This window comes from Elephas maximus, chromosome 2, assembly GCF_024166365.1.
Source record: "Elephas maximus indicus isolate mEleMax1 chromosome 2, mEleMax1 primary haplotype, whole genome shotgun sequence".
In the NCBI taxonomy this organism is placed as follows: domain Eukaryota; kingdom Metazoa; phylum Chordata; class Mammalia; order Proboscidea; family Elephantidae; genus Elephas; species Elephas maximus.
This window is the reverse complement of record NC_064820.1, coordinates 108,551,867-108,623,955: the sequence shown is the minus strand read 5'-3', so window position 1 is coordinate 108,623,955 and position 72,089 is coordinate 108,551,867. Positions and strand designations below refer to the sequence as shown.

General features: G+C 38.2%; 1 protein-coding gene across 2 annotated transcripts; it reads right to left on the bottom strand.

The window, feature by feature from the left end:
• Positions 1 to 14,113: 14,113 nt before the first annotated feature.
• FAM174A (family with sequence similarity 174 member A) lies at positions 14,114 to 71,205 on the bottom strand. 2 transcript variants are annotated; one of them, XM_049871467.1, is made up of 3 exons: positions 70,563 to 71,203; positions 38,914 to 39,048; positions 14,114 to 14,433 (listed from the first exon to the last, which is right to left on the bottom strand). In XM_049871467.1, the coding sequence occupies exons 1-3, from the start codon at positions 70,997 to 70,999 to the stop codon at positions 14,430 to 14,432; spliced, it is 576 nt and encodes a 191-aa protein (XP_049727424.1). In that variant the 5' UTR covers positions 71,000 to 71,203; the 3' UTR covers positions 14,114 to 14,429. The 2 variants fall into 2 exon arrangements, with proteins under 2 accessions (XP_049727424.1, XP_049727430.1); XM_049871473.1 differs by lacking the exon at positions 14,114 to 14,433 and having other exon boundaries at positions 38,910 to 39,048; positions 70,563 to 71,205.
• Positions 71,206 to 72,089: the final 884 nt, after the last annotated feature.

Below are 72,089 nucleotides of genomic sequence, written 5' to 3'. Positions count from 1 at the left end.
GAAATTTGTCTTTAATTGATAAATTGCCAGATATCTGGGAAACACAACTGGTCCTGTTGGTGAAAGTGAACATAACCCAGATATCATGGATTCTGAGTTGGATGTAGTAACTAGATGAACATTGGATATTTCTATTGGAATGCTACCACTCATCTGTCAGTTTGCTGTACTGTGCTAGTTTGTGTGTTGTTATGATGCTGGAAGCTATACCAATGGTACTTCAAACACCAGCAGGGTCACCCATGATGCACAGGTTTCAGCAGAGCTTCCAGACTAAGAGAGATGAAGAAGAAGGACCTGCCAACCTACTTCTGAAAAAATTGGCCCATGAAAACCTTATAAATATGGTGACAACACATGTGGACCTCACCAAATGGAACACACACGAATCAAATTGGATACATCTGTGGAAGGAGATGACGGAGAAGCTCAATATCATCAGTCAGAAAAAGGCCAGGGGCCAACTGTAGAACAGACCATCAATTGTTCCTATGCAAGTTCAAGGTGAAGTTGAAGAAATTTTTTAAAAGTCCACAAGAGCCAAAATACAAACCTGAGTATATCCCTCCTGAATATTGAGACCATTTCAAGAATAGATTTTGTGCACTGAACACTAACGAATGAATATCAGATGAGTTGTGGAATTATATCAACGACATTTTACATGAAGAGAATAAAAATTCATTCAAAAGACAGAAAAGAAAAGAAAGATCAAAATGGATGTCAGAAAAGACTCTGAAACTTAATCTCAAAAGTAAAGTAGCTAAAGCGAATGGAAGAAATAATGAAGTAAAAGAGATGACCAGAAGATTTCACAGGGTGGCTCGAAAGGGCAAAGTAAAATACTATAATGAAATGTGCAAAGATCTGGGGTTAGAAAATCAAAAGGGAAGAATATGCTCAGACTTTCTCAAACTGAAAGAACTGAAGAAAAAATTCAAACCACAAGTTGCAATATTGAAGGATTCTGTGGGCAAAAAGGTACATCATTGCTGATGTCAGGAGTATACTGACTGAAAGCAGAAAAATACCAGAAAGATGTTTATCTGTGTTTTGTTGGCTCTGCAAAGGCATTCAATTGTGTTGATCATAACAAATTATGGATAACATTGTAAAGTATGAGAATTTCAGAACACTTAATTGTGGCCATGAGGAACCTGTACATAGACCAAGAGGCAATCTTTCCAACAGAACAAGGGGATGCTTCATGGTTTAAAATCAGGAAAGGTGTGCATGAGGGTTATATCCTTTCACCACATACATAAAATCTGTATGCTGAGAAAATAATCTGAGAGGCTGGACTATATGAAGAAGAATGGGGCATCTGGACTGGAGGAAGGCTCATTAACAACCTGCAATATGCAGATGACACAATCTTCCTTGCTGAAAGTGAGAAGACTTGAAGCATTTACTGATGAAGTTCAAAAACTACAGCCTTCAGTATGAATTACACCTCAATATAAAGAAAACAATAATCCTCACAACTGGAACAATAAGCAACATCATGATAAACAGAAAAGGTTGAAGTTGTCAAGGATTTCATTTTACTTGCATCCATAATCAACACCTATGGAAGCAGCAGTCAAGAAATCAAAAGACTCATTGCATTGGGCAAATCTGCTGCAAAAGACCTCTTTAAAGTGTTAAAAATCAAAGATGTCACTTTAAGGACTAAGGAGCACCTGAATCAAGCCATGGTGTTTTCAGTCACCTCATATGCATGCGAAAGCTGGACAATGAAAAAGAAAGACTGAAGAAGAATTAATGCCTTTGAATTATGGTGTTGGCAAAGAATATTGAATATACTGCCAAAAGAATGAATAAATTTGTCTTGGAAGTACAGCCAGAATGCTCCTTAGAAGCCAGGATGGTGACTTTATCTCACATTTTTTGAAAATGCTATCAGGAGGGATCAGTCCCTGAAGAAGGACATCATGCTTGGTAAAATATAGGGTCAACAAAAAAGAGGAAGAGCCTCAACAAGATGGGCTGGCACAGTGTCTGCAACAATGGGCTCACATAACAATGATCATGAGGATGGCACGGGACAGGGCAGTGTTTCATTCCGTTGTATGTAGGGTCACTACGAGTTGGAATGGACTTGATGGCACCTAACAACAGCAACAACAACAACAAAAAACCTTCCTTGAGGAAATGTGCCTAAGAAACCAGACCTTCATCTTTCCTTGGACCTTATTTAAATGATGAATCCAAGATTTCAAACTAATCTCATAATGGAGGATATTAGGGAAACATCAATCTGTTTTGCATGTGGGAAGAACATGAATCTAGGTAATCAGACAGCAAACTATGGTAGATAGTCTCCAAAAATGTCCACTATTCATTCTTTCTCTCTCTGCCCACACATGCTGCTTCTCACTTGAAAGGTAGGTTCTAATTTCCTCCTTTTGTATCTAAGCTTGCCCTAGTGACTTGATGAATAGAATGTGATGGAAAATATATTGTCAAATATCTGAGACCAGATCATAAGAAGCCTTGCAGCTTCTACTTTGACATCTTATATAAGCACTTCTGGGATGTTTCTTCTCAGAATTCAGCCACCATGCTATGAGAAGTCCAAATCCTGGGTAAGCACTCCAGCTGAGCTCCCAGACAATAGAAAGTATCACCTCCCAGTTATGAGATAATCACCTTGGACTTTCAGCCCAATTGAGCCCCCAGATGACCCTAGCCTCAGCAACAAGTTTACCGAAATCACATGAGACCCCTCAAGTGAGAACAATTCACTTGAGCCTGTTAATATACAGAACTACATGAGATAATAAATCACTGTTTTAAGTTATGAAATAATAGATGACTGAAACGTGTTAGAAGTGTCAACCATTTTTTTTTTTCTTCTGGCTCTTCCTCCCTTTGGTGATGGTGGGGGGTATAGAATGATGGCAGGAGCTGGAACAATCATCTTGAGAACACAAAGGAAAGGTCAAGACATTTTTAGAGACACTCACTGTGAATTCTTTCAGTTATATAAGAAGCAACAGTAACTGCGAATTTTCTAACTTCAGGATATTAGAGAAAAATAACCTCCTATTGGGTTTTAGTTACGTAAGCCCATGTATCCAAGCTGATCAAATTTCTGGAAAATTCTGAATATATAGGATGGAATTCCATTGTGCTGAGTTGCATTTTAATGTCAAAGCATGGTGGTGGCAGGGTAGCTGCACTTCTTACTTGGTGGCTGGCTTCCCCCAGAGCAAGTGTTCTAAGAAGTCCAGGATAAAGCTAAAAGGCTTCTTACAACCTAGGTCAAAAGTCTCATTTTCTGCTGCATTCCAGTGGTCAAGTAAGACCCTGAGGCCAGCCCACATACAAGGGGCAGTAGCAATTCTCCTAAAGTCCGTAACACGATTAGCCCTGCTAAAAAGTAGGGTAATTTATTGAGAAGGTTTAGGGTTTTGGTGGATATTTAGCTATATTATTATTTTTTCTTTTTTTGAAAAATTAGGCTAAAATTATTATAGTCTTACTACAACATAAAACTTTGGAGCCCAATTGCCCAGTTGTCTCTGTGTCAGAGTGGAATTTACTTCTTCCTTTTGTTTTTTTTGAGCAGAAATATGGTCCTTTTAGTGTTTCCCCTGGCTCATCCACCAGTAGAAACTGTGTGGCCTTATCTTCAGGCAGTTTCCATATATGGTTTCCATCTTGTGAATAAAAGGTCATAGTCCTTGTGCTGATGAAGCTTGTCTTATAAAAGCTGACATTAATAAAACAGTCAAACAAAGATAAAGTTTCGACAAAGGTAGGTGCACAAGGTATGATGGTCAAAATAAGGAGATTTAACACTGTTGGAGAGGTCATGGGAAGTTTACCTAAGAAAGTCATCTATCCTGAAAATTGGGGAAGGAGATAAGAGGATAGGAATAATATTCAAGGGAGGAGAAATAGCATGACATTGGCTTTGTTGTAGCAGAGAACAGGAGTATAAGAGCATGAAAGACAACATGGTAGTTAAAGAGCAAAGGCCAAGGGTGAACGTGGATGAAAGGAGGCTGGAGCGGTCAGTGATTAACAGAACATACATGGTCTTTCAGGTTACATTAAGTATCCTTGTATTTACCCTCAGAGAAATGGGAAACTGTATGCAGGTTTTAAGCGGGAAGATAAAAATTGTTTTCAGTAGATCACTCTGGCTTCATGGTGGAGAATAGAATGGAGTTAGAGCAAGAGTGGATAAAGACAGACAAGTTTGAAGACTATTGGGATGATCCACTTAAGGGTGGAGATGAAAAAGAGTGGTTGAATTTTTAAGATACTTAGAATCAACAGAATGTGATTTTAATTTGGATATGAGTGGTGAGAGAGATGTTAAAAAAGGTTCCATGATTTCTGGTTTGACTATTTGAATGAATGTTGGAGTTATCCACTGAGATGGGGGACATGATTATGAGACCTAGTTTATGAGAGATGATCATTAATTTGAGGTACCTTTGGGCCATCCATATGGGGCTGAGAAGTAGTTGAATATATAGGTCTTAAATGTTGGAGAAATACACATTTGTGAGTAACCTGCATAAATATATGATAACTGAAGTCATGAATATGCCTAGGGAGAAATAAGTGTGTTGAGCAGAGTATCTAGGTAACTAAAAGTAGAGAGAGCTACAAATAAAAGTAGACAAAGAAGAGGAAAAATAAAACATGACAAAGGAATATATCAGAGAAGCCAAGGAGATGATTTTTTTTTTTAATAGATTGTTTCATAGAATTATTTTGAGAAAGATTGCCTTCAATACCATTAATACCTATCCTTCGGTTAATCTAAACCCTTAGATGGCTGAATATAACAGAATTATTTTTTTTCCTTGTGAAATTGTTTTTACTGAATTATGCTATGGTGTGATGTCACTAGTCTATATTAAAAGATGCTGTAATAAAGATGCACCTGATATCCTTTTCTGGTTTTATGGTAAAGATGTTGAGAAAAGTGTTCACTGGACTTCCATTACATTGCCTTCTGAATCAAGTGAAAGAAATTTCTCCTTGGTCTCTATACTAGCAATAACTGCACAGTTTTGCCTCCGTCTTCAGTGACATTTATAGCATATTCATAACAAGTGTATGGAATTTCATAGCATAGATCTGGGGCAATAAAATTCTGGTGTGACATCATTTCCCTTCCTACCTTTTGTATTCTTGTGCCTCAATTTCTTCATTTACTCAAATTAATTTTATCTTTTTTATTATATGTATATCTATAAACCACTTTATCCTTTCTTTGAAAACAAACTGAGATTTACATCAGTAAATACAAATTTTCTGAATCAAATTCAATAGTACATTCTTGTACTTATTAGCTGTTTGGTTTGGAGCAAGTTCCTTGACGTTTTTGAGCTTCAATATCCTTATGTGTGAATAGGGGATATAATAGTCCCTCCCTCAAATAATTATTTTAAGAACTGAATGAATTAACAAATCTAAAGTATTTAGCACATTAGTGTGTAATTAGTCTTAACTGTTAATTATAGATGGAGAATAGTGCGCTGTAGAAAAAGAAATATTGAAGCTATCTAAGACGGGGTGGAGGGGGGGAATGATAAAGCCAATAGGAACAGAGACAGAGTTCAATACAAGGTTCATCAGACTCTGTAGCTCTGCTCTTAATCATGGCATAATTTATCTTCAGACTGCCAGAGGTTCTAAACCTTGGGTTACAACAAAATCACTCATGAGAATTTTTACCTGTACTGATTGCTTAGGACACTCCTTAGGCCACTGTAACTCAAATCCTTAAATTTGGGACCTGTATCCATTGCTGTTGAGTCAATTCTGACTCATAGCAACCCTATAGGACAGAGTAGAACTGCCACATACAGTTTCCAAGGAGCAGCTGATGGATTCGAACAGCCATCCTTTCAGTTAGCTGCCATAGCTCTTAACCATTACGCCACCAAGGTTTCCAGGTTTGGGACAAGCACATGTATGTTGTTTTAAGTTTCCACAGGCCAGGAAACTGTAGGAAAAAAATCTTGTTCCTCAACACTTCCACGGAGAGTCTTTTGGTCACACTAACAGTTTTGTTTTTTAGTTTCCTAGAGAGAATTGTTTTCTATATCATGTACACCATAAAGGAGTCTAATGTAAATAAAATTATGAGCAGATATACAGAATAGATGCCTTTGCTAGGAAGAATATTAAGTACTTTGAAGGGCAACTAAATCAGGGGCAGTAGGCCTGCAGATGTGAGAAATAAACTTGATCAATCTATCCTTACAGATCAAAGTTTATTTTACCTTACAGCGAGAGTTAAAACAATAAAAACTATTGAATATTGGAAAACAAAATCCACGTATCTTAAAAACAGAGAATTATAAAATCCATTAGAAAAACCAAGTCAAAGAATTGGAAAGATTACTTCTGGAGCCTATCTAGCTATATTCCAAGAAAGAAATAATTGCCAGGAGAAAAGATTCAGAGTTTGTCTTTTCTGAAAGGTGAAACTTATTGATTTTACCTTAGATTTTAGGATTTGTTAAAAACACAGCCATGGGTCCAGGCACTTCACAGATCTAACAAGCAAAGGGCAACTAATCAAAGGTCACATGTCTGTTGCTTGGAAACAGGTAAATCTGCTTACTTCCTGGACCTCCTTGCCTGCATTAGTACTAGTTTACTTAAGGATTTGCTGATTTATCCGTGAGAAACTACTGAACTATGAGACCTCCTGTCATAGATTGAATTGTGTTCCCCCAAAATATCTGTCAACTTGGCTAAGCCATGATTCCCAGTATTGTGTGATTGTTCATCATTTTTTCATCTGAGGTGATTTTCTTATGTGTTGTAAATACTATCAGTATGATGTTAATGAGATGGATCAGTAGCAGTTATATTGATGAGATCTACATGATTAGATTGTGTCTTAAGCCAACCACTTTTGAGATATAAAACAGAGAAGTGAGCAGAGACAGAGGGACCTCATACCACCAGGACCAGAGCATGCTCTTTGGACCTGGGGTTCCTGTGTGGAGAAGCTCCTAGTCCAGGGGAAGATTGTTGACAAGGATCTTCCTCCAGAGCCAACAGAGAAAGCCTTCGCCTGGAGCCGGTGCCCTGAATTTGGACTTCTAGCCTACTAGACTGTGAGAGAATAAAGTTCTGTTTGTTAAAGTCATCCACTTGTAGTATTTCTGTTATAGCAGCAGTAGATGAATAAGACTCCTTCTTTACCTCTGAGTTGGAAAATTGGTGTGAGGGTCCAGTCAGGAAAAGATTGAGAGATACATTTCTTTAGAAGGCTGGCTGGAGGCCAATCTATTCATCTATTCAGTTGCAAAGAAAAAAAGGGGGTGGGGAATAGGGGGTTTTGTCATGTCTTAGGGTGAGAGGTTAGGCTCTAGAATGATGATTAAGAATAGATTTGGTGGGATAAATACGTAAAGTGAGGGAATAAGAGCTAAAGTTTAACACTTAAAGACTGTCATCTTTCCTATTTAGGAGATAAAGGAATAGAGAAAACCGATTTAAGCTATAAGAATTAGAATTTTTTCAGGCAGAGGGTGTGCAGGGTCAGAGGATGAAATGTGTTCCTATTCCTTTTTAGGTATTGACAACAGGTGTGGACCCAGGTTGCCTCAAAAGGACCCTGACAGGTTAAAAGAAGTAAGATATTTTACTTTGCTTCAAAAAACCTGTTTGAAAAAACTACCTATAAAAACTACCTCTGAAAGAAATTGTATAATAAGAATGGAGTCAGATCCAAATGAATATATGCATATATTAGAGTGTGAGGCAAACAACAGAGCCAAAAACCTGGCTATAGGTCCTATACTGTGAATCTATAATGGGGTCTATTAATGGGAGATTTAGCATCCATGGTTTCTTAACCAGCTAGACATAAAAGTTGCATGCAGGGTTCCTCCCCAAATTTCTTCCCTTCTATTTTTACCTCCTGTTTTGGAACATGCTATTGGCATGGATTGGAAATATACATTAGAGACCATGGATTCAAAATGATCAACTTCTGATGCAGAGACTGAACAGTGTGACATGCAAGGAAAACATCAGCAGTATCTTAGTAAATCAAGCACAATCTTTGCATAGAGAGTAATTTTTGTTTGATTCTTCTAAGTCACCAGGGTAAAACTGTTTATAAAAGTCATCCTTGAAAGTGATGGGTAGCTATAGGATTAAACAGGGAAATACGTATTTCTGTTGGAAAAGCAGCCGTCTTGTAAAGCTCAGCCCTTCCTCCAGGCTGCCCAGTCAGGGCCTCGGGCCTGGAACCACTTCTTACAGGGAGATAGCAGTTTATACTGGGTGTTCTGCCTTGTTTGGTGATATCTCCCTGTTAACCATTTAATGTATACTTCTTAGTTCTGCTTATTATCCATGTGCGTCACAGGGCACCTGGCCAACCCCACTGCTGTATCTATTCCAGGCAGGGATGGAACAGCGTCTTTTGGCTGCATTATGAGAGGACTGTGTGCAACCCACCATCTAGTGTTAACTGTGGGATGTGACCCGCTGGCCAGGGAGGACTGAAGCCTGCTATCGAAGCTGATTTTACTCGGCTTCTCTCTTCTGAGTAAAGCTATTCCACTGCCAGGTCCTGTGTTTCTTGGTGACCTTGAAACCTGCAAACTATAGGTAGGTTGACATCCTAGTGCTGCTGCTCCTGGTGGCAGGCATTATTATATTCTTTGCTATCCTACATGCAGTGAGACTCCACCCCTGGAAGTGTGACAGGTGTCATTCCAACAATTCCAACTGCCCAAGATTGTGGAATGAATTACTGCACTGTATTCATCCCTTCAGCCATTTTTCATATAGGCTCTTTTTCCTACTATGATAGAAACAAACTATCTTCCTTTATTGTTTCATTTAATGGAGGTGGAATTTGAGTTTTAAAAAAAGCAAATAAGGTAAAATATATATATATACAGCAAATAAATAAAAATGCATAAAAGTTCAAACTAAAGTACAAAAACAAAAAACACCCAGAATAAAAAAAAAAAAAAAGAGAGGCTATGTGATAAAGGGTAACAGGCTACATCCTTGGTAAAGCAACAAAACACAAAACCCATCAAGAAGCTAACAAGGTGCATGTTGAGCAACCAGTCCTAGAGTTTATTTTTGTACTTATAGTGTATCTACCTAATAATTAAGAGAAATGAGGCAGAGAGAAGCTAATTCATTTTCTATCCCCAAGCAGTCGTTGGTCAAAAGCTTCCAGGTCATGTATAGAACATTAGTCCAAAATCTTCCTCTCTTTCCATTTACTCTCCTACTGAGCTATGAACTCAGTTCTACTAGTCTCCATTTAATCCCTAATTCCTGGGTCAGGAGGTTGAAAATGAGAAAGGAGAATAATAACCATTTCATCAGCATGTTTGTTACTTATCTAATGAAGCTAAGTGACTTTATATGTGTGCTCTCTGGCACTTTAATCAAAGTGTGGCTTGTTAGGACGATTTTAATAGCAGAAGTGCAGTATGGGAATGACCATATAAAGATAATGAAAAAAGGACAATTTTAGCAAACATGCTAGACTCCCAAATCCAGTTGAAGGCTTTCCTTATTTCAAAGTAGTCACCTTGAGAAGTTGCATGTTTTTAATAAACTTGTTGCTACTGCTGAAAACATTTTGGTAATATCCCCTTTAAACCAGTGCTTTGAATCAGTTTTTTTTTTTTGTTTGACCCTTCTGAGAATTTGCATTTCCACCTCTGATACACTGAATCAGAATCTGCACTTTAACAAGATCCCCAGGTGATTCTTATGTATACTTATGCATTTATACCTAAAAATTGTCTGGGGATCCATAAGAATCCCCTGAGGATCTTGTTAAAATGTATATTCTGATTCAGTATATCTAGGGGTGGAAATGCAGATTCTTAGCTGGGTGTTGAAATGAAAAGAACGTTTGAAGCCCCGCTAAGAATCTGCATAAGGTCGCTTATGAAAAGGACCATTATTTACTTTATTACTTACCTTAATTATTAGAATTCTTATACTGTAGTAGACTCACCCCTTTACCTCCATTCAGTTTTTCTGTAAAAGCCACTTACACCTAACAGCAGCTGGTAAATATATCACTATTTCCTAGGTATTATAGTAAAAGGAAACCCTAGTGGCATAGTGGTTAAGAGCTATGGCTGCTAACCAAAAGGTCGACAGTTTGAATTCACCAGGCACTCCTTGTAAATCCTATGGGGCAGTTCTACTCTGTCCTTTAAGGTTGCTATGAGTCAGAATTGACTTGTTGGCAATGGTTTTTTTAATAGTATATGATTTTCAGATATAACAGAGGTAGGTATGGGGTTCAATGTAATCAACGAATGCATTGTTTTAATATTTTAAGATGGACATATTGCATGTAAGATATCTGGATTTTTGGCTTCTCTTGCAAATTAAAAAAATAAAAATAAAATATTGAGCAACACTGGGCAAAGTAATAGTTGTTGCTAATAGTGGCTGCTGAACAGAGGATGACCCTTTTATCTTCACTTTAGTCTGGGCTTCCACAATATACCCATATACCATGATATCAGCATAACCTGACTCGCTATGGCAAACCAGTTAGATAAAGCCAAGCTGGTATTTTGAGTGGCCCAATACTCCCAATTAACCTAGTTTTTGGAGGATTATCTGTCTTTGCCCTGTTGAACTCTGGAGTGGTTTTATGGTTTAGTTTGGACAATAAAATATGGGTTGATGTGAAATATATCACTTTGGGAAGAAGTTTATAACTCAGCATGCATTTCTCCACGTCTGGACCTTTAGCTGCAAGACAGGCAATATTCCAGGCAGAGGTCGTGCCTTCAGCCTTGGTGTCAGAAAACAGACAATATAGACCATAATCACAGTCCAAAACAAACATGTAGCACGAGTAAAAAATAAATCTTTGTTGTTGTAAGCCATTGAGATTGGGCGACCATTTTTTACCACTGTATGACCTAGCCTATCCTGACCGCCACATGCATTTAAATTACCTCTCTGGCCCCTGTAAGCAACTGAGTTCGTGACCCTTACTTTTCCTATATGAGGCATTGTTCTCTTCTAATTTTCAGAATGCAAAAACCTGAAACTCAGTGAGGTTAAATAACTTATTCATAGATAATGAGTCAGTCTCTGCATTCAGGTCTGGCTGGCTTCAAATTCCATGCACTTCATTTCTTCCCTTTCCTATCCCATAACATGATTGGGGCTTTGAACCATACCATTATTTCTTTTTTGTTTTTTTAAATTATTATTGTACTTTAGATGAAGGTTTACAGAAGAAACTAGCTTCTCATTAAACAGTACACATATTGTTTCATGACACTGGTTACCAACCCCATGACATGTCAACACTCTCTGTTCTTGAAGTTTGGTTCCCTATTACCAGCTTTCCTGAACCCTCCTGCCTTCTAGTTCTTGCTCCTGGGCTGGTGTGCTCTTTTAGTCTTGTTATGTTTTATGGGCCTGTCTAATCTTTGGCTGGAGGATGAACCTCAGGAGTTACTTCATTACTGAGCTAAAAGGTTGTCTAGGGGCCATATTCTCAGGGTTTCCCCAGTCTCTGTCAGGGCAGTAAGTCTGGTCTTTTTTTGTGAGTCAGAATTTGTTCTACATTTTTCTCCAGCTCTGCCCAGGGCTATCATTGTGATCCTTGTCAGAGCAGTCAGTGGTGGTAGCTGGGTACCATCTAGTTGTGCTGAGCTCAGTCTGGTGGACGCTGTGGTAACTGTGGTGCATTAATCCTTTGGGCTGATCTTTCCCCTGTGTCTTTTGTTTTCTTCATTCTCCCTTGCTCCAGACATGGTGAGACCAATGGAGTATCTTAGATGGCTGCTTACAAGCTTTTAAGACCCAAGATGCTACTCACCAGTGTAGACCATTTTCTTCCTAAACTATGTTATGTCGATTGAGCTAGATGTTCCTCGAGTCCAAGGTCCCCAGAGCCCTCAGCCCAGTAATTCGGTCCCTCAGGGAGTTTGGATGTCTGTGGAGCTTCCATGACCTTGCCTTGGACAAGTTGTGCTGGCTTCCCCAGTATCGTGTACTGTCTCAACCTTCACCAAAGTTACCACTTATCTACTGTCTATTTAGTGTTTTTCCATCCCCACCACTCCTCTCCCTTGTAACCATCAACGATTGTTTCTTTTTATATGTAAACCTTTTCATGAGTTTTTATAGTAGTGGTCTAATACAATATTTGTCCTTTTGTGATTCACTTTACCCAGGATAATGCCCTCTAGGTTCATCCATATTGTGAGATGCTTCGCAGTTTCATTGTTCTTTATCACTGTGTAGTACTCCATTGTGTGTATGTATGTACCATAGTTTGTTTATTCATTCATCTGTTGATGGGCATTTAGGTTGTTTCCATCTTTTTGCTATCGTGAACAATGCTGCAGTGAACGTGGGTGTGCATGTGTCTATTTGTATGACAGCTCTTATTGCTCTAGGATATATTCCTAGGAGTGGGATTGCTGGATCATATGGTATTTCTATTTCTAGCTTTCTAAGGAAGCACCATATCGTTTTCCAAAATGGTTGTACCATTTTGCATTCCCACCAGCAGCGCATAAGAGTTCCAATCTCCCTGCTGCCTCTCTAACATTTCTTTTCTTTTTTTTTGATTTGTGCCAGTAATGCCAGGGTGAGATGTTATCTCATTGTGGTTTTGATTTGCATTTCTCTAATGGCTAGTGATTACGTGCATTTCCTCATGTGTTAGCCACTTGAACGTCTTCTTTGGTGAAGTGTACGCTCATTCCTTTGCCCATTTTTTAATTGGATTATGTGTCTTTTTGTTGTAGAGGTGTTGGATTTTCCTATAGATTTTAGAGATTAGACCTTTGTTGGATTTGTCATAGCCCAGATTTTTTTCCCAGTTTGTAGGTTCTCTTTTCACATTTTTGGTGAAGTCTTTTGATGAGCATAAGTATTTAACTTTTAGAAGATCACAGGTATCTAGCTTATCTTCTGGAGCTTGTGTGTTGTTAGTTATGGTTTGTATCCTGTTAATGCCGTGTATTAGTGCCTCTAGTGTTGATCCTATTTTTTCTTCTATAATCTTTATAGTTTTTGGTTTTATGTTTAGGTCTTTGATCCATTCTGAATTAGTTTTTGTGTATGGTGTGAGGTATGGGTCCTGTTTCATTTTCTTGCAGATGGACATCCAGTTTTGCCAGCACCATTTGTTAAAAAGACTGTCTTTTCCCCATTTAATGGACTTTGAGACTTTGTCAAAGATCAGGGGACCGAAGGTGGATGGATTTACATCTGGGTTCTCGGTTCTGTTCCATTGGTCAATGCATCTATCATTGTACCAGTACCAGGCTGTTCTGACTACCATAGCTGTATAGCAGGTTCTGAGGTCAGGTAGTACAAGTCCTCCTACTTTCTTCTTCTTCTTCAATATTGCTTTATTTATCTGCTGCTTCTTTCCTTTCCACATAAAGTTAATGATTTGTTTTTCCATCTCTTTAAAGACTGTTGTTAGTTTTTGGACCAGGATTGCATTATATTTGTAGATTGCTTTGGGTAAAATTGTCATTTTCACAATTTTGAGTCTACCTCTCCATGAGCATGGTATGTTTTTCCATTTATGTAGATCTTTTTTGATTTCTTGCAGTAGTATTTTGTAGTTTTCTTTGTATAGGTCTTTTACATCCTTGGTTAGATTTATTCCTAAGTATTTTATTTTTTTAGGTGCATTTTTTTCCATTATTTCTGTTTTTCACAATACTCAAACAAATAAAATGGCTTTGAAATTTACTGGCTTCTGAAATATTCAATCGAAGATGACATCTTAAGCTGACATGGAAGTTACTAAAATAAAAAAAAATGCTTTTATAAACAAATTGTGTAAAATACACGTTCATACAATAATTCTATAGTTTTTAGGTTTATTTTATAAACAAATTCTATCTATACCAATTTAAAATAATTTTAAATCGTATTGTGGATACAATAACTCCTTTATTAATACTTAAAAAATCCAAACACATAGTAATAAATTTGGCTTTTTCCCCCCCAAAAATGGGAAATACATCTTGGTAAAAGAAAAATCAAATTTTTTATATACCAGTTGGTTGTTGAAATTTCTAGTTGTTTAAATAACACCAAAGAAATATAATTAACATTAACTGATTAGTACATAAAACAGTTTGTAACAGTATGGTAAACAAGAAACTAAAACTAATGAGAAATCACCCTGTTTTATAAGCAATTTTCAAAAAGATTTCTATTACAGGACAGTTTATCCTCAATAGCACTGAGCCATTAGAGCACTTCTATACAGATAAAGATAAAACAAACTGAAACAGTACTTACTGTAACAACAAATTAAAGGTTATCATAATGTATGTAACTTAAATACCCTCCCTCCCCCATTGATATAGTGGCTTCTTATTCCTTAAACATAGAAACTCCGCCCTTCATTGTAGAAAGATGAAGTTCTCTCATCAAAAGGCACATTCTTATCTGTAAGACAAATAAATAAATAAATAAATAAAGTGCCCCTCCTGGATCAAATTCAAACACATGTTTAAATATTCATAAAGATATGGAAGGAAAAATGACGACAAAATATTTAAGTAAACTATAATGAATGACACCAATAAAAAACATACAGTTACTTTGTCTATATTAATTACATCAGATAACACCTTCTGAATTATAATTCTAAAATTAAAGACTAACTATGTCATAGTTGAGAAGGCCCCTAGGTGACGCAAATGGTTTGCACTTGACTATTAACCTAAAGGTGGTAGGTTCGAACCCACTCAGTGGTACTAGAGAAAAAAAAAAAAGACCTGGTAATCTGCTCTCATTAAGATTACAGCTAAGAAAACCGTACGGAGTAGGTCTACTCTGCACACATGAGGTTGCCATGAGTTGGAACTGACTTGACAGCACTAAAAACAACAATCTTTCATAAGATCAACAGAAAGATCTTCCTAGTACATAATTCTGGTATCATTCCTTCACCCAAAAGCATTTGATAGTATATGGCCATTGTTACAAATTATAAGATCCAAAACCTTTTTACACACACACACACACACACACACACCACACACCACACACACACACACACGGGAAACCCTGGTGGCATAGTGGTTAAGTGCTATGGCTGCTAATCAAGAGGTCAGCAGTTCAAATCTGCCAGGCGCTCCTTGGAAACTCTATGGGGCAGTTCTACTCTGTCAACGGCACTAGGTTTTCACAAGTTGGCCCCAACATACCTTTTCTGACAGATATCCACCCCCCACCACCACCACCACCACACAGCCTGTGTTCATTACAGGCTCACTACCACATGCACACACACTCCTACAGCTTGCTACCCTGGCTCATGCTTTCCAGTCTGCTTGAAATGTGACTTTCTCTCCTTTCTGAGGCTCTTATTTGCATATTCTTTAAAGTGCATCTGCAACTTAAATGTCATCTCCTCTGTGAAATCTTGAAATCTCCTAGGCTGTTATCCCTAATTTAGTTGCTCTTTCTCTGGAATCCTACAGTAGCTTGGAAAAAGATGTGGAGGGTCAGAGTGGCATGGGAACAATAGCCAAGAGTTCCTTCTGCCTGGAGAAGCGATACAGAAGTTGCAAAAGGTACAAAGAGCCTTGAAGACAGAACCAAGAATGCACACACTGCAGTCGGTATGGATCAGTGAACAACAAGTGGCAGAGACAGAGGCTAAAGCCCCCAAACCAAGCAGGATGTGTAATACTTCAACTGTGGCTAGCAAAGATAAAAGGCTGAAAGTGGATCCTTTCCTATGAACAGGTCTGCATTTAACAGACCACATTTTTTATAATTCAACATCTCTGAAATTGGGATTCATCTTCCCATTGATGGCATCTTACAACAGCTGTCAGACAGATGGACAGTCCTACATAGTCGCCACTGCCTGTACATGCACAGGTGTGGTTACAGCTCTTTATACTGCTGTCACTTGAAATGAATTATATGCATTGCTGGTACTATAACAGAAGAGTTTAACTGATGTTTAAAATACCTTCAAAGAGATTATATTAAGAATCATCATTTAAGCAAAAATTATTCTATATGTAGAAAGGCATGAGAGAAAACAGTAGGCTATAATTGGTTATCAGTGAAACAAATGCTATAATACTGGATCAGTGGCATAAATTTTCTATTTTCTTGCCAAGCAACAACCGTGTCTTTTAAGAAAGGAAGATACTCCAGGTAGATTAAACTCTAATTTCTGCTCTGGAGCCCTGGTGGTATAGTGGTTAAGCATTCGGCTGCTAACCAAAAGGTTGGCAGTTCTAATCCACCAGCTGCTCGTCGGAAATCCTACAGAACAGTTCTACTCTGTCCTGTAGGGTTGCTATGAGTCAAAATCAAGTCAACAGCCAGTGGGTTCAGTTTTTTGGTTTGAATTTCTGTTCTAAGAAACTATTACACACTAAGCAATGCAACTGAAGCCAGAAGACACAGGCAAATTCCTCAGAAGGAATAAAACTGTAAAAGCCATGAGAGGCTGGTATGCCCAATTCCTGCATTATTAAAAAATATCATTACATTATTTCATAATTAAATTGGTAGTGATTTTTTTCTTTCTTAGTGGTACATCTTAAAAATTAATAGTCTTAGATTAATGAGTAATGGTATAAGTCTCCACAGAACTTAGATCACCTGAAGTGAAGGGATGGAGACAAGACATGGAGAGAATCTTAATTAATGAGGCTTAAATCTTAAATTGATAAAGGTTAACAAGAAAATAAGTTAGCTGAAAACTGAAATTTAAGTTCTTCACCATCAAAATTTAAAATGTAGACAATTTAAAAGTGCTATATCCTTGCTCAACCAAGTTCTGTGGCAGTGACATGTATGAATCAGTAAAGACAAAGGTATACAAATGTCCTATAGTCTCACACTAAAATATAGGTTAAATGGTAAACACAACATTTAATGCCTTGATGGCTTCCGATGTATTTAAAATATAGTATGCAACATATGTGTGTGCTTTATTAAGTTTAATAAATACACTAAAAAATGACATTCATTAATTTAATCACTAAATACATATTGAGCTTTTATTATTGGCTAGGATTATTTCTCGATGCTGGTGGGGGATAATAGTGAAGGAAAAAAAATGGAAAACAAACAAACATAATTCCATGCTTTCTAATTACAGAACCACAAATGAAGCTTAGATATGACTAAAAGGGCAAAAAACTTTGGCCTAGAAGGGAAGCCTGAATGTCACCTTAGTTGATTATTTGCTGGCAGCTCTAAAGTCTTTTTTCTTAAAAATGGATAAAACAAATAGTCTCTGAAAAGATGTACTAAGAAAAGCCACTCTCCTTGTGTCATTGATTCCTACTCCCTCTAAAAACAAACAAACAAACAACACAGGACATATTATTAGTATGCTCTCTACCTAAAACCAAACTAAAATCAAACCTGTTGCCAACTCGTAGTGACTCATAGTAGATTCTGACTCATAGCAACCCTATAGGACAGAGGAGAACTGCCCCCACAGGGTTTCCAAGGCTGTAATCTTTACAGAAGCAGATTGCCACATCTTTCTCCAGTGGAGTGGCTGGTGGATTTGAGCCACCGATTTTCCAGTTAGCAGCCAAAAGCTTAACCACTGTACCACCGAGTTTCCTATACCGTCGCTATGAGTCAGAATTGACTTGATGGCAATGGGTTTGGTTTTAATATGCTCGATATTTGATTCTAATTCCTACTGTCCTGAATACCTCTTACTTTTCTGCAAAACCACTACTAATGAACAATAATTCTTCATGATACAATCCTTCATTCAGTGACACCTAAACCCAAATGTTTCTCTCTTGCCAGCTGCCAAATTTAGTCTTTAAGAAATGTGTTAAATAGAGTGACGTGATATAAGCTGCCTTTCTTTTGCTAATAAAAATCTTTAGTTTTGTGGGTGGTGAAGGTGAAAGTCTGTTGGCAGGAAGAGGCTGGTTCTGAAAAATTTTGCTTTTCTGATAAAAGAGGCAGATATGGCTGGCATGAGTTCTTACCTCCCACCCTCTTATTGTCTGGACACGGGGGTGATAGCTGAAACTACAGCAGCCAAATGAACAGGAGAAGATAAGCAAGAAGGAAAGTTCAAGAAAATTGCACACATGTAGACCCTGTTATCAAAGAGACATTGAATCAATGCCAACCACTGCACATTCCTCACGATAAGAGAAAAATAAACCTTTGAGTCTTTATAATGTTCGATTTTCTTTCTTGTAGTAAAAAATCATCACAAGAAACAATCACCATGTTAAGTTCTGTAAGGCAAGGAATGTATATAATATTAATAAACTTCACGGAAACTTCAGTTTTAGCATTTTCTAAGACTCTCTAATGCTTTGTCTCTACATATTATACAATGATACAAAAAAAGGGGGGGTGTTATCTTAAAGACAGTTTAAAAGCTAGCTCAGAAAAACTTAAAATATAAAAATGGCTATAAACCCAAATCAAGTTTGAATGGAAAAATTGAGTATTGTTATGGTTTGTGCATTTAAATAAATTTGCAAATGGTAGACTATTGGAAGATTTGTCTCCAGGTTCTTCCAAAGAAGACACAATATCTTTGGAATTTAGAGAATGCATACTATCTGAAAGAGCTCGAAAAAACCCTTTGCCATCTATTCAATTTCAATCCATAACTCTGGAAAGGTTAATGATTTGATAATTTTGTTTAAGCTCTTCCCAATCATAAACATGAGGTCCCAGTCCCCGTGTTGTCCTGCAGCCCCAATCACGTAAAGCAACTACATGGTCAGTTATGCTCACTGCCTCCCATGTCCATCCGACCCACTATATACATAGACAGTCTTATGATCCAAGCAATCACTGCAGACTTAATTTTGAACCAACACAACTATTTGATTAAATCAATCAACTGCTGTATGATCAGAAACTTGTGATGCATTTGTCCTGCAAGAGTTTCATTTAATAAAATGTAAACCAGATCAATCACTTAAACTCTCTGTTGTCCAACACAAAAGCCATTAGCCATAAGTGGCAGCTTAAGTTTTCAATTAGTTAAAATCAAATAAAATTTAAAAATTCAGTTCTTCAGTCTCACTAGCCACATTTTAAATGCTCAAGAGCCACATGTGGCAAGTGCCTATCAAATTAGACCGTGTAGCTCTAGGTTGTGTACCAAGACGAGAAAATAGCATCACAAAGCAGAACTTTATGTTAGCTGCATTTGTTAAAATAATATACAAATGATTCATGTTCTTAACCAATAAGCACATTGTGATGTCTAGCTACTAACAGAAAGGTATATTTTCTTCTAAGGTTCAATATCCAGAGAAAGTAAAACAAATAAAAGACCAAGATGAATTCTCTCTTTTATTACCTGTTTAAGTAATGACTAACACTGCATACATAGTCCCCTTAAGTAGATAAATAAAATACGGGCTCTCTGACTAATGTCATGCCACTGGACATCATAAAACACAAAGTAATTTCTAAAATAAACATTAATACTTTGATACCTTCCTATATTCTGCTTACCTTTATTCTAATAATATATTATGCCCAACACAGAAAGCAATGTTTTAGAAATTAGAGCTATTCTCAAAAAAATAACTGAATAAGATCTGCTTAATGAGGGCTTCTAGTTGAGCATGTATCTCAAATTTGCTTTCTGATTCTGATATGCTGATTAATAACCAGAAAATATCATGACACAATAACACTGAACACAAAATGTAATGAACATACACAGTACAATATTAAATTTAGTGAAGTGTAATAGAAATAGCCAAAAAGAGAATTTAGAGATTTTGAAATTACATACTCAGCAGAAATTATTAGAATAGCCTTGGAATGAGAGAAGTACTAGCTTTTAGAAACTGCTAACAAGATTGTCAAAATGTCCTCTAGCACGTTAGTATAACAATACTAATAACTTTATGTTCAGTAGAAATTAAACAAAACATGAAAAAGGTATTGTTCCCATTTGTTGGTTTGCACTGTAAAACATTTTCAACTTGCATTTTTGAGACAGATTTTGAGTATTTATCTCCAACATTTCTCTTCCAGAAAAATAAAGGTAATTTTAAGCATTAGTCAGCCTTTGATTCTTTATAAGCTTTTCTTTCAGAGAGCTGAAACATTCTACATAACAGAACCGAGATTTTTCAGTTTTATAAGTCCTTTGTGGAAAATGACTCACTAACTAAACAAAAAAAAAAATTATCTCTAATATACCAAATTAGGATATCACTAGCACATTCTAGAAAACTTATATTAACCAAGTTAAACCATTTTTTTCCACCTACAGGGAAGCCTGTGAGAACCTTGTTTTTCCAGGTCTCACAAGTTTTCTGTCTTTGACAGGGTATAGTCACCACTTTTCTATTGCTCATTTAATTGGAAAATATTTGAGTTTTCCTTCTCTGACAACTTCCCATCTTACACAGTGTCACGGATTGAACTGCGTCCCCCAAAAGTATGTGTCAAATTGGCTAGGCCGTGATTCCTAGTATTGTGTGGTTATCCTCCATTTTGTGATCTGATGTGATTATCCTATGTGTTGTCAATCCTAGCCTCTATGCCTATGGTTATGATCCTATTTGGGAGTATCTATTTTTTTTATTATGTTAATGATGCAGGACATAATCTACAGGATTAGGTTGTATCTTGAGTCAAACTCTTTTGAGACATAAAAGAGAGAATCAAGCAGAGGAGAGAGACCTCATTATCACCAAGCAAGAAGAACCAGGAGTAGAGCATGTCCTTTGGACCTCAGGTCCCTGTGCTGAGAAGATCCTAGATCAGGGGAAGGCTGATGACATGGATCTTCTCCCAGAGCCAAAAAATGAAAGCCTTCCCCTGGAGCTGGCACCCTGAATTCAGATTTCTAGCCTCCTAAACTGTGAGAGAATAAACTTCTGTTTGTTAAAGCTATCCATTTGTGGTGTTTCTGTTTTAGCAGCACTAGGTAACTAAGACACACAGTTTCTAGGTTTCCTAGGTTTTACTGTACATACAAATTTTTCTCCATTTGATTGTATTAACCTTAGTGCTTTAAGTACTAGACACAGGGATTATGGTGGTTAACACCTGAATATCCACAACACTCCAAATGGTAATCCTAAACTAATTGTGGTAGTTTTATTTTCCTTCCCAGGATTTGGTTTAGGAGTGATCACACAACCAAGAAAAAGAAGAAAAAAACAAAAACAAAGAACAATAATCTCTTGGAGGACTTCTAGCGAAACTATTCTCATTCCTAAGAAAGAAAAAAGGAGAGCTAGTCCCCAAATTCTACTGAAAGTTACCTTTCTGGGTGTGATTACAGGAACCGCTGGCACCATCTTAGAAGCCTAAGAACAAAGCCAACATAGGAGATAGGCACGACCACGGAAATCACAGGGGAGCCAGAGCCCTGAGGTACATGCCCGGGGTCTGTCCTATCTGTGATAATAAATTTCCTCATTGGTAGTTTCATATGGTTCATTTTAATATAAAGAAACAGTGGAAATAATTATCACAAATCCTTTTAAACATTTTGGTGTGTTAAAAGTTGGGTTAAAAAAAAAAAAGAAAACCCTAAGAAAGAGCAAACTGCAAAAAGTTTTGTGCTATGATAAAGTTGTAAGCAAGGAAATTCATTTGCCTTCTCTGGAAATGACTTGCTTCCTGTCATTTTATGGATAGAATTTGGAATTAAAGAGGAACTAATTTTAGAAAATACTTAAACAATGAAGACAGCATTAATGAGAGATGATCCAACAAAAATAATTATTTGTGGTCCTAATGTAGAGTAGTATGATTTTGCATTATAGTTGGAAATGTGTCATAATATTCCAGTTCCTCATTTTTTATTGTTGTTGTTTTTCTTTCTCATTTGAAAAACTCTTAAGTGATAGAAGGTGGTAGTATAGAAGTCAGGATGAAAAGAATTTAGAATCATTCATTTTATAGGTATAAAAGCAAATAAATACTAGACAAATTGAATGAGATCGTAGCAGGAAAAGATGCCCAAGTTACTTAAACTTTGAACCTCAATTTTCCTATCTGTCTTGATGTTATGGCGTATGCAAAGAGCCTACCACAGTGCCTGATACATTCTGCACAACATGTATTTACTAACGAGTGGCCATTACAACCATTCCTATTACAGTTGTTACCCCACTCCATTCAGGCCAAAAAAAAAAAAGATTCCTTTCTATGAAAACCTGCAACATTTACTTAGAAATCCTCTGCTATCTAGGCTTTTAGTTATTTGCATAGTATATCCTCTACCAGGATATAAAACCAAGAAAATCCACTGCCGTTGAGTCGAATCCAACTCATAGTGACCCCAGTTTCCAAAGTTGTAAATCTCTGCTGAAACAGACTGCCACATCTCTCTCCCATGGAGCCACTGCTGGTCTTGAACCCCTAACCTTTTGGTTAGCAGTTGTTTGCTTTAACTACTGTCCAACCAGGGATCCTTTACTAGAATATAGGTACTTTGCTATTTTTTATACATTGTAAGAGTTAAATTTGGGTGAAGAAATATACAACAAGTGAGAATAGTGATCTAAGTAGAATTACTTTATTATTTTAAAAAATTAATATAGCTGAAATGTGACTAAAAAAAGTAATCTCAATACATTTGTATCAAGAGCAAAAATTGGACCAAGTCATTGGTTTAATTATAATATTTCAGTTTGGGAGGTTTGTAGAACTGAAATTATGTTCCCTTATCACTCAGAATCCAACTCAACAGTATAAAGTTACATATATACATTGTTTACTTAACAACAAAAAATTATTGGTTTATGTTTAACTGTCTTAATCATATTTAGGATGCTTACATAGAGTTTTGAACTGGTTAAATGTTGCTTTATTAGCAAAGGGCACATTTCAATTAAAGAGAAGTTTTATCTTAAATGGATTTTCGTTACTATCTTTAATTAAGCAGATTAGTGTATCTTCCTTAAGTAGGTGTACTACTGAATTTTTTTTTCATTAAATTATTTTGGGTGTTGGGCAGTTGACAAAAATATTTTAGGATACTTCTATAAAACCTTCAGTATTTCTAAGAATTTTATCAGGAACAAATATCAGAGTCGAAAAAGGAATGATAAATCTCAAACTACAAGTTTTACATTTCCTAAGATTCTTTGATATTTGATATTCTGTCTTGAAAGAAGTACAGCCCGAATGCTCCTTTGAGGTAAGGATGGTGAGACTTCATCTCACATACATTGAACCTGTTATAGGAAGGGACCAGTCCCTGGAGAAGGACATCATGCTTAGTAGAGTAGAGGGTCAAAAAAAAAAAAAGGAAGACACTCAACAAGATGGACTGACACAGTGGCTCCAAAAATGGGCTCAAGCATAACAACGATTTGTGAGGATGGCATAGGACCTGGCAGTGCTTCGCTCTGTTGTACAAAAGGTTGCTGTGAGTCAGAACCAGCTCTATAGCACCTACAACAATATTCTTTAAAAACCCAACCCCCGCTTTGCTGTTGAGTCAGTGCTGACTCATGGTGACCCTATACGACAGAGCAGAACTGCTCCATAGGGTTTCCAACGCTGTAATCTTTATGGAAGCAGACTGTCACATCTTTCTTCCACAAAGTGGCTGGTACGTTCAAACTGTTAATCTTTAGGCTAGCAGACGAGCACTCTAACCACTATGCAACCAAGACTCCTTTTATTCTTTAAAAGTACTCTTTAGAAGGCGGAGCCAAGATGGCGGACTAGGCAGACGCTACCTCGGATCCCTCTTACACCAAAGACACGGAAAAACAAGTGAATCGATCACATACATAACAATCTACGAACCCCGAACAACAAACACAGATCTAGAGACGGAGAACGAACTAATACGGGGAAGCAGCGATTGTTTCCAGAGCCTGGAGCCAGCGTACCAGTCAGGTACGGCACAAGCACAGACAGCTGCTCCTCCCCCTTGAACTAACCCCGGGAGGGAGATCAGCCGGTTCCACAGGCGGCGTGGGACGCAGCCGGTAGGAGAAGTCCCCGGGAGGCAGTGACTGGTCTTGGAGCAGAAAGAGCAGCGTCCGAGCCGGGGAACCGTCCCGCAGGGATTTGGACTGGACGCAGATACGGCATAAACACGGAGAGTTGCTCCACCCCCCTGAACTAACCCCGGGAAGGGGACCAGACGGGTCACGCGGGCGGCGTGGGACTCAGCCGGTAGAAGTCCCCGGGAGGCAGCGACTGGTATTGGAGCGGGGAGAACAGTGTCCCAGCCGGGACACTCGGTCACGGCACAAGCACGGGGAGCTGCTCCACCCATCTGAACTAACCCCGGGAGGAGGCCCAACTGGTTCTCGGGGGCGGCACGGCCACGTGGCTGGAGGGATGAGAAGTCCCCGGGAGGCAGCGACTGATTTTGGAGTCGAGAGTGCACCGTCCCAGTAGGGGAGCATTGACGCTGGGCGTGGGGCTGGAAGCGGAGGATCTGACCGTGACTCCAGCGGGCCAGACCCCCCGGGGGCAATCTCCACACAGCCAGCACACATAGGCGACGCGCCCGCGGGAATCTCAGATATAATAGTCATTCCAAGCAAGACAAGCAACTCTGGCTATATTCTGAGGTGTTACTCTCCTATCTCTCTGTTCCCTCCCCCACCCTCCCCAGGCGGCTTCATTAACATCTGAATAGCCTGAGCCAGAGGGAGAACTCTGATAGGGATCTGACTGCATTTTTTTTAGAGGATTTTCTGGAAAAACTAGTTTCCCAGTGATGGCTCAGAGACAACAATCCATATCAAACCACTTAAAGAAGCAGACCATGACAGCTTCTCCAACCCCCCAAACAAAAGAATCAAAATCTTTCCCAAATGAAGATATAATCTTGGAATTATCAGATACAGAATATAAAAAACTAATTTACAGAATGCTTAATGATATCACAAATGAAATTAGGATAACTGCAGAAAAAGCCAAGGAACACACTGATAAAACTGTTGAAGAACTCAAAAAGATTATTCAAGAACATAGCGGAAAAATTAATAAGTTGCAAGAATCCATAGAGAGACAACATGTAGAAATCCAAAAGATTAACAATAAAATAACAGAATTAGACAATGCACTAGGAAGTCAGAGGAGTAGACTCGAGCAATTAGAATGCAGACTGGGACATCTGGAGGACCAGGGAATCAACACCAACATAGCTGAAAAAAAATCAGATAAAAGAAATAAAAAAAATGAAGAAACCCTAAGAATTATGTGGGACTCTATCAAGAAGGATAACCTGCGGGTGATTGGAGTCCCAGAACAGGGACGGGGGACAGAAAACACAGAGAAAATAGTTGAAGAACTCCTGACAGAAAACTTCCCTGACATCATGAAAGACGAAAGGATATCTATCCAAGATGCTCATCGAACCCCATTTAAGATTGATACAAAAAGAAAAACACCAAGACACATTATCATCAAACTCACCAAAACCAAAGATAAACAGAAAATTTTAAAAGCAGCCAGGGTGAAAAGAAAGGTTTCCTTCAAGGGAGAATCAATAAGAATATGTTCTGACTACTCAGCAGAAACCATGCAGGCAAGAAGAGAATGGGACGACATATACAGAACACTGAAGGAGAAAAACTGCCAGCCAAGGATCATATATCCAGCAAAACTCTCTCTGAAATATGAAGGCGAAATTAAGATATTTACAGACAAACACAAGTTTAGAGAATTTGCAAAAACCAAACCAAAGCCACAAGAAATACTAAAGGATATTGTTTGGTCAGAGAACCAATAATATCAGATATCAGCACAACACAAGGTCACAAAACAGAACGTCCTGATATCAACTCAAATAGGGAAATCACAAAAACAAACAAATTAAGATTAATTAAAAAAAAAAAAAACACATAACAGGGAATCATGGAAGTCAATAGGTAAAAGATCACAATAATCAAAAAGAGGGACTAAATACAGGAGGCACTGAACTGCCATATGGAGAGTGATACAATGCGATATAGAACAATACAAGTTAGGTTTTTACTTAGAAAAATAGGGGTAAATAATAAGGTAACCACAAAAAGGTATAACAACTCTATAACTCAAGATAAAAACCAAGAAAAACGTAACGACTCAACTAACATAAAGTCAAGCACTATGAAAATGAGGATCTCACAATTTACTAAGAAAACCGCCTCAGCACAAAAAAGTACGTGGAAAAATGAAATTGTCAACAACACACATAAAAAGGCATCAAAATGACAGCACTAAAAGCTTATTTACCTATAATTACCCTGAATGTAAATGGACTAAATGCACCAATAAAGAGACAGAGAGTCACAGACTGGATAAAGAAACACGATCCATCTATATGCTGCCTACAAGAGACACACCTTAGACTTAGAGACACAAACAAACTAAAATTCAAAGGATGGAAAAAAGTATATCAAGCAAACAATAAGCAAAAAAGAAGAGGAGTAGCAACATTAATTTCTGACAAAATAGACTTTAGACTTAAATCCACCACAAAGGATAAAGAAGGACACTATATAATGATAAAAGGGACAATTGATCAGGAAGACATAACTATATTAAATATTTATGCACCCAATGACAGGGCTGCAAGATACATAAATCAAATTTTAACAGAATTGAAAAGCGAGATAGATACCTCCACAATTATAGTAGGAGACTTCAACACACCACTTTCGGAGAAGGACAGGACATCCAGTAAGAAGCTCAACAGAGACACGGAAGATCTAATTACAACAATCAACCAACTTGACCTCATTGACTTATACAGAACTCTCCACCCAGCTGCTGCAAAATATACTTTTTTTTCTAGCGCACATGGAACATTCTCTAGAATAGACCACATATTAGGTCATAAACCTTTGCAGAGTCCAAAACATCGAAATATTACAAAGCATCTTAGACCACGAGGCAATAAAACTAGAGATCAATAACAGAAAAACTAGGGAAAAGAAATCAAATACTTGGAAAATGAACAATACCCTCCTGAAAAAAGACTGGGTGATAGAAGACATCAAGGAGGGAATAAGGAAATTCATAGAATGCAACGAGAATGAAAATACTTCCTACCAAAACCTCTGGGACACAGCAAAAGCAGTGCTCAGAGGCCAATTTATATCAATAAATGCACACATACAAAAAGAAGAAAGAGCCAAAATCAGAGAACTGTCCCTACAACTTGAACAAATAGAAAGTGAGCAACAAAAGAATCCATCAGGCACCAGAAGAAAACAAATAATAAAAATTAGAGCTGAACTAAATGAATTAGAGAACAGAAAAACAATTGAAAGAATTAACAAAGCCAAAAGCTGGTTCTTGGAAAAAATTAACAAAATTGATAAACCATTGGCTAGACTGACTAAAGAAATACAGGAAAGGAAACAAATAACCCGAATAAGAAATGAGAAGGACCACATCACAACAGAACCAAATGAAATTAAAAGAATCATTTCAGATTGTTATGAAAAATTGTACTCTAACAAATTTGAAAACCTAGAAGAAATGGATGAATTCCTGGAAAAACACTACCTACCTAAACTAACACATTCAGAAGTAGAACAACTAAATAGACCCATAACAAAAAAAGAGATTGAAACGGTAATCAAAAAACTCCCAACAAAAAAAAGCCCTGGCCCGGACGGCTTCACTGCAGAGTTCTACCAAACTTTCAGAGAAGAGTTAACACCACTACTACTAAAGGTATTCCAAAGCATAGAAAATGACGGAATACTACCCAACTCATTCTATGAAGCCACCACCTCCCTGATACCAAAACCAGGTAAAGACATTACAAAAAAAGAAAATTATAGACCTATATCCCTCATGAACATTGATGCAAAAATCCTCAACAAAATTCTAGCCAATAGAATCCAACAACACATCAAAAAAATAATTCACCCTGATCAAGTGGATTTATACCAGGTATGCAAGGCTGGTTTAATATCAGAAAAACCATTAATGTAATCCATCACATAAATAAAACAAAAGACAAAAACCACATGATCTTATCAATTGATGCAGAAAAAGCATTTGACAAAGTCCAACACCCATTCATGATAAAAACTCTTACCAAAATAGGAATTGAAGGAAAATTCCTCAACATAATAAAGGGCATCTATGCAAAGCCAACAGCCAATATCACTCTAAATGGAGAGAACCTGAAAGCATTTTCCTTGAGAACGGGAACCAGACAAGGATGCCCTTTATCACTGCTCTTATTCAACATCGTGTTGGAAGTCTTAGCCAGGGCAATTAGGCTAGACAAAGAAATAAAAGGGATCCAGATTGGCAAGGAAGAAGTAAAGTTATCACTATTTGCAGATGACATGATTATATACACAGAAAACCCTAGGGAATCCTCCAGAAAACTACTGAAACTAATAGAAGAATTTGGCAGAGTCTCAGGTTATAAAATAAACATACAAAAATCACTTGGATTCCTCTACATCAACAAAAAGAACACCGAAGAGGAAATACCCAAATCAATACCATTCACAGTAGCCCCCAAGAAGATAAGATACTTAGGAATAAATCTTACCAAGGATGTAAAAGACCTATACAAAGAAAACTACAAAGCTCTACTACAAGAAATTCAAAAGGACATACTTAAGTGGAAAAACATACCCTGCTCATGGATAGGAAGACTTAACATAGTAAAAATGTCTATTCTACCAAAAGCCATCTATACATTTAACGCACTTCCAATCCAAATTCCAATGTCATATTTTAAGGGGACAGAGAAACAAATCACCAATTTCATATGGAAGGGAAAGAAGCCCCGGATAAGCAAAGCATTACTGAAAAAGAAGAAGAAAGTGGGAGGCCTCACCTTACCTGATTTCAGAACCTATTATACAGCCACAGTAGTCAAAACAGCCTGGTATTGGTACAACAACAGACACATAGACCAATGGAACAGAATTGAGAACCCAGACATAGATCCATCCACGTATGAAAAGCTGATATTTGACAAAGGACCAGTGTCAATTAACTGGGGAAAAGATAGCCTTTTTAACAAATGGTGCTGGCATAACTGGATATCCATCTGCAAAAACATGAAACAGGACCCATACCTCACACCATGCACAAAAACTAACTCCAAGTGGATCAAAGACCTAAACGTAAAGACTAAAACGATAAAGATCATGGAAGAAAAAATAGGGACAACCCTAGGAGCCCTAACACAAGGCATAAACAGAATACAAAACATTACCAAAAATGATGAAGAGAAACCCGACAACTGGGAGCTCCTAAAAATCAAACACCTATGCTCATCTAAAGACTTCTCCAAAAGAGTAAAAAGACCACCTACAGGTTGGGCAAGAATTTTCAGCTATGACATCTCCGACCAGCGCCTGATCTCTAAAATCTTTATGATTCTGTCAAAACTCAACCACAAAAAGACAAACAACCCAATCAAGAAGTGGGCAAAGGATATGAACACACACTTCACTAAAGAAGATATTCAGGCAGCCAACAGATACATGAGAAAATGCTCTCGATCATTAGCCATTAGAGAAATGCAAATTAAAACTACGATGAGATTCCATCTCACACCAGCAAGGCTGGCATTAATCCAAAAAACACAAAATAATAAATGTTGGAGAGGCTGGGGAGAGATTGGAACTCTCATACACTGCTGGTGGGAATGTAAAATGGTACAACCACTTTGGAAATCTATCTGGCGTTATCTTAAACAGTTAGAAATAGAACTACCATACAACCCAGAAATCCCACTCCTAGGAATATACCCTAGAGATACAAGAGCCTTCATACAAACAGATATATGCACACCCATGTTTATTGCAGCTCTGTTTACAATAGCAAAAAGTTGGAAGCAACCAAGGTGCCCATCAACAGATGAATGGGTAAATAAATTGTGGTATATTCACACAATGGAATACTACACATCGATAAAGAACAGTGACGAATCTCTGAAACATTTCATAACATGGAGGAACCTGGAAGGCATTATGCTGAGCGAAATTAGTCAGAGGCAAAAGGACAAATATTGTATAAGACCACTATTATAAGATCTTGAGAAATAGTAAACCTGAGAAGAACACATACTTTTGTGGTTAGGAGGGGGGGAGGGAGGGAGTGTGGGAGAGGGTTTTTTATTGATTAATCAGTAGATAAGAACTGCTTTACGTGAAGGGAAAGACAACACTCAATACATGGAAGGTCAGCTCAATTGGACTGGACCAAAAGCAAAGAAGTTTCTGGATAAAATGAATGCTTCAAAGGTCAGCGGAGCAAGCGTGGGGGTCTAGGGAACATGGTTTGCGGGGTCTTCTAAGTCAATTGGCAAAATAATTCTATTATGAAATCATTCTGCATCCCACTTTGAAATGTGGCGTCTGGGGTCTTAAATGCTAACAAGCGGCCATCTAAGATGCAGCAATTGGTCTCAACCCACCTGGAGCAAAGGAAAATGAAGAACACCAAGGCCACACGACAACTAAGAGCCCAAGAGACAGAAAGGGCCACATGAACCAGAGACCTACATCATCCTGAGACCAGAAGAACTAGTTGGTGCCCGGCCACAATCGATGACTGCCCTGACAGGGAGCACAGCAGAGGACCCCTGAGGGAGCAGGAGATCAGTGGGATACAGACCCCAAATTCTCATAAAAAGACCAAACTTAATGGTCTGACTGAGACTAGAGGAATCCCGGCGGCCATGCTCCCCAGACCTTCTGTTGACACAGGACAGGAACCATCCCTGAAGACAACTCATGAGAAATGAAAGGGACTGGTCAGCGGGTGGGAGAGAGATGCTGATGAAGAGTGAGCTAATTATATCAGGTGGACACTTGAGATTGTGTTGGCAACTCTTGTCTGGAGGGGGGATGGGAGGATGGAGAGAGAGGGAAGCCGGCAAAATTGTCAAGAAAGGAGAGACTGAAAGGGCTGACTCAAGAGGGGGAGAGCAAGTGGGAGTAGGGAGTGAGATGTATGTAAACTTATATGGGACAGACTGATTGGATTTGTAAACGTTCACTTGAAGCTTAATAAAAATTATCAAAAAAAAAAAAAACAGAAATTTATTTTCTCACAGTTCTGGAGGCTAGGAGTATCAATTCAGAATATCAGGAAGGCTACGTTTTCTCTGTCTACTCTAGGGGACTTGACGCACTTACTAATGAAGATCAGAGACCACAGCCTTCAGTATGGGTCACACCTCAACATAAAGAAAACAAGAATCCTCACAACTGGACCAATGAGCAAGATCATGATAAATGGAAAAAAGATTGAAGTTGTCAAGGATTTCATTTTACTTGGATCCACAATCAACAGTCATGGAAGCAGCTGTCAGGAAATCAAAAGATGCATTGCATTGGGTAAATCTGCTGCAAAGGACCTCTTTAAGGTGTTGAGGAGCAAAGATGTCACCTTGAAGACTAAGGTGTGCCTGACCCAAGCCATGGTATTTTCAATAGCATCATATGCATGGGAAAGCTGGACAATGAGTAAGGAAGACTGAAGAAGAATTGACGCCTTTGAATTGTGGTGTTGGCAAAGAATATTGAATATACCATGGGCTGCCAAAAGAACGAACAAATCTGTCCTGGAAGAAGTACAATCAGAATGCTCCTTAGAAGCTACGATGTGTCTTACATATATTGGACATGTTGTCAGGAGTCAGTCCCTGGAGAAGGACATCGTGCTTATGCTTGGCGGAGTACAGGGTCAGCAGAAAAGAGGAAGACCCTCAATGAGATGGACTGACACAGTGGCTGCAACGAGCTCAAGCATAGCAACGATTATAAGGATGGCTCAGGACCGGGCAGTGTTTCGTTCTGTTGTGCATAGGGTCGCTATGATTCGGAACCGACTCGATGGCACCTAAGAACAACAACAACAATCTAGGAGAAGATGCTTCCTTGTCTATTCCAGCTCCTATTAGTCCCAGGTGTTTCTTGTCATTCTTTGGCTTTTAGATACATCTTCACATGACCATCTCCCTCTGTCTGTTTCTCTGTGTCTCTTCTCCTCTTTTGTAAAGACACCACTCAGATGGGATTATGACCCACACTACTCCTCTGTGATCCCCTGGTAGCTTGACTGAACATCTTCAAAACATTTTTCACATTCACAGGTACTGAGGGTTAAAACTTCAACATAAGCTTTTTGGGGCATACCGTTCAATCCATTGCAAATGTTACATGAGGTAATCCTTGCAAAGTGCTTAGCTCAGCTCCAGACAGAGAGAAAAACTTCAACAAATTAGTATCATCTCCCAAATTCTCATAAAAAGACCAAACTTAATGGTCTGACTGAGACTGGAGGAATCCCGGCGGCCATGCTCCCCAGACCTTCTGTTGACACAGGACAGGAACCATCCCCGAAGACAACTCATCAGAAATGAAAGGGACTGGTCAGCGGGTGGGAGAGAGACGCTGATGAAGAGTGAGCTAATTATATTAGGTGGACACTTGAGATTGTGTTGGCAACTCTTGTCTGGAGGGGGGATGGGAGGATAGAGAGAGAGGGAAGCAGGCAAAATTGTCACGAAAGGAGAGACTGAAAGGGCTGACTCAAGAGGGGGAGAGCAAGTGGGAGTAGGGAGTGAGATGTATGTAAACTTATATGAGACAGACTGATTGGATTTGTAAACGTTCACTTGAAGCTTAATAAAAGTTATTAAAAAAAAAAAAAGAAAGAAAAAAAAGTAGGCTTTAATCTGCTTTGGTTAACAAAACATGTGGCTAATATAATCAATATTGCAACATATAATACATGCAACCACAGTCACCAGAGGCACTCATGTAAAATGGTTGTAAAACCTACCCCCCATCCATTACAGGATATTTTAGTAATCCTAGCAACTGATGGTAGTTATTCACAAGAACAACAACAACTATCTCACATGCCACAATTCTCAATCTTTCTATTACTACTTTCAAAATGATTAATGAAGGTATTAGTGGTCTTGGTTTTAAGGGTCGATGAGATCCAAAGAGGAGCAATAAGCATTAGATTGGAAAAGACTAACATGCAGAAAGGTGAAAATTAAAAGAAAGCAATACAAGAAATACTGACAGGAAATACTGCTTCTCAATATTTATAACATGTCAAAGACAACTGAAGATACAGCTTTTATTAATAAGTATGATCTTCTGTGCAACCTTAATATTTTTTCAAGTACATAAGTAATGTATATCAAGTATATGCATATTTTAATTTTTTATCTGATCAAAGGGAAAAGTGGTTATGTAAACACTAGTCACATAATTTACCACTTTTCAAATACTTTTTGGAAGATTAGTGCATACAGATAATTGGAATCCCAGAATCATATAATCTAAGGGTTCTAATAAATTTTAGAGGACATCTTACAAAACTCTGTAGCCATATTTGACACGTAATTGGTTAAATTTCAATATTTTCACTAGAATGTCAAGAACGTGAATGAGATTACTGTGTTACCTTATTTCAAAATATCAGGCACTTTTTCCAAATATTTTCTAAAAACCACTATGTTATGAATAAATTTCTTGAAAAATATAATTTATCAATATTGACACAAGGAGACACAGAAAATCTGAATAACCCTGCATTTAGTAAAGAAATTTAATTTATTAAGAAGAATTTTCCAGGCCTTGATTGTTCCACTGGTAAATTCTATCAAATATTCAAGGATAAAATAACACCAATGTTACACAAACTTTTTAAAAAATATAGAGGCAAACCAATCACTGGCCAATACAGTTTAAGAAACCTTCAAAACTCTAATATCAAAACCTGACAAAGATACCACAAATTATATATATATGTGTGTGTGTGTATGTATCTATATCTCAACATACATCATGAATATTGATGAAAAAGTCCTTAAGAAAACATGAGCAAACTAGCAAACAGAATCCAACAATATACAAAAAGGATATCGTGAAAAAGTGGGGTTTATCTCAGGAATGTAAGGTTGGTTTAACATTCAAAAATCAATAATAATTTACTATATTAAGAGACTATAGGAAAAAAAAAGATCACTTCAATACATGTAGAAATAGAATTTGACAAAATTCAACACCATTCATGACAAAAGTTCTTAGCAATCTAGGAATAGTTGAGAGCTTATTCATACTAATAAAGGGAGTCTACAAAAAACTGACAGTTAATATACTTAGTTGTGAAAGATAAAATAATTTTTCCTTGAAACTGAGAACAAGTCAGGGATGCCCACTTTCAGTACCTTTATTAAACATTGTTCAGAAGGTCATAGCCATTGCAATAAAGTAAAAAAAATAAGACATAAAGATAGGATGGGAAGGAGTAAAACTGTCCCTATTTGTTGATGACAGGGTTGTTTACTTAGAAAATCTCAGGGAATCCACAAAGATACAACAAATCCACAAAGAAATAACAAATGATTCAAGCAAGGTCACAGGATAAAAGACTAATATACAAGAAGCAAATATATTTTTATATATTAGCAATTATATTTTGTATATATTAGTAGTGAACTATTTATATATTAGTAGGAAAAACGATACTATAAAAACAAGCAAACAAAAAGAAACCCCAAACCATAAATCCAAAACCAAAACTAAACTCACTGCCACAGACTCGATACAAATTCATAAAATCATAAATACCTTGGAAAAAAACAGGATTAAGATATTGAAGAACTCTACAATGAAAATTGCTTAACATTGTTGACAGAAATTAAAGAAGACCAAAAGGAATGGCAAGATATACCAGTTACATAGATTTAAAGACTCGATATTGTTAAAATAGCAAATCTCCAATTGATCCATAGATTCAATGCAGACTTAATCAAAATCCCACCATGTTTTTTTTTTTTTTGGAGAAATTGACAGACTTATTCTAAATTATATATATTTATATATATATGCAAAAGACCTAATACAGTAAAAGAAACTGCAAAAAGTAAACAAAGCTGAATGGCTTACGCTACCTGATAAAAGGACTATAAAGAGCTACGGCAATCAAAACAACTTGATGCATAATGCATACATAAAGATAATATATAGATCAATGTAATGGAATAGAAAGTCCATAAAATAGATTGCGAGATACATGGTCAACTGATTTAACAAAGATGCCAAAGTAATTCAATGGGGAAAAGAAAATCTTTTCAACAAATGGTGCTGTGTCAACCAGACATCCACACAGAAAAAATTGACATAGACTTTTACATCACAGCAAACACAAACAATAACTCAAAGTGGATTACAGAGCTAAGTAAAAACCTAAAAGCATAAAATCTCCAGAAGAAAACACAAGAGAAAAATCTTTGCAACCTTGAGGCTATATAAAAAGCACAAACAACAAAAGATATTGAAACATTAAAAAAAAAAAAAAAAAATGCAGAAGCTCCAAAAAAAATACTGGATTTTTATCCTGATCAAACGGAGGAAAATGCAGAAAAGAATTTCTAATTCTCATGGAATTCAGACTTTCTGGAGCCATGGAGGTTGGACGAACCCCTGAAAACTACTGCCCTGAGATATCTTTAAAACTGAAACCAAAAATATCACCTAACTCTTCTTATAAACAAACAATAGTTCAGATTAACTTGTAAAAAATGTCTGTCTTGAGCATTATGTTCTTTTAAGAAATGCCTACATGAGATCAAAGTGACAACAGCAACGCGAAATATTAGATAAAACTTAGGGGGAAGTGAGTTTACATTAATGCAGAAGGAACAACTCAGAAAAAGAGGGTAAAAATGCTTGCACAACTTTAAGAATGTAACCAATGTCACTGAACTGTAACGTGTAGAAACTGTTGGGCTGGTGTATGTTTATGTCTTGCTCCATATATTCTCAACGACAAAAAGATACTGGAATGTTAGACCTGCTCATGTAAGACCTGCTCATCTGGCCTTGGGAGGTTCAGTAGATGCCTTTCATACCACAACTGTGAGAAATAAATTTATAAGGGAAGTTCCAGCATTCTTGAGGAGCTCTGTGGTTGCTCTTCTCTACATGGGTCAGAATTAAGTGTGAGAACTGCTACCATTGAACTGGGATCCCAATATACAATGGGAATAATGTGATTCAGGGGTGGAAAGGGCAAAGTGGCGGCACTTCGTCATTAAAGACAAATGGTATCACTATTTACTTTGTTTCAAAAGCAAAATATCATGGGGATTATCTGCAGTGATTCTTCTCTCTCACTCATCATTGATAATTCAAAGCATTAAATTTCTGCTAAAAGCAAGGGGATTAAAAAAAATGAATGTTTCACAGTTCTCAAACAGCTCACATTCTAGCAATAGTCATACAAATAAGTAACTCTATTATAATACAAATTTCACAAAAAGTGATTTTATACTATGAGAAAAAGAGTGAGTGATATTTTTCTGAAGTTAAAATTAGCATAATGAAAAATCTTAGAGGAATGGTACTATTTGAATTAAACCACTCCAAAAAAAAAGAGACAGCAAGAAGATAAGTGGTGGACAAGTCTTTCCAAGAATAGCGTAAGCCAATGGTGCAGTGGAAGAAAAGGTATTCCTTCTCTTACATGAGGCTGCATCCCACCACTTCCTCACCTCCAAACCATTATACATTCTCTAGAAATGCTTTCACCCAAGGTCACCAATAAATAACACTGGATTATATACAGTGGAAGAGCCCTGGTGGTGTAATGGTTAAACACTTGGCTGCTAACAGGAAGGTCGACGGTTCAGACCCACCAACTGCTCTGCAGGAGAAAAGACTTGTGATCTGTTCCTGTAAAGATTAGAGCTTAGGAAACCCTATGGGGCAGTTCCATCCTGTCCTTCGGGGTCACTATGGACTTGGAATCAACTGGATGACGTACAATAACATATTCTGTGGACACTTTCAATCATTTTCTTTGGATCCTGGAGTGGAATTTGGAACTATTGATTATACTTTTCCTAAGCTTCAAGAACTACATATTCATCTGAATCTTATTCTTCCTTCTCTGGCAGCTTTCTCATTTCACTTTGTCTTCATTTTCCCCACTAGGGCTCTGATCTTATCCCTCTATAAACATTCTTTCTCCTGCTATCATTCATTCTTTTAGCTTCTATCCGTTTATATGACTATCCTGGGAAACTCTTTGTCAAACTCCTCCTTTAGGGCCTAAAAAAGCCCTATAATGTTTTCTCTGTGTAAGTATTGAATTTTTTTTAACCTTTATGGGCATAAACAAATAGCATTAACCATGATTATTATATGTTACTAAAGTGAATCACAGTAAGATCTATATGCATCTTTGCCACAAATAAATTCCAAATGCTGAATAAATCGATGGCACAATGCTTATTTAATCTCTCATACAAACATTAAGATGAGAGAGGGACCTGCCCATTGAATCAATCTTAAATGAAGTACGTAGTTTGGGCTGTATATCTCATCACTGAAAATAATTCCTAAACTACAGACTGTAACAGAAATACAAACATATCTTTATCTCTTTGAAACTGTTCAAAAGTAGCAGAAATGAAATGCGTCCTTCTTGCCCAAGATGAAAGACAGAAATAGGGATCTATATCTGATTAAGCCAAAAAACCAAACCCAGTGCCGTCGAGTCAATTCTGACTCATAGCGACCCTACAGGACAGAGTGGAACTGCCCCATAGATTTTCCAAGGAGCGCCTGACAGATTCAAACTGCTGACCCTTTGGTTAGCAGCCATAGCACTTAACCACTAAGCCACCAGGGTTTCCACATCTGATTAGACTTTGAAAAAAATCACAACAGAGGCCTAGAATCAGTGTGGTGTTATTTAAATAACATTTAATGTTGTTTGGAGAAAAAAATAAAATGACACACACACACAAAAAAAACCTATTTTACTAGTCTTTGTTTCTTGATACTACTATTTCTCATTTTAAAACAGCCCAAAGTAGGTCTGGCCTAGAGAAGAGTATTATCCCTGATTTTGGCAAGGTTGAAAGACAATAATGGTGAGTTCCAAATTTGTGTCTCTAGCCAAGACTCCTTGCTCTGTATTGCTGGCTACTGTATATATATGAGATGTTAACTACTTGAGGGTAGGCATTTTGTCCATTTTTGCTCACTACTGTATCCCCAGAACATGGGAGAGTGTTTGGGGCACATGGCAGGCAGTTAATTCTTGTTTTCAATGAAAGAATGAACTAATCCAACTTACTACATCCAATCTGTTTTCACTAGACAGAGTCTATAATGAACACATAGAGTGGTTTTGTTCATGTTTGAATATTCAGCCTATAATACTATTCTAACTGTATAACTGGCATTTCATGAACACATTTTTATGACATGAATGAATTACCAGCAACTGTAAAGTCCTTTATATACACGGGATTTAAGAATGCAATTTTCATTGAGTCTTTTTCCTTAGTTCCAAGATTTCCGTACTCTTCATTACACCTGTGTTCTGCACTGTTTTCCTTCACCCAAGTAATCTCCCTCTATTTCAACATTTCTTCTCCCTTTGAATGGAGTCCTTATCCTGTTTGTATTGAAACTAATCCTATATCTATTTCATTTCACTTATCCAAACCTCTTAGGAAAGGTCCTAACATTCAGTTACAACAGATCTGAGTTTAGATATTATAGTTACGCTTTCAGACTTTTTACCATCGTCCCTACAACTCTGCCAGAAAGCACTGTTTACAAAAAGAATAACCAAAACTAAAAACGAGAATATCTTCAGAATACGAAAAGCAAACTGAGCTTATTAAATATTTCACACACAAACACTAAATATTTCACACATACATATACAGTTCTTACATATCACCAGTATACACTAGTCAAAAGGACACAAATCTTTAAGAAGATATACAATGAATACTTCTTTGGGGGATGGTCTATTTTAGTAAAACAATGTGAATATATAAGCCACTGGCTAGTAACAGAAAGAACTTCATTAAACAGAGCTGATCTTTAGAATAAAATTTGTTAAGTAAAATTCTACTTTCTCCCTTCAAGTTACCTATCAAGGACTTACATCCTAATTCACTGAATTAAATGGCTGAACACTTACCTCCGAGGATGGTTGGCATCAAACAATGTGTTATCATCATCCTCATCATCTTGTTCTAAAGGTGTCAATTCCATGTTTTCTATGTTAGTGTCCAAAACTCCGTATCTCCTTGTCTTTCGATTTCTTCTTCTCATCCTATTAAAACAATTTAAAACGTAAAAAAATACTTTAATACAGGCTAAATGATCTTTATTTTACATTTACTTGTAAATTAAAAAAAAAAAAATTAGTCTGTTCCTCTACCTTTGACATAAGAGGAATCCAACATCAAAGTTGCATTTCAGGAATGCAATCCGTGTACTGTTCAGGATTATTTGTAATTCATAAAACAAAACCCCATTCCCTGTTTGTATGTCATCACTGTTTCTTCTGCCTGATACATTTTCTTCTCCGTGTCAACCTGATGGTGATGACAGATAATCCTTTAAGTCTTAGTTCAGGTAACACATCTTTACAGCAGCTTTCTATCCCTGCCCTATTCCCACCTCCTCCATGCCTTCTCACTGAGATGTACGGTTAGGTACTCTCTGCCCCAGTGAGAAAAGCACTTAAATACATACGCAGGAAACCCTGGTGGCACAGTGGTTAAGTGCTACCCTAAAGGTCGGCAGTTCTAATCCGCCAGGCGCTCCTTGGAAACTCTATGGGGCAGTTCTACTCTGTCCTATAGGGTCGCTATGAGTCAGAATCGACTCGATGGCAACAGGTTTTTTACGGGTTACACATACGCAAACTCTACACCAGCAGTTCACAACTCTGGCTGCACATCGGCATCACCTGGAGTGGTTTGAAAAGTCCCATGCTCAGACTACACCCCCACACCAATAAAATTACAATCCCCAGGAACAGACACTAGGCATCAGCACTGTCTTGAAGTTTTACAAGTGATTCCAATATGCTAAAAACCACTCTCCTAGATCAGTGATTCTAAAAGTACACTTTCCTGGATCGGCAAAATCGGCATTGCCGAGGAATTTATTAGAAATGCAAGTCCTTGAGACCCACCCCAGACATAATAAGAAGCTTTGAAGGTGGGGCCCAGCAATTTGTTTTTAACAAAGTGTTCTTGTGATTTTGATACATGCTAGAAGTTTGAGAACCACTGCCTTAGAGGAATGAAGTGTTTTTAAACGACTGAATTGTTGTCAGCTGTATATATGAAAAGGTTTCATGACTTAGAGCCTTACTGTTTCTCTCTCAAATAACTTGTTCTTTTCTCTCAAATCATTTATTTCAATTTTCTTTTATTTGCATTTATGTATTTTTTTTTTATATGTTTAGGGCCCTGGTGGCGCAATGGTTAAGAGACTGGTTGCCAAGCAAAAGGTCAGCAGTTTGAATTCACCAGCCTCTCCTTGGAAACCCTATGGGGCTGTTCTACTCTGTCCTACAGGGTCACTATGAGTTGGATCGACTCCCAGGGCAATGGGTATGTATATGTTTATTTGGGTGTTTCTTTGCCTGTCTCTCCCACTAAGTTCCGTGAGAGCAGCAGCCATGCCTGTATTGTTCACCACTGTATAACTACTTTCTAGAGCACTGTCTGACCAATTAACATGCTCATTAAATTTTTGTTGAGGGCCTGAAAGAAACCGCATTTTAGATCAGTGATCCATAACCATGACCCTGCAATCAACGCCTAAGTCAGCTCCAATGCAACAGCCTCAACTTCACACACAGAAAAAGGTGGTGAAATTGGAGTTTAAAAGCAAAATAGAAGGTATTTTAGCAAGTAGTCAGAAATAAATTCCAGTTCACTTAAATTCTGATTCACTTTGACAGAATAAGTGTGATAGAAAATACTTGGACTACAGCACCAACTGTAAAAAGCAAAGCCTCTTTAATGACCAGTCTGGAAGACAGACTGCCTTATACTTACATACATACTGCATTCAGCAAATATTTATCTTACTGTGTATCAAGCCCTGTGCTAGCTTCTAAGTGTAAAGTACTTCATCTCAGTGATCAAAATTTACAAATTGTTATTAACCCTGGATAAAAACCAAGAAAATTTCTACCAATCACTGGCTATTATCTATCTACATATCCAAAGGTGACGGAACAGGTAACAGGTTTAATTATAGTGTTTAAAGCTACAAATGTAACTGATAAAAGAGTCAATACTACAACTTTATCGAAAAAAGAGAATGGTAGATTGGTGGCAGTATAAAGTATAAGATAGAGTATGCTTTGATAATGAGGACATTTTAATGTTTAAATTGTTAAATTAAAAATTATACACACACACACACACAAACACATGTACCCCATACCAGAGGGCTAAACTTTTTCTGTAAGGGATCAGAGGATAAATATTATAGGCTCTCTGGGCCACATATTGTCTCTATCCCGTATTCTTCCACTTTAATAGCTCTTTTAAAATATTAAAAAAAATTCTTAGCTTATATCATACCAAAAAAAAAAAAAAAACCACTGCTGTCGAGTCGGTTCCAGCTCAGCAACCCTAGAGGGCAGAGTAAAACCACCCCACAGGTTCCCAAGCAGCAGCTGGTGAATTCGAACTGCCAACCTTTTGGTTAGCTGCCAAGTTCTTTGCCACTGCACCACCAGGGCTCTCTTTGCTCACAGCCCTTACAAAAACAGGCCAGTGGATGGGATGTGGCCCATAGGCCACAGTTTGCCAACTCCTGATTTGGCCTTATGAAAGTAATCAACAGAAAAACTAAGATTAGAAATGGATAAAGGCATTACCTCTGAAAAGTGGGAATGGAAAGGGATATAGGGCACTTAGTTCATTGTAGGTCCTTTAGAACCACATGATTTAATAATATTTGCATGTATTACTTTGATTTGAAAAAGAAAATAAACCAAAGTGAGTAAAGACACTTGGCAAAAAAGGTTAAGGACATTGATTATAAAGTCCTCTTTTGCCTTCTCTTAGTCTATTGACCAGTTTTCTAAACTATATGACTTTCCAAACACTGGCATTTGCAGTCTACAAAAAAAGAAATTAATGCCATGTGAAGTTATTTTTGGAGACAATCTAGACTCTCCCAGGTCATATATTACATATGGAAGTCAATACGTTTACTTCCTGGTCATTGCCAATAACAGGATATCTTGACAAGTATTAAAACAGGGAATGACACAAACACAGAACTTAAGGGCTTTTAAAATCTGTCTCAGCTGACACTCTTCTCCACTCCCAAGATCTCCATCACAATTTGAATGAAGTCCCAGTCTTTCAATCAGTGGCCAAACCAATCTGCCTAAAAACGCTATTTTCTCTTATCTGTTTAAGCCATCTGACTGCATGGGTTTGGGCAATTTTATTATTTACTGTAGCTCACATTGTCCATCAGTTCAATCACGTACATGATTACAAACATGAATCCAACTTCTTTAAAAACAAGAATGTATTTCCTATACGTATAGCACATTGCTAGACACCAAATGAACTACTGATACAGTTCAATTTAAACAAATTTATTATTTTAGTAGAAGTTACTACTTCATACACCAGAACTCATTACCGCCGAGTATATTTAAACAAATTTATTATTTTAGTAGAAGTTACTACTTCATACACCAGAACGCATTACCGCTGAGTCGATTCTAACTCCTAGCAACCCTACAGGACACAGTAGAACTGCTCCAGAGGGTTTCCAAGGAGCAGCTGGTGCATTTGAACTGCTGACCTTTTCATTAGCAGCGATAGCGCTTAACCACTAAGCAACCAAGGCTCCAGGATTCACACAAGGATGAAGCAAATTAAAAAATTGTGTATTGTTAAGAAGATGGTCCCTATATAGCACAAATGACTTGACTGCTAACCTAAAGGTTTGGACCACCCAGCAGTACCACGAAAGAAAAGGCCTGGCAATCTGCTTCCATCAAGATTACAGCCAAGAAAGCCTTATGAAGCAGTGCTCCTCTGTAACCCATGGGATTGCCGAGTCAGAGCTGACTCCACGGCAACTAACAATAACAATAATCATTAAAGAGAACAAACTTGAAATGCTACTGCTCCAAAACTGTCTTTCCTCAGTATAGAGTGATGAGTCTATGGTTATGATAGCTAAACTGCATAAAAACGTCAAATATTAAAACACATATATTACCATATGTAGTGATTTCGGGCAAGGCCAAAAGCACTTACAAATCTTTAAAATTATTGTGCTAATGCAATGAACCGTCTACTTAAAATACAAACAACCATTAAGTGTAAAATACAATACACATAAAAATATATTGAAATTTTAAGTAAAAAGGCTACTTCTATCTTTTAATATGCTGTGCACATTATTTTTAAACAAGAGAAAAATTTATGTATTAACAGCCATGGTGCTTTTCTTATAAATAAATGTTTTCAATAAGCTAATCACAACCCAAAATTGTCTATATGTGTGTTAATTATACACATATAATTACATAGACATAACACACATGCATACTTTTCTACTAGACACATATATAGTAACTACATACTGCAATCAGAAAACAAACTTGTGTTGGCTCCTAATGAACATAAATATAAGGACTGTATATACCAACGGGTAGAAATGGAAGTATGGAAGCCTGAGAGGGTAAAAGGAGAAATCTATATGGTTTATTATTTTGAATTAAATTAAATTATCATATGGCAGGCACGAATAAATGACCCTGATCAGATCCCTTCTAGGTATTCAAATTTTATTATTATTCAAATAGCTGTCTTAATAAAGATATATATGCTTTATCCATTACACTCGGGTTGGTAAGAATGATACCTGTTTAGACACCATGTATACACTACAGTATAAAAATAAAACTGAACTACTAAAGTAAGCTTGATAAAATTTTATGTAAAAATGTATGATGCCACATAAAATAAACACAACAGAATAAAAGTACATTTCATTTTACTACACTACGAAAGGAAGAAAACCGATCAGTGTAACTTACTGTACACAGTTTATTCATACCTCCTTTTCCTCATTTTCTCTTAACTGAACATTTATGGGTACGTATTTTTTTATTAAGTATAGAATAATGTAAGTAATATTATTTCTTAATTCGTCCTATAGCGTGTTCAAAACTAGACTGGGGAATTTATTATTTACTATAATGTGTGTGTGTGTCTTCATGCATGCATGCATGTGCATATTGGCACAAAAGGTTAACCCTCAACTACTAGTAGAAAAACTGGCAGTTTGAACCCTCCCAGAGACACCTTGGAAGATAGGCCTGGTGATCTGCTTGTGAAAGGTCATAGCCTTGGAAACTCTACAGAGCAGTTATACTGTACACACGTGGCCACCATAATAAATCAGAATTGACTTGATGGCATCTAACAACTATACACACACACACACTCTCTTCACTTACCAGCATAGTTAGGTTCCAAAGACCAGGTCATTATGTGAAAATCATGGTTATGCAAAATTGTAGGATGACCAAATCATGTCACAAAATGGAAGATGACTATACTATTACATAACTGTCAAATTATATCATTACATAACGACCAAACCACTGAGAATCATGGCCCAGGCAAGCTGACACATAACCTTAACCATCACAGCCTGCATTACTCTCACTACATACCTCAGCATTTGTTACAGCCAGAAATATGTTGTTAATGTGCAAAATAGTCAGAAAGTCGATTTTTTACTACTGTCATAAATGCAAAATATCAGATAATGAGATAGTCGATAAATGAGTAGCAGTGATTGTATATGTATGTATATGTATGTATGTACGTATATATACATGCACACACACGCATATATTCTCCCCTATGTGGTTTGACATGATAAAGAAGAGTAATCTTAATAAATAAATCTACAATTAATGGTATAGAATTTTGTTTTATTTTTAGCAAAAAAAATTGAATTATGGAAGAAGATTGAATTTGAGACTAATTTTTTGCCACTGAAACATGAGCATAAAGATCAGTGAGCCACTATTTTAATTGATTTTCACCCAAAAATCCAACCCAATTGGATACATGACATATAGTAAAAGTTGTTTTGATCTCTCATCTTCATTCTACTTCTCCATAACCCAATCCCCATCAATTATTAGTTCAAGTCTTCTCAGAAGGAGACACCAGTAAGTGGTTAGAGTTTAAGAGGTGTTTTTAGGGGGAATGCCTGTGAGTAAAGAAGGAGGGAGAATGAGAAGACAAGTAGATCCCTCAGAGGATAATTTAATACAGGTCTGACAGTTTTGAAAGTAGAGAAAGGAAGGAAGATTAGGTAGAAGAATTGCAGGCTGCAGTGCAGTTCTAAGGAAGTCTTAACCAGGCCAATAAGATACCCACAAGCACTAGCTGCACGTTAGATGAGGCCCATGCCAGTCAGGATAGCCAGGCTCTGCTGCACTCAGTCATTTGCTGGGAATATGGCTAGGAATCACACATCTGACAATGGTGCCACAATGGACCCAAAGGTAAGGAACTACGTTTCCTGCAGCAGATTCTCTTGAAGGGAGATTTGATCAGTGTACCTCCACAGCTGCTACAATCATAAAGTCCTACTGATTGCACTACCCCAAAATCACTGAAATCCATTTGTTTTGTTCTAAGGTAAAACTACCTGAGGAAGGTCAAAGATTACATCTCAACATAAAGAAAACAAAAATCCTCACAGCTGGACCAATAAGCAGCATCATGGTAAATGGAGCAAAGACTGAAGTTGTCAAGGATTTCATTTTACTTGGATCCACAATCAATCCACCATGAAAGCAGCAATCAAGAAATCAAATCAGTTGCATTCGGCAAATCTGCTGCAAAAGACCTCTTTAAAGTGTTGAAGAGAAAGATGTTACTTTAAGGACTAAAGTGCACCTGACTTAAGCCATGGTATTTTTAATTGCCTCATATGCACATGAAAGCCGTACAAGGAATAAGGAAGACTGGAGAACTGATGCCTCTGAATTCTGCTGTTGGCGAAGAATAGTGAATATACCCTGGACTACCAGAAGAACAAACAAATCTGTTTTGGAAGAAGTACAGCCAGAATGTTCCTTAGAAGCAGTGATGGTGAAACTTTTTAAAACACTGATGTTGTTGTTATGTGCCTTTGAGTCGATTCCCACTCATGTTGTTGTTGTTGTTGTTAGGTGCCATCAAGTCAGTTCCAACTCACAGCAACCCTATGTACAACACAACAAAACACTGCCAAGTCCTGCATCATCTTTACAATCGTTGCTATGCTTGAGCCCATTGTTGCATTGTTGTAGTCACTGCATCAATCCAACTTGTTGAGGGTCTTCTTTTTCTCTGATCCTCTACTTTACCAAGCATGATGTCCTTCTCCAGGGACTGAGCCTTCCTGATAACATGTCCAAAGTTCTTGAGACAAAGTCTCCAAATCTTTGCTTCAAAGGAGCATTCTGGCTGTACTTGTTCCAAGGCAGATTTGTTTGTTCTTCTGGTAGTCCGTGGTACATTCAATATTCTTTGCCAACACTGTAATTCAAAGCCATCGAGTCTTCTCTGGTATTCCTTATTCATTATCCAGCTTTCACATGCATATGAGGTGATTAAAAATTCCATGGCTTAACTCAGGCTCACCTTAGTCCTCAAAGTGACATCTTTGTTTTTCAATATTTTAAAGAGGTCTTTTGCAGTAGATTTGTCCAGCGCAATTGGTTGTTTGATTTCTTGACTGCTGATTTCCTAGGCGTTGATTGTGGATCCAGGTAAAATGAAATCCTTGACAACTTCAATCTTTTTTCCGTTTGTCATGATGTTGCTTACTAGTCCAGTTGTAAAAGTTTTTTTTTTTTTTTTTGATATATTGAGGTGCAATCCATACTAGGGCTACAATCTTTGATCTTCATCAGGAAGTGATTCAAGTCCTCTGTTTCAGCAAGCAAGGCTGTGTCATCTGCATATTGCAGGTTGTTAACAGGTCTTCCTCCAATCCTGATGTGGCATTGTTCTTCATAGAATCCATCTCTTTGGATTATACGCTCATCACACAGATGGTGAAAGTATACAATCCTGCTGCACACCTTTCCTGATTTTAAACAATGCAGTATCCCATTATTCTGTAACTGTAACTGTCTCTTGGATTATGTACAGGTTCCTCAAAATACAACTGGGGAAGAGCTGTCTCCTCAGAGTAGAGTCAGCCTTAATGACCTGCATGGAATAAGACTTTCAAGACCTTCATCTGCTGATGTGGCACGACTCAAAATGAGAAGAAATAACTGCAAACATCCATTAATAATTGGAACATGGAATGTATAAAGTATGAATCTAGGAAAACTGTAAATTGTCAAAAGTGAAGTGGAACGTGTAAACATCACTATCCCAGGCATGAGTGAGCTAACATGGACTGGCATTGGGCATTCTGAATCAGATAATCATATGCTCTACTACTCTGGGAATGACAAACTGAAGAGGCATGGCATCTCGTTCACCGTCAAAAAGAATATTTCAACATCTATCCTGAAGTACAGCACTGTCAACGATAGGCTGACATCCGTCTTAGTCATCTAGTGCTGCTGTAACAGAAATACCACAAGGGATTGCTTTAACAAAGAGAAATCTATTTTCTCACAGTCTAGTAGGCTACAAGTCCAAATTCAGAGCATTTGCTCCAGAGGAAGTCTTTCTCTCTCTGTCAGCTCTGGAGAAAGGTCCTTGTCATCAATCTTCCCTTGGTCTGGGAACTTCTCAGTACAAGAACCTCTGGTCCAAAGGCTGTGCTCTGCTCCCAGCGCTCCTTTCTTGGTGGTATGAGGTTCCCGTGTTTCTCTGCTTAATTCTCTCTTTTATATCCCAAAAGAAATTGGCTCAAGACACAATGCAGTCTTGTAGATTGAGTCCTGCCTCATTGACATAACTGCCACCTACCCCCCTCATTAACAGTACAGAGGCAGGATTTATAGCACACAGGAAAATCACATCAGATGATAAAATGGTGGACACTCAAACAATACTGAGAGTCATGGTCTAGTCAAACTAATACACATATTTTTTAGGGGACACAATTCAGTCCATGACAATATCCATATGCCTACAAGGAAGACCAGTTAATATAACTATTACTCAAATTTACACACCAACCACTAATGCTAAAGATGAAGAAATTGAAGAGTTTTACCAACATCTGCAGTCTGAAATTGATCAGACATGCAATCAAGATGCATTGATACTTATTGGTTATTGGAATGCAAAAGTTGGAAACAAAGGATCAATAGTTGGAAATATGGCCTCGGTGACAGAAACAATGCTGGAGATCGCATGATAGAATTTTGCAAGACCAATGACTTCTTCACAGTAAATATCTTTTTTCAACAACATAAATGGCAACTATACACATGAATCTCACCAGATGGAATACACAAGAATCAACTTGAATACATCTGTGGAAAGAGATGATGGAGAAGCTCAATATTATGAGTCAGAACAAGGCCACGATCAACTGTGGAACTGACCATCAATTGCTCACATGCAAGGTTAAGTTGAAGCTGAAGAAAATCAGAACAAGTCCACAAGAGCCGAAGTATGACCTCGAGTATACCCCACCTGAATTTAGAGATCATCTGAAGAACAGATTTGACATACTGAATGCTAATGGCAGAAGACCAGGTGAGTTGTGGGATGACATCAAGAACATCACACATGAAGAAAGCAAAAAATCATTAAAAGGACAGAAAAGAAAGAAAAGACCAAAATAGACATCAGAAGATTCTTCAAGTATACTCTCTAAAAACCTGAAAACTGAAGTTTATCCTTCCAAAAGTAAAACTGGCTTTTTTTTTTTTTTTGTCTTTTAACTTCTTAGCATTCTAGATGGAACCAACACCAGAGATATCCCTGCTTTGCTACACAGGGTAAAATGAGTTAATTCTCCTCTTCTTTTATGTCTCAGAGTCATTATAATTCCATTTTAATGTAAAGCAATGGTGGTCTTAGGAGGTATTGAGACGCTTCAATGCACTATCTGATATAATCCTTACAACAGTCTTTATAAAGTAAGTACACAGAAATGCAGGACCTGGAGAAAATTAAATTTGGATAAAGTTAGACAACAACACAAGTGATTTCATGAGTTTAGGGCCTGAATGGAGCCCTGGTGGCACAGTGGCTAAGAGCTCGGCTGCTAACCAAAACGTCAGCAGTTCATATCTACCTGTTGCTCCCTGGAAACCCTATGGGACAGTTTTACTCTGTCCGACAGGGTAGCTATGAGTCAGAAGTGACCAGACGGCACCTAACAACAATAGAGCCTGAGTACTTGAACATTATGCAGTGAATGAATAATCAAAATAATTGCCCAGCGTCACAAAATTAGTTGTCAAAACAGTCTCCTGACACCCAATACAATGATCCCACATTGTATTAGATTGGATAGATTCTTTTGGTTAAACTGCATTTCCTCATTCATCCCTTTTTTCATGAAAAGTAATAACTTAGCAGCTGCTAACAAGTACATTTACGTTCTTCTGATTAGTCCATCTCTTAGTTTAGACCACTGTTAACAGAATCTGTTTTTTGTTTGTTTGTTTGTTGTTTACCCCAAAGACAACCCCTTTCTTCTGGTTTAACAGAATCATAATTTTGTTTACAGAGCAACTGAGACCAGCCCCAAACAACCAAACCCAGTGCCAGTTGAGTCGATTCCAACTCATAGCGACCCTATAGGACAGAACAGAACTGTCCCATAGAGTCTCCAAGGAGTGCCTGGCAGATTCCAAGTGCTGACCCTTTGGTTAGCAGCCATAGCACTTAACCACTACGCCACCAGGGTTTCCTGGGTCCAGCCCAAAAGGACATGTAATTACCACAATAACTGGTATAAACCCTAGGTCTCTGGGTGGTGCAAAAAGTTTGCACTCATCTGCTAACTGAAAGGTTGGTGGTTCAAATCCAACCAGAGGGGACACAGAGAAAGGTCTGGTGATCTGCTTCCATAAAGATTATGGCCAAAAACCCTGTGGGGCAGTTCTACTCTGTAACACATGGGGTCGCCATGGTTTGAAATTGACTCAGTGCCAACAGGTTCGGTTTTGGTTTCTGATATAACCAATCATAAGAATATAACTTCCTTTTGCCAGTCATGGTCTAGGGGTGAGTAAACGAAACAGTTCAGACAAATGAGATTAAAAGGGATAAAAGGAGATGTCTCTAGTAGTCTTTAGCCTTTTCTCCCTGGTTAAAAAAAAAAGAAGTATAGAAGTCTCTTTTTAGGCCCCCTTCCTCCTCCTCGTTTGAGACACTATTATGTGAAAAGATAACCTTTAGAGCCGAGGTAGCCATCTTATGGGTAGATAAGGACGGAAAAAGCCAGAATTCTTGATAATCTCACAAAGTCACTGAACCAGACTTGGGTTTGCTCATATTCAGTCTTCATGACAATTAAACAACAACCACAGCAAATGTCCTTATGTAAAGTCACTTTCAATTAGATATACTATCACTTGTAGCTGAAAACTTCCTAACTGATAAGGGCACTTAGCATATTTGTTTCTCTGAGTTAAAGTGCCAGTCTTCCATTATTCAGATGTGTGTTTCCTCCTGAACCTCTTCTTTTTAAAGCTCTTTTAATCAGGTACTATTAGCAATCCCTCCAATCTATAACCACAGTGTCACAAAAGGTCTATCTTTTCATAGCTTCATTTGATCCTTGTTTTTTCAGCTTAGCTCAGTGGTCCCATCTCTACCTAGGTCATCATATCCTTTTTCATCATATTCTCTCCTCAGAGACTCAGCAGCCCAAATTCAAGAACACAATTTTTTTTCAAACTGGGCTTCCAGAACTTTAGGATCCCATGGAGTGTGGTCAACCACTCCAGTGCGGCTTTTATCTACTTTACCTACTGGGTTCCTACAACTAAAAAGGACAGAAATCTATATTAAAACAACATACAAAACGTGCTATTCATGGAATCTGTCATGTCCACAGAGCCCTCGTGGTGCAGTGGTTAAGAGCTTGACGCTAACCAAAAGGTTGGCAGTTCAAATCCACCAACCGTTCCTTGGAAACCCTGGGGCAGTTCTACTCTGCCCTGTAGGGTCACTATGAGTCGGAATCAACTAGACAGCAACAGCTTTGGGTTTTTTTGGGTCATGTCCACTGTCCCTAGACTTTCTAAGGAAACTTTAACTAAAAACTCCTCTGAATGGGCAGCAATGCTTAATCATTTTCTTCCATATAAAATTTTCTTCTTTGAGCCACAATTGATATGATCTGGGAGGGGGCACCTTTTCTAAGCCAGGGCTGCCAATCGCTAGGCTGGACTGTGACCTATAATATGGCCTACGTTACAAAGATAAACTGATCAGACTATCTGCTTTAGGAAGTTAATATGGGAGAAAACATACACGTGCAGATAAAAACATAAGGCAGTTTGAAGACCAGAACTGCCCCATAGGGTTCCCAAGGTTGTAGTCTTTACAGGAGCAGACTACCACATCTTTCTCTTGTGGAGTGGCTGGTGGGTTTGAACCACAGACATTACTAAAACCAAAAAAACAAACCCATTGCCATCAAGTCGATTCCGATTCATAGCGATCCTACAGTGACCCTATAGGACAGAGTAGAACTGCCCCATAGGGTTTCCAAGGAGCGGCTGGTGGGTTCAAACTGCCAACCTTTTGGTTGGCAACCACAGCTCTTAAGCACTGCGCCAGCAGGGTGCTCACCAAACCTGGAAAAACTCACTCACTCACTTTGCAGCCCCCATTTAGATTGGCTTATAACTAGTTCTGGTCAATGAAACATGAATAGAAGCAGCTTGTGTCACTTCTAAAGGAGCCCTGGTGGCTCAGTAGTTAAGTGCTCAGCTGCAAACTGAAGGGTTGCTGGTTCAAACCCACCAGCTGCTCTGTGGGAGAAAGATGTGGCAGTCTGCTTACATAAAGATTATAGCCTGGGAAACCCTATGGGTAGTTCTCTCCTGTCCTATAGGGTCACTATGAGCCAGAATCAACTCAAAGGCAAGGGGTTTGGTGACATTTCTAGGCTGGCTGAGGCAGGCAAAAGCCCCTGTTCATTCTTTAGTCTGTTTATGTCACTAAGCTCTGACAACTGTGGAGACCTTATGCTGAACTGGCAAAACCACAGATTAAAGCAGGCTAAATCACTGAGTTACCACATGGACGAAAACTGTCCTGGAGAGCAGCCCTGGCCTGCAAATTCTCTTAAGGCAGAAATAAATTTCTTTTGGAATAAGCTACTGATATTTTAGGTTACCTCAGCATAGTCTATATTGTCCTGATTGAAATACTTGGCCTCATATCAATTCTCAGATCTGTAAAATCACCCATTTACCTCAGAGATGAGGATAAAATAATATTTGTTATGTTTATTACAGAACATTATAAAAAATTATAAGTTTATATAATTTTAAAGTATTTCTAATATGCTTAGTGAATGGGAAAATAGTCCTTTTAAACAAAAACTGTAGTGGTAAAACAAGGTTATGATTATGTAAAATATATAACATGCTGCTAGGCAAATTAACTTTCTATGGACTTTGGTAATTACAAAAAGATAACTAAAACTGTCATCTTAATTGAGGCAATGGGGGCTGGCATAGGAAACTACATACACACATATATGTGTATAAACTAGTACAGAAAAGTAAAGACAGTTTTATCTCTGAGTATTTTATTTACCGTATCATTTAGATGACTTATGAATACATAAAATTATCATGCAAACTAAAGTCAAACCAAAGTATATTTTATCACTTTTATTTTAAAAAATACACATAACACAGTGTGACTACATAAAAAGAGTAACACCAAGATCTCCAAGAACATTCAATATCTTCATGTCATTATAAGAATAGTCAAACTTATATTTCTTATTATAGAAAGAAAAAAACATTAAGGAAAATACCATTACATTAAAATGCTCTCAAAAAGAACTGAGGAAAACCTAAATGATTTTGTTAAAAAATCACTTTAATTACCGTAAGATTCCAAATTTATTATTGAATCATTTTTCATTACGTTTTATATCACACTGAACAATGCACCTTATCAATATATCTTTCAACTCAATATTAACCTTTTACCATATTTCTCATATTTGAGAAAAGATAGAGTATAAATAATTTTAAAACAGAGATTTGACAGTTTCTGCACCAAAAATAAAATTAATGGCAAATTTAGAAGAGTAATGCTAAAATGGGCACTGGATGTTATGATAAAAGAACTCAAGAATTTTGACGAGTAGGAGAAAAAGAAGTGATGTTTAAGATAGTTATGGGTAAGGCATTAGGACCAAACTAATCAGAACACACGCTAGCTGTAACTGGCCAGGTATACTGGTTAAGTGTATGGTTACACACCATCTGAGTATTAGTACTAGAGTTTCAAAAGTCACATTTCTTTGATTGTTTCATTTTCAAAAACAGCTCTGGTATAACTAATGAGAAGCATCTCAATCCATTTTCTCCCTTTTTGTCCCAAACCCAATCTCTATTAAATATAGAGAAATGTATCTTATGGGTGCACTCTATTAAAACTATCTTAAGGATTGTGGTTATCTTAGATAAACACTGATGACTAACTTGCATATCATCTTGGGTAATATTTCCAAATAATTTATGTATTTTTAAATTTAATTAAAAAATATGAATTTAAACAATCCAAACTGTCTTTTCTGCAAAGCCACAGATTGTAAGCTCCACAGCACATCTATTACGCAAATATTTGAAATGAGTTTAAACAAGTTAATTATTATAGGATTCATGTTGACACCTCTCTCTCAAAGTTACATCATAATTTTCATTTCCATGCTTTGTTTTTGTTTTTAAACACATTCTTCCTTATTTTCTTAAATTATTTATTTCAGGAAGCAATTCGACATCTACTGTTTTCCAAGTACAGCCTATGGAGCAAACAGGATAGAAAAGAAGGCAGACAAGTGAACCAACTATTGCAGTTCAGTGGAATAATGTCATAATACAGGTAATCACACAGTGGTCTGGGACTGTAGACGTTTCATTTTCATCTTGAAAGACAACTAGGAGTTAGCCAAAAGAAGAATGAAAGGATGTATGCAATTCCTTTCCTTGAAAAAGATACTTCCAGAAAGATATGGCACATTTGAGGCTGGAGCCCAAGGTGTACATGAAAAATAATGAGGGGGAAAGAAAAGGTCACAAACACAAATGCATCTTGATTAAGGAGGACCTTAAATGCTAAGCTAAAAAATATGAACCTTATCCTATAAAAAGCCATGGAGCAGTGCTGTCCAATAGAACTGTTTGGGACTATTATGCTGTCCAGTATGTGATATATATGGCTATTGAACTCTTCAAATGTGGGTAGCATGTCTAAGGAACAAATATTTTTAATTTTAATTAAGTTTAAATGTAAACAGTCGTATGTGGCTAGTGGCTACCATGTTGGACAGCACAGCCATAAAGGCTTATAAGCACAAACACAGCATGATCAGATTTACATTATGGAAGGTACACTGTCTTAGTTATCTAGTGCTGCTATAACAGAAATACCACAAGTGGATGGTTTTAATGAAGAGAAATATATTTCTTCATAGTAAAGCAGGCTAAAAATCCAAGTTCAAGGTGTAAGCTCCAGAGAAAGGCTTTCTCTCTCTGTGGGCCTTCTCATCAATCTTCCCCCAGACTAGGAGCTTCTCTGCACAGGAACCCCAGGTCCAAAGGCCACACTCTGCTTCTGGCACTGCTTTCTTGGTGGTATGAGGTCACTCTGTCTCTCTGCTCACTTCTCTGTTTTATGTCTCAAGAGATTGCCTAAAGACACAATCCAATCTTGTAGGCTGAGTCCTGCTTCACTAACACAACTGCTGCCCATCCTCCCTCATTAACATCCTAGAGGCAGAATTTACAACATATAGGAAAATCACACAATACCAGGAAATCATGGCCCAGGCCAACTGATATACACATTTCTGGGGCGGGGGCGGGGGGGAATAATTCAATCCATGACATACAGTCTGTGTTCAGTGTGGAAAAAAGACTGAAAGAGGCACATTCTGGGAAAGGAGAAATTAGTTTGAATGGTACCCTTTTAGCCAAGTGATAAAGTCCTAAACTAATGTGATGTCAATAGTGCTCACGAAGAACAATTGATTCAAGAGATATCTAGAAATTAAAACTGGACAATTGAATGTGGATGGTAAGTAAAAGGGAAGGGCCTGGCAAGTTTCTAGTTTAAGAAACTATATGTATGGTGATGCCATTCACCTTATGGAGAACTATGCAGAAGCATATATTTGGGGATAAAAATGCTGATTGCAATTTTGAACATTATGAGTTTGAATCACCTTTGGGTCATTAAGTTAATCTGTCCAGTAAGCTTTGAGTGGCTATATACCTCTGAAACTCAGAAGCCAATTAGCAGCTTAGAGGTGGTAGTTAAAGCAATGAATTTTAGATGACATCACCCACAGAACGTGAACAGTCAAAACACAAGGATTAAGGAAAGGGCCCATAAAACAAGGAAATTTAGGGGACAAAAGTCTTTCCCTTCCATAAGCATTTAATGAATACCTTCCATACTCTGGGGGCCGGACTGAGCCTTTAAAGACCAAAGATGAATAAGATACAAGGCCTGCCTTCCAGCAGTTAAGAGCTGTAGAGGAGTCTTAAGAGTAAGGAGAAAATCAAAGGAGAAACCAAAGTAAGAAATCATGTACAGATTGTTATAGGAAAGACAGAGAAGGAAAGACAGAGAAGTGTCCATGACATTAAAAATGATGTGGTCATTTAATTATCCTTTACAAAAGTAGTTTCAGAGCGAATAAAATGTGTGGGCACAAGACATTTTGATGCAGGATATCTCTTCTTCCTGCTCACACTACTCCTACCACATGAGCTTTATTTATTCCATCTTTCTGTCTTCATGTGTTCTCAATGATCTTCCTTTCCTACACCTTCAATATTCCCTTCTTTACTGGCTCTTCTCCTACTACTGGCATTTATACACCCTCAAATATTCCATTGTGAAACGGACATCCTTTCTAGCCACCATTCAATACATGTCCCTGTCTGCAGGGTCAAGATTGTTAAAAATAACAAAAAAAATATCCAAGGAGAAAGTCAGTTGAAAGTAGATTTAGTTCCAGGGCAAGTTCTTAAATGACTGACCTGAACAGAGATAAGGATTTCAGTCTTTCATAGAAATATAACCATTTTTGCTATATTAACTGACTTTTCAAATGGTCTTGCTATAGGAACGTGATTCAAGGGCAGCCTCTTCCCACTAGCTTGATTTCTTGACCGATATTGCTCAAAATTCAATTTATTACCATACAAAGCAACAGCATTCCTACACTAGATGTTAAGATCCTTGAGGAGAAACTGGACGTCTTAGTCATCTTTGATAGCCTAATACTGAGAATGTCTTTGAAATCCCAATACTGTGAACTGATTTGAGTGGGTTTAAAATTGGCCCATGTAACTTTCCTGAGTACTTCATCACACAGTCCACATTCAGCACCATTCCTACAAGAGCTCCTCCAATATGTAAATGGTTTGCCTTTGGGGTAGCCACGCAGCGCCCAAGCCTGACAGAAATCAGCACAAGTAGTCTCATACATTTACTCCACACAGATACCAATTTCTATGTGTCCCATGACATGAAAAAGGCTAGAAAGCATCCCCAACAAATTACCAGTTCTTTACTTTTACCTCCCAGAACCTCCCACATAATACAAAAACCCCAATGCCAGCGAGTTTATTCCAGCTCATAGCTACCCTAGAGACAGAGCAGAATTGCCCCATAGGGTTTTTGAGGAGTGCCTGGTATATTGGTTAGCAGCCCAGCTCTTAACCACTGAGTCACCAGGGTGTCCCATATTTAATACGTGTATATTTAAATACTGAAAATCCTATTATCACGTGTGAGAAGACAAAATAAAAAGACAGCTTTGGAAGCTCTTCCAGAAGCCTAAATAATGTCTATATTATGGGAGAAAAAGGAGGTGAACAGTAGTAAAGATCAGAAAAAATAAAAGAAGAAAACTAATAATCACTATCACCATTTACTAAAATGAGTAGTTTACTGTGTGCCAGGAACTGTGCTGAACACTTTGAGCGGATCCTTAAAACAATCCTTTCAGGAAGACACTATAATTTTCCCTATTTTTACAGAACCTGAGTTGACCTTAGAAATGTCATGTAACTGATCGAAAAGTACACAGCTAGTGGTGTGAAGCAGGGATTAAAACTCATGCAAATCTGACTTCCCTGTCAGGCTACACAAAATGGCATAAGGATAGCATAACAGAGCAGAAGTTAATGAAGGAGACTATCTCAGGAAAGAAATGATCATTAATAACATATGCAGTAGAACTTGTCACAGTGAAGACTCAAAAAGAACCCACTGGATTTGGTCATTCGGAGGTGATCAATGGTCTTATGAATTGCTGGTCTTTCAGGAAAGTTCAAAGTTCCTCTGCCTTCCATTTAGCTCTACCTTTTTTTTTTTTTTTTATAAGGAGAGGAGATCAATGATCTTAACTGATCAAACTGCAGGGTGCTTTTTGAGCCAGTCCTAGGGAATAGAGCTTTAAACTTCTGAGTGAAAAAATATCTAGCAACGTAAATAATGCATCTTCCTCCCCAGAGCCTAGAACAAAGATGGAGCAGAGAGGTGAACATCTGTTGGTTTTGGTGACTGGGAACCATTTTCTTCTAGCACCCCATATTCCTTTATTGGAAACCCTGGTGGTACAGTGGTTAAGCGCTCTGGCTGCTACCCAAAATCCACCAGGCGCTCCTTGGAAACTCTATAGGGCAGTTCTACTCTGTCCTATAGGGATGCTATGAGTCAGAATTGACTCAACGGCAATGGGTTATTCTTTTATTGGTATTATCACTCCCATAATAAATAGTCTGATGGCATAATAATTAGGATTGTTACCAACCCTGACCAATAAAGAGGGGCCAATTTGTTCCTCCTTCCCTGGAATCTGATTCCTGAGGTAACAGACTAAAAACTACAGCATACTCATAAAATGAAATGTCCCTGCAAAGAGAACTCTGATATTTTGACTTCTTGTCTCCTAAGTTGCCTTGGTTCCTGCCTGTTCCCCAAGCCTAATTCTCCAGATTCTCCTCCCTTTTTAGAGATGCCCAGTGTAAAAACCGTGTGGGGCAGGTTCATCATCTGACCTTTTCAGATACTTCACAAGAATCAAGATCATCAGCCAATGGCTGATTCCTATGAGGTGGAGGTCAAACATACCTCTAGCCTCCAGCATTTTTACCAATTCTGACACCAGCCGCCCCTCCTACAGCTTTCTCTACTTCTCTGCTGGGTTCAATAATTTGTTGCAATGGCCACACAGAACTCACAGACAATACTCACGATTATGGGGTTTATTAGGGAAGTAAGAGGATCAGAAATGATTCAGGATATAGCTCTTCAATCAAGACAGCTTCTTCTCAGCCATGCCTTATGGGCAGGCCTCTCTCTGGCCCTCGGTCTCTCAGCCTCTCAGCCCCTGGGCCCATGTCCTGCTTGGGCAAGTGTTACAAAGCTCTTTAGCTCCACCAATAAGTGCCCAGAGGTACCCCAATTCACAGTAAGCCTCAGCCCAAGGGCGCTCTCTTTCGCTCCATGGGTCAGGGAGCCTATCTCTACCAAGTGCCTAGAGCCACCCCACTCTACCAGCAAGCCTCCTGCCCGAAGGTGCTCAGCTCTCTCGCTCCAGCACACTGACACTAGCCGCCTCACTCCATGGGACAGCCCACCGCACTGTCTTGCACCAGTGTCCCGGTTCAGCTGCTGCTGCTTCTCTGCCATGGCTTCTTAGTGTCTTATGCTGTCTCCAATGCTACAGCTCTTTCTGTCTTCTGTGTCTAGGAGGTTCTCAGTGCAGGGACCCTGGGTCCAAAGGACACACTACTCTCCTGGCTCTTCTTTCTTGGTAGTAGTGAGATTCCCCCTCTGCTGTGGAATTGGCTCTCTTTTAAGTCTAGCTGATGACAAAACTAACCAAATCCCTTGTTAGAGTTCCATAAATCTTATTTGCATGGCCCCACCCCCATAAAGGTGCCATGCAGCTTATTTGCATTATTAGTAAGCTGTCCAATTCCCATCGTAGGCCACAAGTACCTTATTTACATAGTCCCACCCAATCATTTGGTAGGAGTTACAAGACCATGGCTAGAAAGGCCATATAAAAGCTATCCATGGACTATGTGTTAGTACTGGTTTTAATATTTAGGTAATGGCACATATTCATTGTTGTGTACAAATCAGAAGCTGGAAGTAAAGCACATTTTTCAAAACGCAAGAAAAGAGGAATCCATCGTACTGCATCCAGATTTTTCAAGTAAATTCCTTTAGATTGACATGTTTCATGTGTTTAACCAAAAGTATTGATACAAACAGTAATCTACTCCTCAATATTAGAAGGAAGCATGAATGTAAGGGTGTATAGGAAGAGAAAGATAAGAGAGGTTATTACTGTTGAAAAGCCTAATAAAATAATAACTACTATTTTCCCTACCTGAACATTTTCTCAGCTTAATCAAACATACTTCATTTATTCATTCATTTACTAAATGTCTGGGTACAGGCACTGTGCTCAGAGATTAAAAAAAAATAAGTAAAATACTCTTTTCATGAGTTTTTATGAGTCTTCTCCAGTAGATTCACTTCACATTGGTTACTACTGTGACTGCCATGCCACTTAACATTTTAGCACTTAACCATACAGCCAATTTAACACTTTAAAATACTTTATATTTATAAAAACATTTTAGAAAAGTAATTTTCCTCTCTGCAAAGAATAACAATTCCTTGAGAACTGGTACTTGCTAAATACATTACCAAGCTTCTGGGTCTCTCTCTATACAGAAAGCATTCAATATATACTGCCACTGAACCAGGCATATTAGTCTTGTCAGGAAAACTCCCCTTTCTATGGATACAAAAACAACTAGAAGGAAAGGTGCATAAAGGCAGGGAATTTTCCAGCTTGTTCATTGTTACTCTTCATCACAGGGCCTGGTAATGGCACACAGGTGCTCAATAATATTTACTGAATAAAGGGCAGTGAATAAAAATAAATAAATAAATGGCTTAAATAGTCAAAGCATTCTCTTTTGGGATAAGTTAAGAGATTTCTATTGATGTCTTAAGATTTTACAAGTAGTGCTAAATCATATGTCTTCTGGGAGAAAAAGAAAATAAATTCCTTAACTGAAATAATTTTCAGTAACCAGATGGAAGAGATACCATTACCAATCTCATATTCATAATTCATTAACGACTTGCTCCAGGAGGAGATGAAGCAAAAATACGTATGATCGGATTAACAAAAGCTGCTTTGAAATATCACCACTCCCTGATGATGTCTAACAAATTAATAAAATCTTTAGAGGAGGGGAGGGAGGTGAGGGGTTGAGATAGGATTTTTAATTATTTCAGCCTGACACAGATATGATCCATAAATACTAAGGCTGACTCATTTTTCAAAATAGTAAAATTTGGGTGTTTTAACATTCAACAAAAATCATTTGTTTTAAACAGGCAGTGTGGAAAATAGCCACTTCCATTCTTTTCCACAAATAAACTAGCCATCTCCATATGCAACGTCACTTTAAATTGGTTATTCTAAGTAATCACAGGCGGTAACACGGTGGTTACACATGTTGAGCCAGTTGAGACAGAGCTGGGTTTCTATGCAGTTCTGCCAGGAGTTGTACACGCGCCCTTGGACCATTTCCTCATCTGTACAACAAAAATAATAGTATGTACTTCAAAGGTTGTTCTAAGAATTAAGTGGGCAAATGCATGTAAAGCATTTGCCATTGTATTTAACACATCAGTAAGCAATTAATAAATGTTAGCTGGTGGGAGTCCCTCGATGGCATAAATAGTTAAGCATTCAGCTGCTAATGAAAAGGCTGGTGGTTAGAATCCATCTAGAAGTGCCTCAGAAGAAAGGCCTGGCAATCTAATTCTGAAAAATCAGCCATTGAAAACCCTATGGAGCACAGTTAGATTCTGGACACACAGGGTTGCCATGACTAAAAGCCAACACTGGGCCAGCTAATAACAAGGTGATGGTAAGTAAAATGTCAAAATTAGTGTTCTGGTTACAAAGTAGGTTTCTTTTCAAGAAATCTAATTTTGTGTCTTAGCTTATAGGCTTACTAACCATTAAAACTAATTAGATATTTATTGTATATTTACTATATTTTAAGTATTAATATGACTCAAACTTTAATACATTTTCATAGCATCCTGGACATCTTTTATTATCTATGTGATTATTTCATTAGTGGCTCTCTGCTTTTTTAGTTTATATGTGCCACAGAGGCAGAAATGTCTATTTTGCTCAAAACTGTATGCCCAGTGCCCAGCTCTCGACAGCTCAATAAATACTGACAGGCTGAATGAAGGCTATCAAACTAAATTTCATGCTTATCCTCACCATATAAGATAGCTTTCTACCCTCATTTCACAGGAAAAGATCTGAATCTGCGAGGTTAAGTGACTTACTAAAGATTGCTATTGTTTCTGTGTGCCGTTGAGAAGATTCTGACTCATAGTGCCCCTACAGGACAGAGTAGAACTTCCCTATAGAGTTTCCAAGGCTGTAATCTCTATGGAAGCAGAGTGCCAGGTCTTCCTCCCGTGGAGTGGCTGCTGGGTTTGAATGGCCAACCTTTTGGTTAGAAGCTGAGTGCTTAACCGCTGTGCCACCAGGGCTCCTTTGCTAAAGATTTCAGAGGGAAAAAGTGGGAGGACTGGAACCTGAGCCTTGCTCTCCTTCCAACACACCATACTGAATACTAGATTAAAAAGTGGCAGTGTCATCAGCACCAAAAAAGAACTAAATTCCTGCATTTAAGGTGAGGACCATCCTTCACAAAGTTATACCAGAAACTGATTTTATATAATGAACATAAAATATACAAACCTGTAGCCATAGAGTCGATTCCGACTCACAGCAACCCTTTAGGACAGCAAAGAACTGCTCCATAAGGTTTCTAAAGGGTGCCTAGTGGATCTGAACTGCTGACCTTTTGGTTAGTAGCTGCAGCTGTTAACCACTGAGCAACCAGGGCTCCATAATGAACGTACCAACAATAAATCAAACCCGCTACCATCAAGTTGATTTTGACTCAGAGCAACCTTATATGACAGAGTCGAACTACCCCACAGGGTTTCCAAGGAGCAGCTGGTGGATTCCAATTGTCAACCTTTTGGTTAGCAGCCGTAGCTCTTAACCACTGCACCACCACAATCCTATAGAGTAACTTTTTTTTCCCCCTGGCTTTGTAGATTTTACTGTAGGAAGAATGTCCTACAGAAAGTAAGGAAATCTAAGTCTTCATGGAGATCTTCAGACTTCTTTGTTCTATCAGGAAATTGCAATTACCCTTAAATTTCCAAATACTCACTGCCTATCTACACAGCAATTTAAAGAATTAACTATTTATTCATTAAGCAACTACTTATTCAGTGCCTACCACATGCTGTACATAATGCTCAGCACTGGGGATGCAATAGCGAATATGATAAGCAGCCTCAATAATTAATTTTAAGGAGTTTGCTATGTTCCTACTGTGTTCCTTGCACTTAAACTTTTCAGTTCTTACAGAGAGATTCTGATTGATCTTTGAAATACTTCCAGACTCTGAAGTGGAAGTTACTTCTAGCCACATATTTGTTATCACTGAATTAGGTTACAACAAAACAATTTGGAATTCTCATGGAATTCAATGCAATAAAATTTTACAAGTAAAATATTCTGTCACCTCCTATTAGTTAAGGAAATTAAGATTTTGGCTCATTCGTCCTCATCGGCAAAAATTACATACTTTGGAAGCAGGGGTTAAAATGAGCATTAACTAAAATCATAACCTGGAAGTAAAAGCGTCAGTTTTGAACATTGCCCAGACACTGTTAGCATCAATGAAGCTTTTGATGTTGGGTAGCCAACTAATTTTAGGACTTGGACTGCATGAATGAGCTAGATGCTGTTTAAAGAATGCAGCCATTTTTAGCCATAGTTCAGACTTTGGCTGTTAACACCCATGTTACTGAGTCATCCAACAGAATCTGACTGAAAAGACAATCCCCTTCCAAGCATAACAGCAATGACAACAGAAAATCAAAGACAATAATTATTTGTGTCATTTATATACAAGATTAGAAATGAAGTAGAAGCAAAAAAAAAATGTAAAGGATATTCTAAAAACTTATCATAAGGCCATGATTCCCAAAGTGTAAGAAACATAATACTCAGGACAAGCTGGATGTCTGTAGGAACCATTGAGAAAAATAATTACCATTTTAATTTTCTTTTAATATCAAGAGAAAGTCTCAGTTTGGCGTTAATATGTCTTCAAGCCCTCCTGAACATTTCCTGGACTTGCTGACCTAAAGACCCAATCGTATCTAATTCAAATAATATTGTTTACACCAGTGGTTCTTGAACTTTTTAGTCTTGGGATTAGTTTACATTCTTAAAAATTGAGACCACTATTTGGTTATGCAAAAATTCTCAACAAAATTCTAGCCAACAGAATTCAACATCATATCAAAAAAATAATATACCACGACCAAGTGAGATTCTTATCAGGTACACAAGGATGGTTCGATATTAGAAAATCAATGTAATCCACCACATAAATAAAATAAGAGAATCACATGATCATCTCAATCAATGCAGAAAAGGCATTTGACAAAGCCCAACACCCATTCCTGATAAAAAGTCTCAATAAAATAGGTATATAAGGGAAATTCCTCAACATAATAAAGGACATCTATACAAAACCAAAAACCAACATCATTCTTAATGGAGAGAGACTGCAAATATTCCCTTTGAGAACAGAAATAAGACAAGGATGTCCTTTATCACCACTCCTACTTAACACTGCGCTGGAAGTCCTAGATAGAGCAATAACACAAGAAAAAGAAATAAAGGGCATCCAAATTGGTAAGGAAGAAGTAAAACTGTCCCTGTTTGGGGATGATGTGATACTATACATAAAGAACCCAAAAGACTCCATGAGAAAGCTAATGGAACTAATAGAAAGATTCAGAAGAGTAGCAGGATACAAGATAAACATACAAAAATCAGTTGGATTCCTATACACCAGTAAAGAGAACTACGAAAACAAAATCAGGAAAACAATCTCATTTACGTTGTTGTTATTAGGTGATGTCAAGTCGGTTCCGACTCACAGCAACCCTTTAGGACACAGTAGAACTGCCCATAGGGTTTACAAGGAGCAGCTGGTAGATTTGAACTACTCACCTTTTGGTTAGCAGCCGAGCTCTTAACACTATGCCACCAGGGCTCTACAATTTATAATAGCCCCTATAAAAATTAATTAATTAATAATAATAAAAAAAAAACCTAAGGATTAAGTCTAACCAGAGATATGGAAGATCTATACAAAGAAAAACTACACAATAAATACTACAAGAAATGAAAAGGAGACCTACATAAATGGAAAAACATACCATGCATAGGTAGACTCAACATTATGAAAATTGCAATCTACAAATACAACGGAATCCCGAAGTAAATACCAATAGCATTCTTTAACAAGATGGAAAAACTAATCATTAACTTCATATGGAAAGGAAAGAGGCCCCAGATAAGCAAAGCACTATTGAAGAAGAAGAATAAAGTAGGAGGACTCGCACTAACTGACCTCAGAATCCACTATACAGCTATAGTACTCAAAACAGTCTGGTGCAAGTACAGACACTTTGGCCAATGGAAAAGAATCGAGAACATGGATGTGAATCCATCCACCTATGGTCGCCTGATTTTCGACAAAGGCACAAAGCCATTAACTGAGGAAAAGACAGTCTTTTTAACAAATGGTACTGGCAAAACACTATGTTTATCTGTAAAAAAAAAAAAAACAGGACCCATACCTCACACCATACACAAAAACTAATTGAAAATGGATGAAAGACCAAATACAAAACCATAAATTACAAAGATCACAGAAGAAAAAACAGGGTCAATGCTAGAGGCCCTAATACACAGCATAAACAGGATACCAACCATAGCTAACAATATACAAACATCATAAGATAAGCTAGATAACTGGGATCTTCTAAAAATCACACTTAGGTTCATCGAAAGACTTCACAAAAAGAGTGAAAAGAGAATCTACAGACGGGGAAAAAAAATTGGCTATGTCAAATCCCACAAAGGTCTAATCTCTAAAATCTATAGGGAAGTTCAACACCTCTACAACAAAAAGACAAATAATCCAATTTAAAAATGCACAAAGGATATGAACAGACACTTCACCAAAGAAGACATTCAGGCAGCTAATGGACACATGAGGAAATGTTTGTAATCACTAGTCATTAGAGAAATGCAAATCAAAACTATAATGACATATCATCTTACCCCAAAATTACTGGCATGAATCAAAAAAAAAAAAACAGAAAATAACAAATGCTGGAGAGGCTGACGAGAGTTTACAACTCTTATGCACTGCTGATAGAAATGCAAAATGGTACAAGCATTTTGGAAAACGATATGGTGTATTCTTAAAAAGCTAGAAACAGAAATACCCTATGATCCAGCAATCCCACTCCTAGGAATATATCCTAGAGAAGTAAGAGCTGTCACATGAATAGACATATGCACACCCATGTTCACTGCAGCACTACTCACAATTACAAAAAGATGGAAACAACTTAAGTGGTCATCAGCAGATGAATGCATAAACAAACTATGGTACATACACACAATGGAATAGTAAGCAACAATAACGAACGATGATGAATCGATGAAACATCTCACAAAGTGGATGAATCTAGTGGGCATTATGCTGACCAAAATTGTCAATTACAAGAAGACCAACATTGTATAAAAACCACTATTATAAAAACTGATGACACAATACTGGGGAAGCCAGCACAACTTGACCAAGGCAAAGTCATGGAAGTTTCATGGACACATCCAAACTCCCTGAGGAACCAAACTGCTGGGCTGAGGGCTGGGGACCATTGCCTTGGGGAACATCTAGCTCAACTGGCATAACACAGTTTATAAAGAAAATGTTCTACATCCTACTTTGGTGAGTAATGTCTGGGGTTCTTAATAGCTTGTGAGCAGCCATCTAAGATACTCCACTGGTTCCACTCCATCTGGAGCAAGGAAGAATGAAGAAAACCAAAGACACAAGGGAAAGATTAGTCCAAAGGACTAACGGACCACAGCTACCACAGCCTCCATCAGACTGAGTTCAGCACAACTAGATGGTGCCCAGTTATCACTACTGACTGCTCTGACAGGGATCACAAAAGAGGGACAGAGCTGGAGAAAAATGCAGAACAAAACTATAACTCACAAAAAAAGACCAGACTTACTGGTCTGACAGAGACTGGAGAAACCCCAAGAGTATGCCCCCTGGACACCCTTTTAACTCAGTACTTAAGTCACTCTTGTGATTCACCTTTCAGCTAAAGATTAGACAGGCTCACCAGCCCAGGGGCAAGGGCAAGAAGGCAGGAGTGGACAGGAAAGCTGGTCTGGGAACAGAGGTCAAGAAGGAAAGAGTGTTGACATGTCTTGGGGGTGGCAACTAATGTCACAAAACAACATGAGTATTAATTGTTTAATGAGAAACTAATTTGCCCTGTAAACCTTCATCTAAAGTATGAGAAAAAAAGAGGAAATAAAAAATTGAGGGCCCTAAAGGCCTTTTTTAATGTAGATTATATACACATCAATATTATACATACCAATCAAACCTGAGAAAATTTAAAAATACTTATCAGTTGATTTAAAATAATAATAATAAATCCGTTACATGTTAATTAACTCAGCTTTATAACTTGTTAGGTGCCATCAAGTCAATTTCGACTCATAGCAACCCCATGTGAAAGAGCTGAACTACCTCACAGGGTTTCCTAGGCTATGAGCATTAAGGGAGCAGACTGCCAAGTCTTTCTCCCATGGAGGGCTTCGAACTGCCAACTTTTCAGCTAGCAGCCCAGCACTGAATCACTAACTATATCCTCTAAAAGAAAAAAAATACTGAGAAGAGTGGCATTTTATACATTTTGGCATATCCCTATAATGCCTGCGTTAATAGAAAATAGCTGGGTTCTCATATTTGCTTCTTCACTTGCTCTTTTGCAACCTGTTGTCTGGTTGAAGGATATGAGGCAAATCCAGCTTCTCGTAGATAGAAACTTTGAGAAAATGGAGGAGAATTTTAACAGCCTTTTCAGATACTGGTACTTATTCTTTTTTTGATACTACACAAAAACTCCACAAAAGGTAGTTTCTTAAAGGTTAGTTGTAATGTGGAATCTGAAATGATACCAACGAACTTTCTGTACTCCATTACAAACTTGTGAGAGAATGTATTGTTTTGAAAATAGTTTTCACCTTGCAGATCTCCTGAAGCAGTCTCAGGAACCTCCTTCCCTCAGGGTTCCCTGGGCCACACACTGAGAACCACTGGCTTATGCTGTGCTTTTCAAATCAGCTATTTAAGCCAAGTGATGTTGGTTTTCCACTTATAATAACAATAAATGACTTGTTTAAAAGGAAACTTTCAGTTAAAATAAATAATTTTAAAATATATTAAATAATAGTACAGAGGGTATAGGTAAACCTAAATACCAAACCTCTACCGCTGAGTTTTGATTCATAGTGATACTACAGAACAGAGCAGAACTGCCCTATATGGTTTCCAAGGAGCGGGTGTTGGATTCGAAATGCCAACCTTTTGGTTAACAGCCTGAGCTCTTAACCACTGTGCCACCAGGGCTCCAGATGATAGGTGGTTATAAGAAAAAAAAAAATGTAAAGGAGTTTTAAGGAAAACAAAGAACCAGTCTAATCCTGTAAATCTACCCTCTACACCCTTATATGGACAAAGCAACTGCCTAGATAGCTTTCCCTCAGCTCATTTCTTGGTTCTTTCTAACCCTGGTGGTGCACTGGTTAAGCACTACGGCTGCTAATCAAAAGGTTGGTAGTTTGAATCCATCAGGTGCTCCTTGGAAGCTCTATGAGGCAGTTCTACTCTGTCCTATAGGTTGCTATGAGGTGGAATCAACTTGACGGCAACAGGTTTTTTTTTTTTTATTTCTAATACTGAGATCTTGGCTTTATATGTCGATTTCTCAGAGAGGGGGGACCTATTAACCCACTTAAAAAGGCCTGGTGGCACAACTGTTAAACACTCGGAAGCTAACCTAAAGGTTGGTGTTCAAACCCACCCAGTGGCTCTTCAGGAGAAAGACCTGGGGATCTGCTTCCATAAAGATTATAGCCAAGAAAGCTCTATGGGGCAGCTCTACTCAGCCATATGGGGTTGCTATGAGTGGCAATCAACTGGCCAGCTCCCCACAGCAATAACAATTACAGATTTTTAAAAAATCAATCTTATTACTTTGTTGGATATTTTAGTATCATGACTGACACCATAAAACAACTTTACTTCAGTGACAAGAGAATGTATCAAATGGAGGTTACCGATAACAATAACAAATACCACTAAATGGATTATATAATTCTTTATCTACTTGCTAAAGCATTAAGTGTTGGTGGAAACATAAGTGACAATCATGTTTTTATTTATGGCATGGTATTTTCAATATTATAGTCTACTAATTCAAAAGATTGATCATAAGTTAGGACACAGACATCTTGTTATTAACTAAATAAATACTATATATATATATATATATACACACACACACGTGCATACTGTGCATGGTATTTTCAATCGCCTCATATGTATGCAAAAGCTGGACAATGAATAAGGAAGACCGAAGAAAACTGACGCCTTTGCATTATGGTGTTGGTGAAGAACACTGAATATACAATGGACTGCCAAAAGAAGGAACAAATCTGTCTTGGAAGAAGTACAGCCAGAATGCTCCTTAGATTCAAGGACGGTGAGACTTCATCTCACATATTATGGACATATCAGCAGGATGGATCAGTCCCTGAAAAAGGACATCATGCTGCTTGGTAAAGTAGAGGGTCAGCAAATAAGAGGAAGATCCTCAACAAGATGGACTGACACAGTGGCTGCAACAATGGGCTCAAGCATAACAACCACTGTCAGGATGGCACAGGACCGGACGGTGTTTCGCTCTGATGTACACAGGGTTGCTATGAGTCGGAACCCACTTGACGGCAACTAACAACATATACGTATGCATATATTTATATACATACATATGTCAGAGTAATCAGTGGACTATACAATTGTGTTATGATTAGACCCCATGTGGTAGCAGGCAAATCATTTTACCCTTGTGAACAAGTTTCTCAATTGTAAAGCAAAATGTGTCACTGAAGTGATAATATCTATTCCAAATCTGAAAGTTAAATGACTCCATAATCTATCATTCTTTAGGAGGTGTAGATTCATAAAGCTTTTTTTTTTGTAAATTTAAACTTGTAAATAACTTAGAGACTTACTATTTATAGATGAATTCATTTTAGAAGGGTTATATGTGTGAGAAACATCTTATTTATCCATTTACTAATCCAGATTTTCCTAAGTAAATTTAAGTGAGATATATTCATAGTTTTGTTAGGATATTAAGCACTTGCTCCAATATTAACACTGAACTGATATTTCCAACATCATTTTTCTTTCCTGTATCAACAACAGCTTCCCATCTTACCATGCAATTGATAACATTTGCTTTGAAATACTTTGTGCCATGAAGAACGAATGCTAAACGTTTCTGATTAATGGGACACAGCAACATCTATTAAGTTGAACCTAATGCAAAAACTGTCACTGGTCTAGGTAAAAAAAAGCTGGAATATAGGCGACTTTGTATGGTACAACCTAACTACTTAGATGAGAGATCAGAAACCAATTCTAAAAAACACTGCTGGTAAGGAAGAACTCTTCTTTTTCTAAATTTTATAAATAAAAGACCTAAAATAAGACACCTCTACATTAAACATCGAATAAATCTGTCTTGGAAGAAGTACAACCAGAATGCTCCTTAGAAGCAAGGATGGCGAGACTGCGCCTTACATACTTCGGACATGTTGTCGGGAGGGATCAGTCCCTGGAGAAGGACACCATGCTTGGCAGAGTACCGGGTCAGTGGAAGAGAGCAAGACCCTCAACGAGATGAACTGACACAGTGGCTACAACAATGGGTTCAAGCATAACAAGGATTGTACAAGGGTGGCGCAGGACAGGGCAGTGTTTCATTCTGTGGTACACAGTATCGCTATGAGTCGGAACCGACTCGACGGCACCTAACAACAACAACGTTACTATCAATCCACTCAAATAAATACTGATTTCCTAGTAGTACGTGGCAGCATTGTGAAAAGGACTTATAAACCAAACTAAATAGGAATCCTGCCCTTAAGGAGTTTGCATTCTGAAAGGCAAAATGAAAAGTTAGGTACACAACAATATATGGAGTAGAAAGGGAGAAGTACCACAAGATAGGTCGAAATTCATGGGAACATAAGATTACTATCAGTTCAGGCTAAAGGTTCTCTTTGAGGGGGGCCTCACGCAACGTGAAGTGAGACAAAGGAAAAGGAACAATTACTTGCATGCTAATACAGAACTTAACCTTTTCCACAGAGTTTATCCTCACATTCTGACTCTCGCAGGCGCCCCTGTTACAGGGGACGAAGAAGGGGCGATTAAGGGTCACAGAAACCTGCGTCGTTCCAGGGAAGTTTAATAGGCGGCCTCTCTCAAGTCCTCGGGGGTGCCCTAACGAGGCCTCGCCTCACCTGACCGTCCTGACGACGAAATACACAAGCACGGCACCGCTCACCACCATCAACACCGTCAAGGCGCGCTGGGTCATGGGCTTGTCGCCGGGGTTGGGGCTCACAGCGAGGCCACCGCTCATTACGCCTCCTTCTCCAGTCTTCTCTTCGCGGTCCTCCGCCACAAGCCCGGCCCTCGGGGTGCTACCATTGCCGCCCTCGGCACCCCGCGGCCCCGTGGCCTCGGCCGGAGCGCGGCCGGGCAGCTGGGCGGCGGTGGAGCCCGGCGGCAGCGGCGGCGGGGTTCGCGGCCCGGGGCCGGGTGGCCCTGGGCCTGGCGCGGCCTCGGCCGCCAGCAACAGCACCGCCATGGGCCCACTCAGCGCTGGCAGCAGCAGGAGCAACAGGAAGGCGGGGACCAGGAGACGGCTGAAGCAGCAGCAGTACGAGGCCTTCATCGTCCCCGGACCGCCCGCTGAGCACGCGAGAGCGCCGGGCCCGCCGCCCTGGCTCCAGGCCGGAGCATGGGCGCAGGGGAGGGCCAGAAAGAGGTGACCAAATCCCGGGCTGAGGCCCAGCGGTAGCAGGTGGTAGAGATGGTAGCGGAGGCAGCTGCCGGGAGAGCCGGAAGTTCGTACATCTCAGCAGCCACTGCTGCTAAGGACGCTTTCGGTTGCCAATGGTGGGGGCGGGGCGCGTCCACTGACGTCTGAGACACGGGCTCTGCCGGAAGAAATGGACTTCCGGGCGTTGAAGAGCTTGTGTTCCGTCCCCGTTTCGTAGCGAAAGGAGTGGTAGCTGGGATGGGTCACAAACAGTTTTGAACAGCGTTCTGTAAAATGTGCAGCGATTTTGCATGCGGGAGCACGAGAGATAGGAAGCTCATATTTTGAGTTCCCTGGTGCAAAACCGCAAAAATACCTCTGATCAGTAACATGGAACTTCGGTGTGAGTGAATGCTGACAGAAACACGTGGACCAGAAACCGAAGTTAGTATTTGTCAGGTTTTAAATGTATTCATTTAGCAAATCGTTTAGAGTTCCTACTCCTTGCTTAGTATTAAGAAACAGTTTTAATTTTCCTGGAATCCAGATTTCTGGGGTCCGTGGAGTTGGGGTGACCCACTCAGGCCATTGCCCTGAGGGTGATTTTTGAAACTTGATTCTTGAGCAGACTGATTTCCTGAAGTCTCCTGTAAGTCTAATAATAGCCTAGGAAGCAGTTAAGTGAAGCCAGTTTTGCCTTAGGTATTGGCCTCTTTTGAAGAATTATCTATGTGTAATCAGTTTCAAGAAATAGAAACTCCAGGGTCAGACTAGAAGCTGGTTTTAGGGTAAACTGTTTCTATAAAAACACTGTCCCCTGGCCCTTTTCCACGGCGATGTAAGTAAAATCGGGTATAAGAATCTTTGGAAGTTCTTTTCATCTTTGAAACATTTTTGACTTCTTAGTCCTGGTGAGGAAACCCTGGTGGCATAGTGGCTAAGTGCTATGGCTGCTAACCAAAAGGTCAGCAGTTGGAATCCACCAGGCGCTCCTTAGAAACTC

What these genes read in the sequence shown, in the direction of transcription:
- FAM174A (XM_049871473.1), bottom strand. Translation starts at nt 70,999, where the DNA reads ATGAAGGCCTCGTACTGCTGCTGCTTCAGCCGTCTCCTGGTCCCCGCC. An exon ending in TTCGTCGTCAGGACGGTCAG is followed by an intron (nt 39,049 to 70,562) that starts GTGAGGCGAGGC and finishes TTGTTTTAATAG; the next exon opens with GATGAGAAGAAGAAATCGAA.